Below are 71,662 nucleotides of genomic sequence, written 5' to 3'. Positions count from 1 at the left end.
TTGGGCCCGGAGTTGGTGAGGGAAATGACGGAGAAAGTTGAGCTTATCCGTAGGAGGCTTGTTACAGCCCAGAGTCGCAAAAAGAGTTATGCTGACCGTAGGAGGAGGCCTTTAGCTTTTGAGGCGGGTGATCATGTCTTTTTGAAAATATCACCTAGGCGAGGTTTGATGAGGTTTGGGAAAAGTGGAAAGTTATCCCCTTGGTTTATCGGTCCCTTTGAGATCCTTGAGAGGATTGACGAGGTTGCTTACCGTTTGACTTTGCCACCGCAGTTGTCCGAGGTACATGACGACGTATTTCATGTTAGTATGCTTCGAAAGTACGAGCCAGATCCATCGCACGTGTTGGATTGGACCAACTTAGAGGTAGATGAGGATGCCTCGTATGAGAAGAGACCTGTGACATCCCTGTTCTGTATCATGCTAATTGGTCCTTAAGTTGCTTATGGTTATGTGTTTAGCATGGTTTTGTATGCCATTATGTGAAAATATGTGGTTTTGAATTTCTATCTGTTCACCGTAGGAATATCTGTTTGATTTTACCGCTTCGGAAATTAAATTGAAGGCCTTATCGGTCACAGAACTCGAAATTGATTACGCCGTTGTGATTGGCATAATTTTTAGAGCCTACGGTGAAATTTAATTGAAAATTGATTCGGGTTAGATTAAACCGATTAAATTGATGAATTAGAGCCCAACTACTTTATTATTATAATCTTGGCTTTAGTGGATTTTGTTGTCAAGCTTTAAACACTCAATCTCTCCCTCCCTAGCCTCATTTTGACTGATATTAAACTCAAAGAAGAGAAGAGAGGGCCGGTTGTAGAGAGAGAAAGGGAGAGACTTGTGTAATTTGGGCTCAAGACTTGGGAATTTGAAGATCTAGCTCAAGATTTGGCTAGAGCTTGAGGGTTGAAGCTCTTAAGTAAGTGAATTCATGGACTCTTGTTTGTAATTTGTAAGTTCAAAGTTGATGGAATGTTAAAGAGCATGTAATAAGTTGATTTTTGTTGAGTTTGAAGTCTTGGAACTCATGCATGTAAGAAATTACTTTGAATCTGCATGTTTGAGCTTGAAACACATGATTCATGTAGAGTTTTGGTTGAAACTCATGTTGTAATCGCCATTTGTACCATCTAAGTTGAGAATGATGAGCATCTCCCACATGCATGTACAAATCATGGGAGTATAAGTCTTGAATGTTTGAATTTGAGCATGTTGTTGATGGGTTTGAGATATTTTGGGACATGCATGTAGATAAATCATGAAATTGAGCTTCTTGGTGTTGTAATCTTGTATTAGTAGCATGTTAGCATGTGTAAATGTGTAATTTGAGCCATTGCATGCAAGTATTGTAGCTGGAAAACCGATTTGGAGCTCAAGAACACAATCTGGGAAACCCAGAATTTTGATGTCCGCTCGAGCGGGGTAATGGCCGCTCGAGCGGGAAAATCGTGCTCCCAGCACTTTTGCAGAGTTGGATGTCCGCTCGAGCGGGATACCTCACGCTCGAGCGTGGAGTTTTGTAGACGGGCCTTCAGCTCGAGCGCTCTATTCCACGCTCGAGCGCATTTTTCATGCAACCAGTACTTTTGCAGGCCTTAAGGGTCCGCTCGAGCGGCTAAGTTGACGCTCGAGCGAGGACCCTGTTTTCTGGAATTTTGTCCATGCGTTCTGTGTTTCGTTTTCCGTTCTCTTTCACTTGTAAGCACTCTTAGGCGTATGTTAAGCATTGCAAATGAGTTAATGAGATAGGAATAAGGCCTAAAGAGGAATATGTGAATTAAAGAACGGATTGAATTATTAATGACCCTTTTGTGTTCATGAAATGTGTAGGGTCAAGCTCCAGGGCAAATCCACAAGCCGATCACTGTGAGTAATATCAATATTCGAAAGCTTGTCAATGTCCAATTGTTTATTCCCATAAACTTTATGAGTTGTTAATTGGGATTGTGGACAAAAGTCTGACAGGAATGAATGGATGGACCAAAGGTCGCTTTGATATAAATGAATGGACCGAAGGTCGTTTTGATGTGAATGAATGGACTGAAGGTCGTTTTGATATAAATGAATGGACCAGAGGTCGTCCTGATGTGAATGAATGGACCGAAGGTCGTTTTGATATAAATGAACGGACCAAAGGTCGTCCTGATGTAAATGAGTGGGCCGAAGGCCGTTTTGACATGAATGAGTAGGCCAAAGGCCGGTTTGACATGAATGAGTAGGCCGAAGGTCGTTTTGACATGAACGAGTAGGCCAAAGGCCGTTTTGACATGAATGAGTAGGCCGAAGGTCGTTTTGACATGAACGAGTAGGCCAAAGGCCGTTTTGACATAGATGAATGGGCCGAAGGCCATTTTGACATAAATGAATGGGCCAAAGGCCGTTTTGACATAAGTGAATGGGCCGAAGGCCGTTTTGCCATGAATAGGAGTATGAATTGGGCCCAAGGCCGTTTGGAACATGTTGTTTTACATTGTTATGTAATTTCTGCATTTGATATTATTCACTGGGCTATCGCTCACGCTCATTCATGTGTTTGTAGGTGAGCCAAAGGAAGTCCAAACCCAGCCCCAGTGAAGTCCGCTAGGAAAAATCCGAGTTTTGAGAAAGTCAGCCTTGCGTCTCACTCTTGAGACCTACCCTTGCCTTTTTGCTATGTAATTATGTTTTGTCTTGCCGGCAAGGACTTTATGTATATTTGTAAATAGTCTGTCATAGGTTGACTCATTTTGGTTGATCCTGTCTGTAATGAATTTTGTGAAACTGTACTTTTGATGTGGGTTATTAACGTAACTGAATATGGTCGGTTGATGTGCATGTAAGCACGGCTCTATGGACAAAGTTTTTAATTATTGCTTCCGTTTGGCCCCTTTACTCTGACAAGTCTTCTTCTTGTTTTGGTCTGAGGCCGTAGGTAATCTCAAGATTGCTGGCCGGTTATGTCCTTAACCCATAGGGGCGGGTTCGGGTCATGACAGAGTGGTATCAGAGCACAAGTTAATAACTCACACACTTGTCCAAAAGAGCAATAAGCGTCTAGATGAGATCCAGGATGCATTCAGGTGATAAATACGAGTTTGGAAGCATTGATTATATGCTTAAATGTTTTGTTATGAATAATTATATGTGTAAGTTGTGAACTACTGGCATTGAAAATTATCTTGAAATATGTGCTCCTTAGTGTATGCGTACTTGTGTACCTTTTGTATGAAATATAATGCAAGTTTAATCAGATGGTGAGAACCAGAGGTGATGAGTTAGAGGAATCCTCTACTGCCAGACTGGACAGAATGGAAAGACTGATCCAAGAAATGGCAGAAGCTTTGAGACAGCAACAAGAGTGGCAACAACAGTGGCAGCAACCACACCCGCCACCTCCACCTCCGGCACCACCTGTGCCAGATAATCAAAATGATGATCGGATAATCACCCTCACCAAGGAGTTTAAGAAGATGAAACCACCACAGTTCCATGGCGGACTAGACCCTCTAAAAGCCGAAGCTTGGGTGCTTGGGATCGAAAAACTGTTTGAAGTATTTCCGTGCTCGGATACACAGAAAGTGCTTCTAGCCTCCTTTATGCTAGAAGACGAAGCGAGAAGATGGTGGATGTTGATGAGGGAAAACCACAGGGATGTTGATTGGGCGAAATTTTTAGAGATATTCTATGACAAGTATTTTCCGCAGTGTGTCCGGGACAGGAAAGTGGCAGAGTTCATGGAACTCAAGCAAGATAGCATGACTGTAGCTGAGTATGAGGCCAAATTTACTGAGTTGGCCAGGTTCGCACCACACGTAATTGACACTGATTATAAGAAGGCAAGGCATTTTGAAGGTGGGCTCCGAAGTGACATCCTAGAGAGAGTGAATGTCCTGAAGTTGGAGACCTACATCGGGGTGCTTGATCGGGCCATCATATCAGAGGCTAACATAGCTAGACAAGCTAAGCCAACAACCGAATGGAAAGGTAACAAAAGACAAGGCTTCTTTTCGAAGAAGAAATTTTTGAAAAAGCAAAACACGGGCTCCTCGACTACTTCAAGTTCTTCCCGAGACACAGCTCCCATGTGCAACATTTGTAGCAAAAGGCACCGTGGAGTCTGTTACCGTGCATCGGGAGCCTGTTTTAAGTGTGGAAAACAAGGGCATATAGCCCGAGATTGTAATCAGAATAGTGGGAAGATAGCTGCTAGCTCCACTGCATCGATCCCAAAGCCGGGAAACACTTTGAGATCTGCTACTACTGGGGATACAGTGAGACAGGGGAGAGTTTTTGCACTCGTTCCGGGCGATACAAGGAACGCCAATGCCGTTGTCTCAGGTACTATTTCAATATGTAATCAGGATGCCTTTGTATTAATTGATTCTGGATCGACGCACTCGTTTGTGACATATGCATTTGCATCTAGACTGAAAAGACCCCTAGAATTGTTGCCATATTTGTTATGTGTGTCTGTTCCATCGGGGGAATCTGTGTTATGTGACTATATATATCGGTTGTGTGACGTGCATATTGAGGATGCTACCCTATATGTAGATTTGTTGCCCTTAAACTTTAGACACTTCGATGTAATTTTGGGCATGGATTGGTTGATCAAATATTGTGCCACTATAGATTGTGTGACAAAGAGGGTTGTGTTTAAAACACCAGAACAGAAAGAGATTGTGTTTGTGGGAAATGGGGTAGTGCCTCCACCATACTTGATATCTGCAATGAAAGCATGTAAATTGATCAGGAAGGGGTGCCAGGGTTATTTGTGTTATGTATTGACTGAACAATCCATGAATGCTGAATTGAGTAGTATTCCTGTTGTTAGAGAATTTCCGGATGTGTTTCCGAATGAATTACCAGGGGAATTGGTAGACAGGGAGATAGAGTTTACTATTGAGACTGTGCCAGGCACCCAGCCTATTTCTAAAACTCCCTACAGAATGGTTACTGCCGAAATGAAAGAATTAAAGGAACAGTTGCAAGACCTTCTTGATAAAGGGTTTATCCGGCCTAGTACTTCGCCTTGGGGTGCACCAGTGTTGTTTGTAAAGAAGAAAGATGGTACTCTGCGCTTGTGCATCGATTACCGGGAATTAAACAAGGTAACGATAAAGAACAAATATCCCTTACCCCGTATTGATGACTTATTTGATCAGTTGCAGGGATCACAGGTGTTTTCTAAAATTGATTTGAGATCTGGGTATCATCAGCTGAAGGTTAAAGCAGAGGATGTTGAGAAAATCGCATTCAGAACAAGATATGGTCATTTTGAATTTCTTGTTATGCCATTTGGAGTGACTAATGCTCCGGCAGCATTTATGGACCTAATGAATAGAATTTTTAAAACCTACCTTGATGAGTTTGTTGTAGTCTTCATCGATGATATTTTGATTTACTCTAAAGATAGACTTGAACATGAACATCATTTGAGGACTGTTTTACAAATACTTCGGGAAAGAAAACTATTTGCTAAGTTAAAGAAATGTGAGTTTTGGTTGGATGAGGCTATTTTCTTAGGGCACGTGATCAACAAGGAAGGAATTTCAGTGGACCCGCAGAAAATAGAAGCAATTGTGAATTGGCCTACACCAACTAATGTGACAGAAGTTCGCAGTTTCATGGGCTTAGCTGGGTACTACAGAAGGTTTGTAAAAGACTTTTCGAAATTAGCTGTGCCCCTTACCCAATTGACACGTAAAGGACAACCATTTGAGTGGAATGGTGAAAGAGAATCAGCCTTTCATGAATTGAAGACGAGACTGACTACTGCGCCGATTTTGACACTACCTTCAGGTACGAAAAATTTTGTGATTTTCAGTGATGCATCTTATAAAGGTTTGGATTGTGTGTTAATGCAGAACGGAAAGGTTATTGCCTACGCCTCCCGGCAATTGAGGCCGCACGAGAAGAATTATCCAACACATGACCTAGAACTGGCCGCAGTTGTTTTTGCTTTGAAAATCTGGCGGCATTATTTGTATGGGGCAAAGTGTGAAGTCTACACAGATCATAAGAGCCTAAAATACTTCTTCACGCAAAAAGAGTTGAATATGCGTCAGAGAAGATGGCTAGAACTGATAAAAGATTACGACCTAGAGATTCAGTATCATCCCGGGAAAGCTAATACAGTGGCGGATGCCTTGAGCAGAAAATCAACAGAGAGTATAGCTTGTTTGCTTACTGAACAAAGGGAGATTTTGCAAGACTTTGAAAAGTCTGAAATTGAAGTGGTGGTATGTGAACAGGGCGGATTGATAGCCGCTATTACAGCCGAACCGGCAATTGTTGATGAAATCAAGCAGAAACAGAAAGAAGATAAGTTCCTCAGAAAGGTAATTGATGAATTTGAAGTAAGCCCAAAAGCGGAGTTCGATGTCGAGAATGGAATGTTGAAATTTCGAAACCGAATATGTGTCCCAGATATCACGGAACTAAAGAAGAGGGTCTTAGATGAAGCCCACAGATCCGTATTTGCTATGCATCCGGGTAACAATAAAATGTATCGGGATTTGAAACAAACCTATTGGTGGCCTAAAATGAAGAAAGAGATTGCAGAATATGTGTCCAAGTGCCTTCAGTGTCAGCAAGTTAAGGCTGAACATCAGAAACCAGGCGGTCTACTTCAACCTTTCCCTATTCCTGAGTGGAAGTGGGAACATGTGACTATGGATTTTGTTGTTGGCCTACCTCGGACTTCTCGAGGCATGGATTCTGTTTGGGTTATAGTTGATAGACTGACTAAATCTGCACATTTTCTGCCTGTCAAAACTACATTTACTGCTTATAGATTGGCTACTATTTATGTTAATGAAATTGTCCGTTTACACGGGGTTCCGGTGTCCATTGTGTTAGATAGGGATCCAAAATTTGTATCTAGATTGTGGAAAAGTTTGCAGGAAGCTATGGGAACAGAACTAAGGTTCAGTACTGCATTCCACCCACAGACAGATGGCCAGTCAGAACGAACGATACAAACTTTGGAAGATATGCTTCGCATGTGTGCTTTGGATTTCCAAGGGAGTTGGGAAGATTACTTGCCACTTGCAGAATTTGCTTATAATAATAGCTTCCACTCCAGCATTGGTATGGCACCATACGAGGCTTTGTATGGTAGGAGGTGTAGATCACCTATTTGTTGGACAGAGGTCGGAGACAGAGCTTTGCTTGGGCCTGAAATCGTACAAGACACCTCTGAAAAGATCAAAACTATTCGGCAAAGGCTCAAAACAGCTCAAGACCGACAGAAGAATTATGCAGACGTTCGGAGAAGACCTCTTGAATATGAGGTCAGCGACCATGTGTTCATCCGTGTTTCTCCGATGAAAGGCCAAGTCAGGTTTGGGAAAAAGGGCAAGTTGTCGCCTCGTTACATTGGGCCGTTTCAAATTTTGGAGAAACTTGGTCCAGTTGCTTATAGAGTTGCTTTGCCACTGGGATTCGAGCAAATCCATAACGTGTTTCATGTGTCGATGTTGAGGGGTTACCTCCGAGACCCGTTACATGTGATTGATTATCATCGGGTAGCTATTGATGAGAACATGGAATACGCTGAATGGCCAGAAAGAATCGTTGACCGACAAGTGAAAGAATTGAGAAACAAGTCCATCCCAATGGTGAAAGTAGAATGGAAGGAACACTATGGGACGGATGCTACATGGAAAAAAGAGGAGGAAATGCGACTACGCTATCCACATTTGTTTCCCGACGAAGGTAAATTAAGTTTGGAGGACCAAACTTCCTAAAGGGGGGAAGACTGTGACATCCCTGTTCTGTATCATGCTAATTGGTCCTTAAGTTGCTTATGGTTATGTGTTTAGCATGGTTTTGTATGCCATTATGTGAAAATATGTGGTTTTGAATTTCTATCTGTTCACCGTAGGAATATCTGTTTGATTTTACCGCTTCGGAAATTAAATTGAAGGCCTTATCGGCCACAGAACTCGAAATTGATTACGCCGTTGTGATTGGCATAATTTTTAGAGCCTACGGTGAAATTTAATTGAAAATTGATTCGGGTTAGATTAAACCGATTAAATTGATGAATTAGAGCCCAACTACTTTATTATTATAATCTTGGCTTTAGTGGATTTTGTTGTCAAGCTTTAAACACTCAATCTCTCCCTCCCTAGCCTCATTTTGACTGATATTAAACTCAAAGAAGAGAAGAGAGGGCCGGTTGTAGAGAGAGAAAGGGAGAGACTTGTGTAATTTGGGCTCAAGACTTGGGAATTTGAAGATCTAGCTCAAGATTTGGCTAGAGCTTGAGGGTTGAAGCTCTTAAGTAAGTGAATTCATGGACTATTGTTTGTAATTTGTAAGTTCAAAGTTGATGGAATGTTAAAGAGCATGTAATAAGTTGATTTTTGTTGAGTTTGAAGTCTTGGAACTCATGCATGTAAGAAATTACTTTGAATCTGCATGTTTGAGCTTGAAACACATGATTCATGTAGAGTTTTGGTTGAAACTCATGTTGTAATCGCCATTTGTACCATCTAAGTTGAGAATGATGAGCATCTCCCACATGCATGTACAAATCATGGGAGTATAAGTCATGAATGTTTGAATTTGAGCATGTTGTTGATGGGTTTGAGATATTTTGGGACATGCATGTAGATAAATCATGAAATTGAGCTTCCTGGTGTTGTAATCTTGTATTAGTAGCATGTTAGCATGTGTAAATGTGTAATTTGAGCCATTGCATGCAAGTATTGTAGCTGGAAAACCGATTTGGAGCTCAAGAACACAATCTGGGAAACCCAGAATTTTGATGTCCGCTCGAGCGGGGTAATGGCCGCTCGAGCGGGAAAATCGTGCTCCCAGCACTTTTGCAGAGTTGGATGTCCGCTCAAGCGGGATACCTCACGCTCGAGCGTGGAGTTTTGTAGACAGGCCTTCAGCTCGAGCGCTCTATTCCACGCTCGAGCGCATTTTTCATGCAACCAGTACTTTTGCAGGCCTTAAGGGTCCGCTCGAGCGGCTAAGTTGACGCTCGAGCGGGGACCCTGTTTTCTGAAATTTTGTCCATGCGTTCTGTGTTTCGTTTTCCGTTCTCTTTCACTTGTAAGCACTCTTAGGCGTATGTTAAGCATTGTAAATGAGTTAATGAGATAGGAATAAGGCCTAAAGAGGAATATGTGAATTAAAGAACGGATTGAATTATTAATGACCCTTTTGTGTTCATGAAATGTGTAGGGTCAAGCTCCAGGGCAAATCCACAAGCCGATCACTGTGAGTAATATCAATATTCGAAAGCTTGTCAATGTCCAATTGTTTATTCCCATAAACTTTATGAGTTGTTAATTGGGATTGTGGACAAAAGTCTGACAGGAATGAATGGATGGACCAAAGGTCGCTTTGATATAAATGAATGGACCGAAGGTCGTTTTGATGTGAATGAATGGACTGAAGGTCGTTTTGATATAAATGAATGGACCAGAGGTCGTCCTGATGTGAATGAATGGACCGAAGGTCGTTTTGATATAAATGAACGGACCAAAGGTCGTCCTGATGTAAATGAGTGGGCCGAAGGCCGTTTTGACATGAATGAGTAGGCCAAAGGCCGGTTTGACATGAATGAGTAGGCCGAAGGTCGTTTTGACATGAACGAGTAGGCCAAAGGCCGTTTTGACATGAATGAGTAGGCTGAAGGTCGTTTTGACATGAACGAGTAGGCCAAAGGCCGTTTTGACATAGATGAATGGGCTGAAGGCCATTTTGACATAAATGAATGGGCCAAAGGCCATTTTGACATAAGTGAATGGGCCGAAGGCCGTTTTGCCATGAATAGGAGTATGAATTGAGCCCAAGGCCGTTTGGAACATGTTGTTTTACATTGTTATGTAATTTCTGCATTTGATATTATTCACTGGGCTATCGCTCACGCTCATTCATGTGTTTGTAGGTGAGCCAAGGAAAGTCCAAACCCAGCCCCAGTGAAGTCCACTAGGAAAAATCCGAGTTTTGAGGAAGTCAGCCTTGCGTCTCACTCTTGAGACCTACCCTTGCCTTTTTGCTATGTAATTATGTTTTGTCTTGCCGGCAAGGACTTTATGTATATCTGTAAATAGTCTGTCATAGGTTGACTCGTTTTGGTTGATCCTGTCTGTAATGAATTTTGTGAAACTGTACTTTTGATGTGGGTTATTAACGTAACTGAATATGGTCGGTTGATGTGCATGTAAGCACGGCTCTATGGACAAAGTTTTTAATTATTGCTTCCGTTTGGCCCCTTTACTCTGACAAGTCTTCTTCTTGTTTTGGTCTGAGGCCGTAGGTAATCTCAAGATTGCTGGCCGGTTATGTCCTTAACCCATAGGGGCGGGTTCGGGTCATGACAAGACCGGTTCGGGTCTTGGATAGGCGAGATCAAGTCTTGCGAGGCAAGACCATTCCCTTGGTAAAGGTTTTATGGAAGCATCACGGAGTAGAGGAAGCCACTTGGGAACGTGAGGCGGATGTTTGTGAGAACTATCCGGACTTGTTTGTTGATGTATAATCATGTATTGAGATTTTGTAATACTGTTGAACTTTAAGAGCATTATATATGTCTTAAGTTGTAAAACATGGTATATGTTTTGGTTTATGGAATTATGTTTTGGAACTTGCCTTAAAATGGAAGTTTAATGTAACATTGTATATGTTGAATGTGTGGTAGAAATGGAAATATATCATGAATATTGAATATGATATAGAATTGTGGAATGTGGTATTGAAATTTGTGAAATTTCAAAGAATGCATAACTATAATGCATGTTGTGGAAAATGTTGTAAATTGCCTCTTGAAAAGAGATGAGATGATCGATAATGGGTCGAGTTGTTAAAATTCGCATTGTAATAATGTAGGGAATTGAGAAAATCTTGTTTTTGAAAAACTTGTATTTAATTTCAAGGACGAAATTCTTTAAGGGGGGAAGGTTATAGCGATTCCGGTTTTCCCTTTCTGTATCTGTTGAATTTCGGACTTGGGTTCCGTGGAGTTGGTGGTTGTATACCTTGTTGTCATCCTTTAATTTCGTATGTTTGAGTTTTGGGATGTGTTGGGCGTGTTTCGAACAGGTACGTTGAGTTTTGGTCTCAAGTGTAGTTGCCCAGGTTTTTGGTGTTACGCTCGAGCGGGTCATTATGCGCTCGAGTGGGCCTTCTTGAGCTCAAGCAGAGATTTCATACTTCCAGTATTTCGTGCCCCTGCAAAAACTTCTGCAGGTGTGTTTTTCACGCTCGAGCGGGTTTCCTACGCTCGAGCTGGTCGCGCTCGAGCAGGTATGTTGGCGCTCGAGCGGGTAGCGCTTTGTCTGTGAAAGTTTTGGGAGGGGGAAATCTACGCTCGAACGGACTGGTTTTCGCGCTCGAGCGGACCTTTTTGAGCTCGAGCGTGTCTAGATTTTTGTGCTTGACGCTCGAGCGTTCTATTATCCGCTCGAGCGGGTCATACGTATATCAGTTGGCAGCTGGGCATTTTTGAATCACTTTTTACATTTCCTCTCTCTCTCTTACTTTCCCAAAATCGATTTTGAGAGCTCCTCTCTCTAGAATCTCCCTTCTCTCTAAGGTTTGATCTAGCTAGAGTGTCCCACTACCTTGTTGTCTTTGCAAAAGGTGTGTTGATCGTCGAGGGCTACATTTTGATCCGAAAAGTTTGGATTTTGGAGCACTTTGAATTTCTTCTTCTTCTCCGTTTGAGCTCTAACTTCGAGGTAGGGATATCCTACTCCTTCTTATGAGCTTTGTCTTTAAATTTTAGCATTTTGATATGTTGGGGATTGTTGGGTAATTTTGAGAAAGTTTGGGTCTTTGTGTAATTTTACAAAAGATGGAATTTTATTTATATAAGCATGTATGCATGTTTAGCATGGAGAAGTGAGATAAATGTTGGGTTATTGATAGAAATGGAACCTTAGGGTTGTTTTGTTAATTATGGGAAATGCCCTAATTACATTGATGAATTAATTTGTGAAATTAATTTTGAGAAATGAGAAGTTGAATTGAGAACGTTGAAATTGGAAACGTATGGGATTAAAGGGTGTAGTTAGATCATTTATCACTCACCTAGTTGAAATGTTGATATTTTATCCATTTGGTGCATTTATTTTCTGTTTAGAAATAACTCCTTTGGGCTATCGGTGGAGGATAGTCTTGATTGTTGTAGACAATGCATGATGATTAGGCAAACTAAAACTAATTGATTGAGTATATTATCAAGTATAGCGGTTGGAATAATACATTAACTTTATGTATTGATTAATTATGTATATGGTCTATGTTTATATACATTGTGTGTGTGAGGAGATAGGGGATGTACTCCACGGTTTAAGGAAAGGTAGGGGATGGACCTCTAAACCGGATTTTGTGTGACATTGATACAGCACTACAATGTGTATCAAGTGTGGATTATGGAAGAGTTTGAATTGATTTGATATAACACTAAAATGTATATCGTTATCAATTGTGAAGTATAAAAGTGTTTCTATGTGTTATTGATACAGCATCGAAATGTGTATCCATCATAAATTTTGAAAGTGTTTTAAAGATGAGTCTTAATCTCATTAAGTTATTTGGCTAGGTTCTAAGCCTTGTTTTCAAACTCAAAGTTGAACAAGAAATGGAAATTGAAGTGTGCCATGGGTATGATTGTCGTGAAACTGTAATACGAGATACGTTGGAATACAAGTGTGGACCATCTATTGAATGCTATTATTTTAGTCATTGTTTATAGTTGGTTTAGTATATTTCTACTGGGCTGTGGCTCACCCTTTATGGGACATCATTTTCAGGTACAGGTAGCATGCCACCTCCAAGGACATAGCTTGGGAGGCTTGAGACTGTTGGGCTGTTTTGTGTTTTTGATTGTATTACATGTATATCAAGCCAAGGGCTTTCTGTGTATAGAGTTAATACTCTTTTTATGGTAACCAAGTGTTGACTTGGAAAGTTGTAAGCCCATTGGGCATTTAATTTTGATGTCAACATCTTGTAAAGACTACTCTGATGAAATATATTTATGCTTTATTCACTTATGTTTAAGCATGCTATTGTTGGATGGTTTATGAGTTTTTTTTAGGGCGTTACAAAAATAATTTAACAATTCCTCACTATTAATCCCATCACTATCAATCCCCTCACTAACAATCCCCTCACTATTAATCCCCTCACTATCAATCCCCTCCATTCTATCTCCCAAAACAAATGGGGCCCTAATGTCTTATTGAATTTGGCAATTACCTTTTTTGATTCTTTCTTCTTCTTTTTACCAAGACAAAACTCCTCTGATGGGTTTTTAACTAGCTCCTTATTATTTATCCGTAACAGGAGGCTCTTTTATTAGAGAAATGTGACAAAATTCACTGAGAGAAAAAATTCAAATAAGGCAGATAAAATTCATCTAAATGATACTAGTGGGAAACAAACTTCAGAGAAAATTGTATGGGCCAGAGAAAATTACAAACATGAGATAATTTTATGAGGCAGAGAAAATTATGAAACAAGCAACATAATTTAGATATCATAGAAAATCAATCAAGGCATATAAGTTAATGTTACTATAATTGTGTCAGAGAAATTTGGATTCTAGAGAAAATTCATTACAAAAGCAGAAATAAATAGTGTTGATCAAAGAAGCAAGGCACATAAGTTATGGGCCAGAGAAAATTACACACAAGGAGAAACAATTTTATGAGCCAAAGAAAATTATGAAACAACCAACATAATTCAAATATTAGAGAAAATCAATCAGGGCATATAAGTTAATATGTTACAATTGTGGTCAGAGAAATTTGGATTGCAGAGAAAATTGATTACAATGGCAGAAATAAACCAGTGGTAATCAAAGAAGAAACATAAATTGATAATTCAGAGAAAATTGATTGTTCAGAGAAAATTGATCTCAATCAATCAAGGCACAAGGAGGGAAGCAAACTAGTGGTCAGAAAAATTTTAGAATTTTACAGAGATTTCAGTGGCGATAGAAATCTAACATGTCAAGGTGCAAGAGAATGGATTGGTGTCTTCTGCAGCTGTTTGATCAAGCTTTGTAGGTTCCACTTGGCACATCTTGGGAAGTCAGTTGTATTACTGTCTTCCGAGTCAATGATATTTGCAAGTTCACATAGCCAATACTGTGATGGAAATTAAAGTAATTAAATTTTGCTAAACACACAAATTTGTAAATATGATAACTGCAAATTTGAATGAAAATTATACTTACCAGCAATGCAATGACACACCCTGTAACTTGTTCTAGAGTTTTGTGCAATGCTATGATAGAATCAATCAATGTTGATGTGATTGCTTCTGGCCAATCATACTGTTTCATTGATTCAAGAGGTTCCATATACTTTATAAAAACTCACCCTATTGAATTCCCACTTGTTGCAAAAAATAGGGTGAGACACAAGTACAATGTAACAATGATTGCTACATCTTTGAAGTCAGTTGGTTGCTTGCTTTTCATTGCTTTGACCAAGGCATTTTTAAGAATAGGACCAGTGAGTCTTGTGTCCTTTGGGAATCTTCTCCTTAGGAATGCAGATTTTGGCTTTTTAAAGTATCTTAATGACATGGCTCCTTTACCTCCTTACAAATAAAAAATCAAGGTCACGTCATTGGTTGTAAAGCTCAAGTTCTTTTTACCAACTGTGAATGCTTTTGTTTTTTCATGGTAATATTGGATTATTGCAACTACATCATCATCAAATTTCCTAAATTTCCATGGGTCCATCCTTTCAGTGGTTAGAGCTTGGATCAAATACCAGAATGAGGTCTTTTGAAGCTCTACAAGTTGGTTTGAATTGAATTTAAGTGTTTGAAAAAAGGAGACAACAGATGAGAGGTTGGATCGGTATTGAATGCTGTAATGAGCTCTCTTTCTTTGGAGTTTAACATGTTTTTTTCCCCCTTGAGCTTGAGTCTTTTGAAGTTGGGGTATTCATCTTGATGCTAGTTGCTTCATCACCTTGGACTTGTGTGTTTTGGCAAGGAGTTTGTAGCGTTTTGCTGCTTTTTGATCTTAGATCATAAAAAGACTAAGAGAGTTTCTGTTTCTTACTCGGTGTTTCCGATGTTCTGTTACTTTTACGTTTTGCCATTTCTAGACAATGATGAAAACATAAAGATGTCAACATTAAATCCCAAAGAAAATTGAACATGTAAGAGAAAATTATACATAAGGGAGAAAACTAAGGTGGCCAGGGAAAATTATAAATGTCAGAGAAAATTAGACACTAAAAATTAAATGTCAGAGTACTAATTGTTTTCTTGTGGAATACATCTAGCCACAGAAAATTTCTATTCCCAGAAAATCAACAAAGTAATATAAACATGGCAGAGAAATTTTCAATAATTGTTAAAATTACATATAGAAGTAAAATATAGCCAGAGAAAATTTAAAAAAGAAACATATATCTAGCAAGCACAGAAAATGAATGATAGAGATAAGTAAACATGACAAGCCAAAGAAAATTTCCATTCCACAATTAGCAAGATAAAATAAACAAAGTAACGTAAACATGCCACTGAAAATTACACAACATTGAAATCAAGAATTGAACAAAATAATACCAGAGTAAATTACACATTCCAGAGAAAATTACACATTCCTGAAAAAATTTCATTTCCAGAGAAAATTTCAAGTCCATAATATTAAAATGCTAGAGAAATTTACATACACAACCAGAGAAAATTTAACATGATAGAGACACACAAGAGAGAAAAGTGATGTGGCCAGAAAATTATAAATGCCAGAGAAACTTAGACACAGACAAGAAAGTAATAGACATTCTAGAGAAAAATACATATTTTAGAGAAATTTACAAAACAGAGAAATTTATAGACAAAATTACAAAAACATGTTCAAGAATAAGATCAAAATACAGAGAAATAACTTTTTTCAAAATAAACATGTCAGAGAAAATTCAAAGAAGAAACATACATTCCAGTCCATAATATTAAAATGTCAGAGAAATTTATATGCACAACCAGAGAAAAATTAACATGATAGAGACACACAAAGGAGAAAAGTGATGTGGCCAGAGAAAATTATAAATGCCAAAGAAACATAGACACAGACAAGAGAGTAATAGACATTCTAGAGAAAGATAGACATTCCAAAAAAAAATACATATTCCAGAGAAATTTACAGAGCAGAGAAATTTATAGACAAAATCACAGAAACATGTTCAAGAATAAGATCAAAACGCAGATAAATAACTTTTTTCAAAATAAACATGCCAGAGAAAATTTAAAGAAGAAACATACATTCCAGTTCATAATATTAAAATGCCAGAGAAATTTACATTCACAACCAGAGAAAATTAAACATGATAGAGACACACACAATGGAGAAGTGATATAGCCAAAGAAAATTATAAATGCCAAAGAAAATTATAAATGCCAGAGAAACTTAGACACAGATAAGAGAGTAATAGACATTCCAGAGAAAAATACATATTCCAAAGAAATTTACAGAACAAAGAAATTTATAGACAAAATCACAGAAATATGTTCAAGAATAAGATCAAAACACAGAGAAATAACTTTTTTCAATATAAACATGTCAGAGAAAATTCAAAGAAGAAACATACATCAAGCAAAAACCAGAAAAATTTAAATGCCAAAGAAATTTACAGATAAAATCACGCAAACATATTCAAGAATAAGTTCAAAACACAAAGAAATAACTTTTTTCAAATTCATGTATTTTTTATTACAAAATTGAAACCCCAATTAATGAAAGGTTAATATAAAATGCAATTAACTGTGTTTCCAGAGAAAATCTAGTTGGATTGTAGAAAAACTTACCGAGTTAGGATGAAACTTTAATTACGAACTGATATGCCCTGAGATAAAGATGCGATGTGGCGAATATGAACTCAGATAACGATGAACAGTGAAAACGGGGTCAGAGAAATTTGTGAGGAATAAATGGGAACAATTTTTGCAGAAGATAATAAAACTCTAATGTCGATGGTGAAAATGATATTCAAACCCTAATTCTGTTGTTCTCTTACTCGTAAAGATGGTTGGATGCTTGGAATGGAACTCAATCATCTGAATCCAGTTTCGTTTCTTTGTTGATTTGTGAAGGGTATTTTGATCCACAAAATAATTAAAAATGCGCACCATATAATTCAGGGACATGATGCGTCACTTTTTTTTTTTTTTTGTATCTTTTATCCTCTAAATTACTATTATTAGGAATCTTAAAAAAAAATTTCCAAAAATTTATAATTGTATTTTGTGTGTGTGGGGGGGGGGGGGGGGGGGGGGGGGGGGGGTTTATGTGCACACTCATGCTTATTGAGCTAGAGGAATTATTAAACATGCCAAAAAATGATTAAACATTAAGGGAACAAATCTATAGAAACAATCTAAAAATACAATCAAATTCAATTGAAAATAAAGTGACAGAGGAAGATTCCATTAAAGCCATTGTAAAAGTCAAGCTTTTTAAGGAAGGAACGTTATGATTAGGGGTATAAGCAGCATCGGTGGATAGTTTAAGAATAAAATTATAAAATTAATAGATTGGTAGATTGGTAAATTACGATTTAAAGGATTTTTGATGGATTGATAGGTTGAATAATATTTTAATTAATTGTCAAGTATTTATATAATATATAACAATAATTGACATGATATTTTTTATGTATATGACACAATTTAATTTTACATAATATTTTTCATATATATAATTACTAATTTGTAATAAATTTCACATTTTAAGGTCTCGTTTGAAAATATATTATTTTAATAATTTTTTAGCTTTTTACGAAAAGATGTGTAGAAAAATAAAGAAAGTGATGTGATAATTTATAGTAACCTTTTTAACTAAAATGTATAGTTGACAAACGAGGTCTTAAATCATTTTCACACTTATTTTAACTTTAATATTTTATTATAGGTTAAAAAATATATATGTATTAACTATAATGGAGCAGAGCGATTTCGAAAACGGATTATAAATTTTAAAATTTAAATCGCGATAAGCAAATAAAACGATACAAATTGATATAATTTTAACAGATTAACCAATATAACCTAGTTATGATCAAATACAAGATCAACTTACAAGTTTATTCCACTATGATGATTATTTTTTTCATTTTTTTTCTATTTTTTATTTTTTAAATCTAATTGCTTTTACTTTTGTAAAGGTGTGCATATTTTAGCTTGTACCTGAATTAAAACGTTTAGCTTGTACCTGGATATTTTACTTTTTAAGACTTTGTTTGATATATATCTTTACTTTCATTTTTTGTGTTTTCAAAACAACAATAAGAACGACAACAATAATAAAAATAATAATAATAATAATATGCTCAAAACATCCGTCATTTTTACTTTTGTCCAAAAAAAAATTTTAAATTCAGAAAAAGATTATAAAAATGGTTCCTCAATATGAATAAAAAATATTTTGCCAAATAAATGAAAATGAAGACACACCGTAAAAGTTCTTCTGAATGAAAAATATATCCCTTTTCTTGGCTGCATGTTTTCTATGATCACCAAACAAGGAAAAGTGAATTAAATGTCCTCTTCTTTCTTACACAAAAATCAACCAAAAAAAAAAAAAAAAAGTCTATAAAAATAGTCAATACATTAATTTTTAAAAAATCAAAACACGACGCATGATAAACACATATAAAACATATAATTTTAAATATTTATATATAAATATTTCATTCAATGATAAGATAAAATATACCAACACCAATTCCTAAATTGTGTCTTTTTCTTTTTGAGGAATGTCAGTCAGACTTGAAACCTAGTCCTTATGGAAGGAGAAAAACATTAGAAATTGAAGTAATTTTATTATTATTTTTTGGATTGTAGTGAAATTACGCCCCCCCCCCCCCCCCCAAAAAAAGTTTAAATCATAATTCAATGGAAATATCTTAATTGAATTTCAGGAGACAACACAATCTCACAGAAGACAATAATACCCGCCCCGGAATCACTTGGTAGGTATTACAACAAACTAATCTATTCCAGACTCAGTTTCAGAAGTTCAATCCCTAAATTTTACAGCTATACATAAGAGGCAAGGAAAGGAGACTCAGAACAAGAGAAGGCACAAAATAAAGCAACAGAAAAGAAAGATCGACATTCGGTTAAGCGACTTGTCAAACTGCATCTCCTGCCTCCTCATCCGCGGGCTTCCATTCCCCATCAGAGGATAAGAAAACAAACTTTCCGAGCTGCCAAACATCCTTGCAAATACCATCTCTCCAAACATCCCAACCGTTGGACTGAAAAAGCTCGTCATTGAGGAATAATTGCCATGTGGGTGGTGATGGAAGTATTGTTGGGGATGAGAAGGCTGAGGCTCTGGCTGGAAAGGATAAGCATGAATCTGCTGATTTGGATTTGTGGTGTGGACCCCATGAGCAGATGGTCTGCGAGGTATGACAAGATCAAGTTGGGGCCTCTTGGCATCAGATTCTGATGAAGATGCTCCTCGCCCATATAATGGAACCAACGATGACTGGGTAATGTTAGCCTTGCAAACGGGGCACTTGGTTTCCTCGTCTGATTCAGAGGAGGAGGAGGAGGAGGTTTGGACATGAAGCCACTTGTAAATGCAAGGCCAGCAATATAGGTGACCGCAGAGGGTGACCACAGGTTCATGTGCCGAGTCTAGGCAAATATTGCAATCAAAACAGCCATTCACATTTTCTGAAGCTGTTGTTGGAGCTGAAATTGAACTCAACTTTTGCATCAGTGAAACATCTCTGTCTGACTCAAACTGGGCTGTATGTTCTTGGATGTTTTGTTCATAGGCCATCAGATCTGTTTCAAAAATGAGGGTTCTTAGAACAAACGATTAAATTAAAATAATGATGGTCAATGTCCAAAACACATTTACATTTACCATCAAACAAGAGCTCGATTACAAGAGATCGAAGTCCAATTGAAACCAAGCAACCTCGTAGGGTTATTAAAAAAGAATTAGATGGGCACGTCTATAATCACAAAGAGAAGTAACAGATATTACTTTTGAAGCAAATTAAATTAATGGAAGGGATCAATAAGACAAAAGCATCAAAAATGGACAGACTGGCCAAATATTTGAAAGATGAGCAAATGTTCCTCCATCCCCCTAAGTTGGGCCCTACCACTCTTCACTCAAAACAAATAGAAAATGTAAAGGATAAGTGGATGACCAATGGAGCGCTAGCACAATAAATATGTTGGGTGGCTGAATTAAACATCAAAATTTTGATTTATTCAAAACAATTGTACGTCAAAGGATAAGAAATATCTAAGGATTCGAAATATTGCTTTGACATTCTGGAATGGAGGACACTCCAGTCTGCAGTAATATTGAGTTTCCACGCCATTAATTAAACATCAAAATTTTGAATAATATAAAAAAATAGAGACATGCAATGAACTCAGCTATTTTCTGTTACATGGTCAAATTCCATGAAGAAAAATGATTAAAAAAATAAAAAAATTGAAAATTAGGAGCCAATGAATTTTCCTTTGTGACCCATAATTGATAAAAACTTGTTTTACACTCCAAATAATAAAATTCAAACTTGTTTTACACTCCAAATGGTGCCAACAGCAACCCACTCTTAATGATAATAATTAGAATGAGTGGACTTGAAATGAAGAGATTCAAGATTAAATTTTATAAAATTGGAAGAAGGTTGGTTAACCAATGGAAATAAATTGATAATTTTAAAGTGAAAGATTTAATTCGAGATTGAGGAGATATATTTTGCTACGAGATATAGCTTTGCTATGAGTCTTGTACAAGTAAAAGTAAACAAAAAAATTTCAAATCAACAGTAGCTCCCAAACCTATTCTTGAAATATAGACAAAAATATTATACTGAATTAAAATCTATACTCCTTGAATAAGTAATGCCAAATCCATTCGTTTAAAATCCATAAATGCAAATGCAATCTTAAATACTAGTTCAAATCCGTAAAAAACAAACAACTGACTTAAGATCTAAAACTATATCCATCAGGCCCCTCAATATTATCACAAAGAAAGATGAAGACAATTACATAATGAACAAAATTCAGGTATTGCATATGATGAAATAGATAAAGCAGATGTGTATAAAGGTAAAATTTGATAACTTTGAAAGATATAGGACCTAGAGTGTGGCTAGAACCTTTGTACCTCACTAAGAGGGAATTTACTTTGTGTAAAAAATAAAAAGAAAATAAGTAGCAAATAATTTATATTTCCAACTCCGAGAAAATCTCAGGACCTATACAAAATGCACAATTAACAAACTTTGATTTGTGATCATTGTAGTTCCCTAGAATAAGCCAAAACTATTCCAAACCAAGCCAAATTTGGAAGAAGAAATCAAGGTTGGATTTCAATTTTATAATTAGTAGCTTTGTTGGCAATTTTCTCCAAATAACGTAGAAAGCCACAGAAATTAAGGTTTCAGAATCAACAAGAAATCTAAGGGAAAAGACAAATTTGGGTTGTTCACAAAGTATAAGAACTTCATTAGTTTATACAATACTAGAAATCAAAACCATTATATATAGCATTTAAAAACAATAGTAGGAGATTAAGACCGTCTAATATAATGAAACAGATCCACATAAGCATGTCTAAATACAATTTTATTCGGAAGTGAATATTGTAACCTTAGGTCCATTGATAGACACAAAACACAACATAATAAAGATATAACCAACAACAGGCAAGAAAATAGTCAATTGATTTCTGAAACTTGGAATTTGCTTCAAAAACCTAGATAATTTATAATCAGCTCTACAAAATCTCACAGAATAACTTGCTGATTCATGAATGGCTCTCTCAATTTTGATAGAAACCAAACAGAACATCAACCAACAGAAAGGTGGAAATTTTTTTTCCAAGAAATCAAATCAAACTCGCAATACAAATTTCTCAATGAAGACCAACTACCCAAATTAGAGTTAGACATCACAACTGTTGCCCACATTTGTGTCCCGACCCAATTTACCTCTCAGAACAACCGAGAAAACCCAACAAATTGTTCCACCAAAGAAGCCATTTTTCCCCCTTTCCTCAATGCTTTTTCAAAGCAACCAAACAGGGCAAGAAAATTTCAATGGCATATGTCAAATTTAGACAACAAATTTTCCCTAACTACGATCACCGACCTAAGAAACACCACGTAGAAACAGATCAATTTCTTACAAATAGACTATGAGAAGGAAAAAAAATTACATATACGTCAACAATGAAAAGAAATCATCAATTTTTCATATGCAGAGAGAGAGAGAGAGAGATTATCAACATACCGATGCAGAGAGAAGCAGAGAGAGAATGGGGTAGGCGATTTTCTTCAAACTTCAATGGCAGAAGAGAGTTGGATCGAGGCCTTTGCGAAGGAGAGCAAGATATATAATAGAGACTACTATTAAACGAAGAAAGTTTAAAAAATGTTGAATTGAAAATGAAGGAACTTCTAGATTAGAGCTTTAATGGCGAATCGGATCGCAAAGACTCGAGAGAGAGAGAGAGAGAGAGAGAGAGGGGTACGTTAGGTTAGAGTGTACCATATAAGCCCCTATTTAAATTAATTTTTTAACTATTTTAATTTAGTTAAAAAATTGGGTAAATTACAAACAGTCCTCGAAATTTGATAAAAATATAGATTTTTTCTTGAAATTTGAGAAATTATAAATTAACTTTTAAGGATCAAATTTTCATAACAAATTAGGAAAAATTAAAGGGAAATCTGTATGAAAATAAAAATTTCAAGGGACAATTTGTTATGAAAATATAAACTTCAAAGGGCGGAATGTAATTTCTCAAACCTCAGAATAAAATCTGTATTTTCACCAAACCTCTGGGAGTGTTTGTAATTTGCCCTAAAAAAGTATACACTGATTTTGTCTTTTATAATTAATTTGATAATTATAAAAAAGAATTATATTTTACTTATAATATTTTCTTTATTAATTATTTTAATAAAAAAAAATCACTAAATCCAACATTTCAGGGCCATAGACATAGTACAGCGTACAGTAACTATTTATGGTGTGGGACTCGTTGATCGTAAATAATTACATCTTTTTATATTTTTTAATTATTCAATATAAATCGTGAGAACAGCTGGTGACGTTGCCCGTTGATCGTGGCCGGTGATCGAGTTTCAGGTGACAGCTGGGCCCTTCCTAACACGAGCTCTCGGAGATGTTCATCATTTTAATCAGCTTCCGCAAATCTCTCCATGCCGTCCGATCATCCCCATTATTTGAAATAGGATAAATTACGAACACACCACCTGTGAGGTAAACAGTTAAAAAATTTTACCTTTTCAATTAATTCTATTAAATAAAAAATTCTAATAGGGAGGTATTTATAATTTTTCAAACCACAAGAACAATTCATATTTTAAAAAAAACTCAAAGGGTGTATTTATAATTTGCCCTTTGAAATATTCGCACCACTTTAATCTACAATTTGAAAACTTAGTAAAAAATTAATTTTTTGACTTTTTAACTTCTTTACAAAAAAAAAAAAAAAAAAAAAATCACAAGAAGCCAGCTTTTTCACACACAAAAGTCACCAAAAAAATCAAAAAAAAAAAAACTAAAAAGTCAATTTTTTACCAACTTTTCAAAACTTCACTCATTGTCCTTTTATTTTGGTCATTTTTTTTATTTTAACTCTTTAAGTTTATTATTTTTTTCATTTTAATCTTTTATATATCAAATTTTTCTTCATTTATTCTAAAAATTAACTTATGTCTAACATTAAGGGCAAGTTTGGCATGTGGCCAAAAAGTCAAAAAGCTAAAAAGTTACTCAAAAAGTTAAAAAGTTATCACTATTCACTAAAAGTCAAAAATTACGGCTGGACAACTCTCAATCCTAATTTTCCCTACACACTAATTTATACAATTTTTTAATACATATTTTTTCATAAAAAGTCAAAAAGTTAACTCAAGCAACTATATTTTTTTCCTCAACTTTTTAGTTCAAAAAGTCAAAAAGTGCACTTATTTAGGGCATCCCAAACAAACCCTTAAATAATGATGCATTAACAGACATGTGGTATAAATATATTTTATTATGTATAATTTACACATCCTATGCAAATTCAAATTTCAATAAAATATTAGTCTGTGTTTGGTACAGCGCTCTAATTATAATTTCACCATTTTACGTGAAGCCTCTGTTTGGATAGCATGTTCAAAATTGATTCCACCACATATTTCAAAACACACTTCTCTTTCACATTTGGCAGAACTCCTTCCATGCCAAAGCTCTCACATTTTTGTATATACCCTCTTTTTGGTACATGTTTGATAAAGTAGACAATTTTTGAATTTTTAGTCTACCTAGTCGTCTGTCCAGACGTCCTCTCGGATGTCTGGTCGATTGATCAGAACAATAACTTTTTTCTTTTCTTTTTTTTTTTTACAATTGTCAATCGCCACCTGTTATTTGGAAAAAAAAAATTATATTTGTTTTTAATATTTTTTAAATAGAGAAATTATTTTTTTACACCAAAATGACAAATTATTTTTTTGAATTAAATTTTAAAAAGAGTTTGATTATAAGTTTTGAGTTGTGTGTTTAGTTATGAATTATAAGTTTTTTAATTAAGTTTTGAAAACTCTTTTCAAAACTCATAACCAAACAATTTTTCTCATTTCATATGTCACATAAAAAATTCAAAACTTTTTTCAAAACTCATAACCAAACAAATTTTCTCTTTTCGAATCATAATACCAAAACACATAAACTCAAAATATAACTCTATTCTCAAATAATAATTCTAAAACTCTACCAAACACTACCTTATATTTTTTATGCTATGTGAAAATTACTTGGACATTTTCTTAAATAAAAATTAATTTTATAAATAAATTATAAAGAAAAACTTGAAATATGAAAAGTTAAAGTGGCAAAAAAATAAACTTAAAAGGTCAAAATAAGAAAATGGCCAAACATAAAAAAGATAAAATGTAATTTATCCTTTTTTATCAGTAATTCTTTTAGTTGTATAAATAAATAAAAAATATTATTATATTTTTTACAATAAAATATGTATTTTACATTTTTTATCATGTGTGTATACATCATCTACCTTTGTTCTAATTGCTTTAATAAAAAAAGAAAAAGGAAAAAGAGAGCTAGTATAATCATGTAAAAAATAAAAAATTATTAGTCATTATTATTATTTTTCTAAATTTCAATACCTTCTTTCTTTTTTGGGAGTTTAAAATTTTAAAAACCTCAAAAAAGTAATTTGAAATATTATTAGTAAATAAAATATTTGGTGTTTATTCAAAATTAGTGTGAATTAGGTTAGATTTAAAATGAATTTAGTCCACATAGGTTATTGTTTGACAAATCTTAATTAATTTTTTTAATAATTATATATATTTTTAATTAAAAAAGTGCTATACAAAAACATATATAAAGTTATATTAAAAAAAATTACCCATGGATGCATAATATAATAATGAAAATTTGAAATTTGAAATAGGTCCTAGTAAAATATGATTGAGACAATTCATGTGAATTAAAAAAATTATATACTCCAGTATTATTTTTTTAATTAAGAGCATATTTGTCACGATCCAAACCCGCCCCTAAAAGTTTGGCATCGTAACCGGTCAGTAATCCAAAATTACCACAGGCCTTCCTGTACAAAACGTAAATAATCGGGGCTAGTGGAAGCAAAGACAAAATACCAAGAGTCCAAAGAGCTGTGCATCTATATGAACAAATGTTTACATGCCAAAAATGTTAATTTACCCACTTACATTACATAACATATAATAAAACATCATATACAAAACATAGGCACGTGCCACGAGTGTACAACAAAAACAAGGCTTGCTAACGGCCTTTCAGGCCTAGCCCCAGCTCGGAGACACCCAAAACACCTGGTAAGCTTCAAAACGGCGGCTCGGTTCAAGACTCCGCCTAGGCTTGACTCCCAGAACGCTCACCTATAAATACATATATAAAAACAGTGAGCTAAAACCCAGTGAATAACATTAAAGTAAAGGGGTAGCGAACGAATTCCACATATAACGTATTCGAAAAACAAATCATTCATAATCATTCATATCAGAATATAACATAATGGTACATCTCACAGGATATAACACATATCGTCTTCCGACTAGAGAATCGATTCCGGATACCGATTGACACATATCACCACAATGAAGTGGCTAACGAGATCTTGTATTGTAAGGCCCCGATGTCCTATATCGGGAATGGAGGGGGAGTTCCTGGGCTATAAAAGTAAAAACCTGGACCCTTATATAGCATCGAGGCCTTTCCCCAAGTGGTGAGATCCTTATTAGAACTCTCCAGTTAAGCGTGCTTAGGCTGGAGTAGTTCTGGGATGGGTGACCCACTGGGAAGAACAAATCCGTGCGGGCGTGGCCCAAAGTGGACAATATCGATGACGCGTAAAGGGTCGGGGCGTTACAAATGGTATCAGAGCCGACTCTCCAGAGTACCGAGTGTGGGCCCCTGGCGTCTCTCGGTGTATGTAAGCGGGCTTACAAGCTAGCAGGCTACTGCACGGGGACGTGCAGTCTTATGGGGGGTGAATTGTAAGGCCCCGATGTCCCATATCGGGAATGGAGGGGGAATTCCTGGGCTATAAAAGTAAAAACCTGGACCCTTATATAGCATCGAGGCCTTTCCCCAAGTGGTGAGATCCTTATTAGAACTCTCCAGTTAAGCGTGCTTAGGCTGGAGTAGTTCTGGGATGGGTGACCCACTGGGAAGAACAAATCCGTGCGGGCGTGGCCCAAAGCGGACAATATCGATGATATGTGAAGGGTTTAGGCGTTACAAATATCACATATATGTCATGGACCCGCACAAATGTGCCGTCCCCCATGACTTGGGACTATCCGTGGATGCTATACTAGTTTTGCAAATAGAATATTCGTTCACAGAATCAAAATAGCACTTTGAGAAAACATAGCGTATCAATAACAGTTAAAACATAATTTTTATCAACATAACTTTACAGAAATGTTACTCACAGTGGGTTTTCTAAATCGGTTGCACGGTCTTCGAGGTTTGACCTACAAATACAAACATTCATAGCACAATTTCTTAACACACATAAACATCAAGTCACCGAATCAATTAGTGGATTCTATTCTTTTCTTACTTTGTTTCATGTTTATGAAATGCTAATGGATGCATATAGCATGTGAAAATCAAGTAAATGAAGGCCCGGAAGTCAGAAAACAATAAAAAAACAAAATTGGAAAATGTGCACTGTTTGGCCGCACGTGCGGTGGCCCAAGCCGCACGTGGGGTGGCTTGGCCGCTCGTGCGGTGGCCTAGGCCGCATGAGCGGTGGAACTGCAGTAGCCAAAACACTGTTTGGCCGCTCGAGCGGTGGCCCAGGCCGCTCGAGCGGTCTAGGTGAAAAACCTATCCAAATTTCTGATAAACCGTGGGTCTTTCTTTTTGCCAAATCAACCTCAAAATCATAAAACTCAAGGCCCAAACACCTGAAAACAACTTAAATTAAACATCATAACTTCCAAATAAAATCCAAATGCATTACATAAAGGATCAAACCTTGACTTGAGATGGAATTTCATAAAACATGCTCATAAACTCAAAATTCATGGAGGTTGCTCACAATTAAAGAAATAAGTGCAAAGTAAATACATATGCACAAGAATTTCATGCACTCATGCTAAGATCTTGAGTTAACTTGCTAGATGTCAAGGATCAAACAACCTAATTTCATAACAAATCTTACCTTAGATGGTTAATTGGAGAAGGTTTAGCTTGGTTTCCCCTTTCTATCTTCTTCTTCTCCTTGGTTCCCTTTCTTTCGAACTCTCTCTCCCTTTCTCAGATATTTTCTTCTTTTGTTTTGAGTCAAACAAGGGTCCTCAGCCTTATCTTTAGTCATATATATATTTGTGCCAAAAGGTTGAGCCAAACATGGCTTAGCGAATCAGACGAAAATCAGTTCTCAATTAAATTTCCCAAATAGCTCTAAAAATTCTCAGTAACACATAGGTGTGTTCAATTTCGTTTTCCGAACCCATTACGGTCATCAATTTCAGTCCCGAAGTTGTAGTCCCGACAGATATTTTTTCAATTCAAATAGATATTCCCCAATTAATTCATATCATCGCATAATTAATTAAGGATAATTGTGACATGCGTTTTGGGCCGTTACAATATTGGAGCTCCTAAAAATTCTCATTTGATTTCTTCAACAACTACTATCTAAGTGCATAACCAATCTTTAATTTTTTTTTCACTAATTTGAATAAAAATTTGATTAAAAATTTGATCTGATATGTAACATTTACATCCTACTCTCTCTATTTTTTTATGAAATCTTTTTAAAAAAATCCAAACCTATTCTAAGAACATATTTTTAACAATTTTATATGAAAGAAAATCATGTTTAATCTTTATTCTTTTTAAAATTTTATCAAATTTGAGTAAAAATATTGATTGCTGGGAATATAGTTAAGTATTCGGTTTATTCTTGATTTGATGAAAAATTGCCTCCTTCTTAATTTGATACATATTTGATGACATTTTGAAACACATTTAAACTAATTTTCCATCAAACTTTAATTTGATAACAAAAATTGAATAAAGATAAGAGATGCCCATTAGATTATTAATACCTCACTAGTCTTGTAGATTCAAAAATGGTCTTAAGATACAATCATACAACTACTCATGCATGGATGTGACAAATGTAAAAGAATAATAAGAATCAACGTGTGTGAATCTTGTTAAAGTAAAAAAGCATCTCAAGAAGTCAAATAATTTGCCAACAACAACATCATTTTTCTAATGGTCATAATGAGTCTAACAGTTAACAATTTAAATTTAATTTAAAATTTTAAAAATTTATTTAAATTTTGATTTATTAAACTTTTGAACTGATTTTAAGTAAGTTTTTGTTAAGCTATACTTAAGTAATTTGATTTTTTTTTAATATATATAATTTTAAACTTATCAAATTACGTCAAAATAGCAAGTGACTATGTAAATTTAAAAATAGAAGTGCCAAACTCTTCTGTTTCGTTTATCACCGGTAATCATAACATGTTAGTGCCCACCGAAGGAGCTTTTATTACGAAACAAATATATTAGTTGTTGTGAATTTAATTAATTAATTGTAAAGATCTCATTGCCATTCAAGTTAAAATAGTAAGTGAGATAGACTAAAGTCTTAGATTTCAATTTCCAAAAAGAAAATTAACAAAAAAAAATTATCACAATTTTTTTATGTTTTACTTTTGATATACGTTGTTTAATTCTGAAATTATCATTCATAAATGCTATCAGTTCTACTCATATGTTGATTACTTAAAATATAACTGGTAAGCTAGTCTGTTCAATTGTATGTTCATTATCAATTTCCAACATTTTTTTTTTCCATTTTGTACCAAAAATAGTTTTTGAAAAATAACTATTTTCGTATTTTAAAAAGTGCTTGTTTTAAAAAATAACATTTTGTATTCTAAAATAGTCGATAAATCAATTTTTCTCATTTTTTGAGAAATAAAAACAAAAGCACGACTAAACATTTTCCAACTTCAATAAAGTCAATTAATATGTTGAACATAACCATGACAAGTTTTTGTTTGTAATTAAATAGTCAAGCCTTATCAGATGACTTGTGTTTGCATTAAACATTGACTAAGGCCTCGTTTTAAAACATGTTATTTTAGTAATTTTTTATCTAAAATATGAGATAAAAAAATTAATATATTTAGAACAGCTTTTTAATTTTTTATAAAAAGATATGCAAAAAGTAAAGACGAAAAAGAATTTTTGACTTTTTTTGTATAAGTTATAGACTTTTTGATTTTTTTAGTAACTTTTTAACTTTCAACCTAAAAGTGTTACATGTCAAACGAGACCTAAGTAATGAAGGGTACTTGAGAATGAATATATGTTATAAAAAAAAAAATATATGTTAGAAAAACAACAGAAATTCAATGAAAATTCCATCTATTGGGAAAATGGTGTGAAAAACTAGCTCTAATTAGGGGTTTGCAAAAAAATTGCCAACATGTCAATCCATACTGGTCAAATTATCTTGTGTGATGAGTTGGACAGATAAGATGATAAAAATTAACGGACCAGTTGGCCTATCAATCTGCTTATAAACTGACCAAACATTCTTATGTGTATACACAAAATTACATAGCACTTGCTCACGTTTTTTTTTTTTTTCTTCTAATTTGATTGTTTTGTATATTGATTTGTTAAATTTAATTTTAAATTATATCATATATTCAATTAATTTTTTGAATTTTGTATTGGAATTTGAAACAAATAGTTAAATTTTTGAGTTTTTTTTAGATTGAATTTTTTGGTTGATTATAAAAAAATATATACTATATTAAATTTTTTTCTCATTTTATATTTCTAACCCCTCTAACTCGGAAAATTATATCGTGCTTCAAGGGCACCACGTAGTTTTACCCTTGACCACATACTTATATTTTTCAATCACCTAATATAAAATTACGAATCTTACTCTCTCCACCGATCAAAACTCACCTGAGACTCCACCTGCCCGGATCAGCAAGTAACTAAAATGGTAAGTCTGACATAGACAATAAAAAATCAAAGCAAGCCAATATGGGAACATGAAAAGGTGAGCAAAAAAAAATAATAATTTACTAATTGACCGTCCAGAAGACTGTGACTGCTTGACCAATAGGTGGATAATCCATTCTAAGAATCCATAGTAATTAATCACATATATATACATCTCTAGATGTGTTCACACACAAACATACACATTTTTTTTTAATCGATGTATATATAAATGCTATTCATGATAAATAAATAAATGACATTCACACAAAAAATATTACAAGATATAAAATTTATACAAAAAATACTACAAGATTGACATGATAATGCTACATTGATAAATAAATATCATCTTTATATAAATCGTTTGTATATCATTGTTTTTAGGCCATATTTGATTAGCAAGAATAGTGAGCAGATTAACAATTCGTAAAATTAGTGTAAGATTGGTTATTAGCTGAATTAGTGAGATACATAATCCTCTCTTGTCCATGTTTGTTTTACAATAGATACAAAAATACATAATCTCAATTATATGTATATTCTACATTATTAGTAATAAGATTAAAAAAAATATAATCTCAATTATATGTCAATTAAAATATAATCCGAATAATTAAAGTTGCAATCAACCACTAAAATGTATTCACAAATTAACATCTACCAAAAATGATAGTGATTGGCAATAAGATATAATATATCCATATATAATATATCTATATCCATATATAATATTTCGGTATGAGTAGGATTTAGGAGAGGAAAGTGGTAAGATTCAACTTACAATTGAGTAATGACATACACAATTCTTGTACATAATTCAATGATATGGCTCAATACAGTCATATCAGATTAGATTTTTCTAAGAAAATTTGTAGTATTTGTGTAGTATTTTTTATTTTTGTTTGCAATTCAAAATCATTTATATGAGTTACTTGTTTTGGAATACTAGGTTTAAGTTCACTCAAACCGTTTCGATTTCATTTATACTTTTCTTTGTAGAAGACTTGTTTTTTTTGGTAGTGCAAACCTTCTCACAACAGCTTTCTTTCTCCCCAGCAAGACTGAGAATTGAAATTCCTTTCCTTGTAACGCAATAGTTTGCAATTTCGTCTTTGGTTTTCTCTAAGAAACGGCCTTGTCTTGTTTGGTTTGTATTTGAGAAACATATTTTGAGATAAAAAGTACGAAAATTTATTTAGTTTGGTTTTTTTTCAAAAGATATTTTTTAAAATTATTTTGAGAGAGAGTTTTGAAAAAATTGATTGATTTAATGTGTATGAGAGAGAGATTTGTTTGGAAAATTTGTAAACCAAACAAGTTTTGGAAAAAAAAATTTGAAAAAATTTGTTTAGTTTGACTACTTTTGAAAACTTATTTGTAGAGAATTTTTCTCAAATTTTTTTGATAAACACAAACCAAACAAGGCGTATTTTCTTCCTCTTTTAACTTTATTTTATCTTTGTAACAAACATTTGTAACTATTCAGTAATTCCAAAAAATATATATATAAATGATTTCCAAACTTCACAACATTAGGTAGGTAGTTCCTAGAAAGTTGTTTGCACCTCTTCATCCAAGTAATTATTCAATAGTCTCAAAACATCACGTGATATCGTTTACGTGATGTTCGTTTACGTGATGTTTCAAACCAATCGTGTAACATAAAATTTTACAAGTGAGAAACAGCATCTCTAACCCATCCTCCATTTCTTCAAAAATGAAGGATTTCCACCTTCCACCCATCCTCTAAATCCATCTCCATTTGGGAGAAAGATGATGGGTTGATCCTCCATATTTAGAGAACGAATGAAAAATTAGAGGATCACTCTAAAACACTATCCATTACCGCAAATAAAGAGGTAGAAGGACAACTAGTTAGACATCTAGGTGGTTGACCAGTTATTTAGTTTCGTTTTTGTGCACAAAATAGAAATTTGTAATTAAAGTTTGAATGAATATTAATATAATCTAAATCCACTTTTTGAATTAAAAAAATTTTATTTTGATCCTCTAATTGAGAGGATTGGATTGGAGATGCTCTAACTCACTTGCCGAGAATACCATGTAGACAACTTGGTTGTGTCTAGAAATGACCAAGCCGACCTAATCAGTCCAGTTCTTGGATTAGCCTTAGGCATGCTAACTCAAACCAACACGAGAACCAACCATAAACACGTTTTCATATAATTGATTGTAAACATTTTTACGGTGAACTTTGCTACACCAATTCATGTGAAGTAAATTTTTTTCTAGAAACTATTTTCTCTAGAAATTTGGGTCTGAAAATTTGGAACCTACCAAGGGCATTTCGGTTTTGGGTTCAGATTTAACCCAAACCAACCCAACAGGTGTCCAGCGATTCTTCTGATGGCAACATACTTTAATTCAAATAAACAATCATATTTTTTTCTTGTTGAACCTTGATTATATCCCCAAAGAAAAGTAGATTGATAATGAAGACTGCAACTTTTTTGGAAAATCAGGTCCGACATGTAATCCAGCCTAACAAGGACGTATCATATTTTATTGTAAAAATTGGGACATTGATAACGAAGACAGTCGGACAATGATATATATAAGAGAGAATTCAAATCCGTTGACACAAGAATAGATAACTAACATTATCTTAAAGAAAACAGGTGTGCAGTAGCATCCAGTAAAACTATACAGGAGCATACTAAGGAGTTTTATTGAGGCAACATGTCTGAATTTGTAGCATCATTACCTGAATAAGAAGAAACAAGTACAAGAGATGATACCTCTACAAGAATTTTTCTATGCTGGTGGTCAGTGTTGATTTAGGAACAGCACCGATAACTGCATCTTTCTTCTCTCCGTTCTTGAAGATTATGACAGTCGGAATGCTACGGATCCCATATCGGGTCGCAATCGAAGGACTCTCGTCAGTGTTCACCTTGTAGCATTTGAGTTTTCCGCTGTATTCCTTTGCCAATTGATCTATGACAGGGTGGATCATCCGGCATGGTCCGCACCAAGGAGCCCAGAATTCGACTAGAACAGCAGAATCACACTCAAGGACAAGTGTCTGCCAAGTTGCGTCAGTGACAGGAGATACTGCAGTTGTTAAAGAAACAAATGTGATGTTTCGCTTTCACACCAAACAATTGGTTTGAAAATAAGAGACGTAACAAGTCCAGTCCTGAATACAATGAACAATGTTTGCTAAAAATATTTAATAATGAAAATATTTACAAAATGGAGACCAAATGTCCATATTTTAGCAGTTTGGTAGCTGAAAATCAAAATACCGATTTGAAACACAAACGAGCAACATACACCTATCAGGACTTGCACATGGACTGCTACTATGTAATTAATGGGTTAAGGATGGAGAGTATACGTCCCTAAAACAATGAGAAGCGACCAACCTTTCAGATTGCAAACAAAACAGCATGAGATGGAATAGATTACTTCATCCCTTTTCCCATCTTACGTTAGCAAAACACAAACAAAACCTCACAATTGTAAAATGACCTTAATTTACAAAGATGGGTTTCAGGCAAACATGAAAGTTTAAATTAATGTGAGCAGACCTAACCTAACTCAATTTACGTGTGGCAGTTGATGCATGACAACTCACAAAAAGATGAATTGTCATTTGATATACATATCTTAATTACTATCCAGCAAATTTTTTTCCCATGAAAAATATTGTCGCATTGTCATATTTGCAACTTTCTAGAAGGTTGAGCGGTTTACCAATAAAATTTACACTTTATTTACTGACATAGAGGACGGATATTTCTGGGTATTTTTAGAGTTCCTTTACCTATCTCTCTTCTTTGTTATTTCTTGCTCTATCATCTTCTGATCACTTTTTTTCTCATCTCTAATCAGTTATCCCTTCTCCATCTTTGCTTCAACAAAATTCTCCTCCTCCCACATCCCCTGCCTCCCCGTCCTCTCTAATCTCCCAGTGCTTTTCCCCTCATCCATTTTTCTTTTTCTTTTTCTTTTTTATTAGAGATGATGCAATGCAGGTAGAAGTTACATCAACTTGACATTAAAGCATGTTAGAGCTTCATGGATAACTCGAACATGGTTTCACATATTTTTTCTTGACAAATAAAATTTATACAAAGAAACCTAGGGGACACAAGCATGGTTTTACACATCATTTGTTAAGTCGCCACTAGGATCGTGGATCTATGTTGAGAGTGCTACTTTGTGAGATTATCAAAAGATAACTGATAGATGGTTCTACTTCCAAGATCAAAGATTCTTGTTTATTGTTTTTTCATGTTTACAGGAGATGGACCTTATCTGACACCATCTATTGTAGGATATACAATAGCTAATTTGTGCAAAGGCATGAAAAATACTGCAGTTTGCGACTCTAAGATTGAGAAAGAATCCACAAATTTAAGGCACTTTGACCATGCCAAATTGCATATTTGACCAATCCATGTCTACAACCCATGGTTCTAGTGGAGAAAAACCAAGAAACATTTTTGGTGAAATGAAATCGTGGTCCTCCAGGTCAACATTCTATGACCATCAGACCAGACAACTCACTCAATGTATTGGATTTAATAGCCATAAATATGCATACTATTTGTATGGCATGTCATCTCCCTCCAAGCATTTCGTTCAGGGAAGACTAAGCATATTTAACATCTACAACCAGGTGTTATTAGTTACGTTTCTGCAGACACAAATTGCAATACACACATAAGTTTGACTAAAAATAAAAATATTATACACAAAAACACACTTTAGAGTCTTAAACAGATAAACAAGGGAGAAGTCCTCTAGACTATCCAAAGTTTTAAAAGCTACAGCTCTAGCATTCTTGGTCTGCTCTCGCTCATGCTCTAGCTACAGATATATCTGTTGCAATGTTTCTGAATATTTTTCTGGTTCTCTAGAGCAGACAAATAAGACTACATTCTTGTAAAGTGAGGCTGCCTCACAGATGAATAGAACTGCAAGTAAATTGCAATAGCTTTGGTATCTCTCTCTCTCTCTCTCTGTGGGAACTCTTCTCCGCATCCTTCCCCTGTTCTATTTTCTCTAGGATCTTTGTAGGTGCCTCTTTCCCTAGTTCTGTTCCTGTTCTTTGTATTTTCTCTCTCAATGTTTTAAAAGGCTCAAGGCGCACCGAGGCGATAAAGTCTCCTATAGCCTAAGTGCAAGGCGCGAGTAGTAGAAGAAAAGCAAAATTATAAAATAGGCAAACTTTTTAACATAACAAATATATGTAGTATATTAAAATATAATATCCAACAAAAAGTATAAAGTATCACATTCACATCCAAAACCTTATGTACTAAGATCATCCACATAAACTTCAAAACAACTAAGGCGGAGGAAAAAACAGATAGATAACAGAGGAGGAAAAAAACAGAGTAGAACAAAGGAGGGGAAAAAACAGAGGAGAAACAAAGGGAACAGAGGAGGAAAAAAAAAACCAGAGAGCAAGAGAAGACAACCAGAGAATAAGAGGAGAAGACAAGCAGAACAAAGGATAAAAAAATAGAGGTAGAGAAGAGGAGAAGAAGACCAGAGAAGAGAGAGAAGCTATGAAGCATGGATACTCCAAAAATAGTGCCGTACACGAACCGGGTACTTACTGGGTGCGGGTACGCGTACCGGTACGGCTGCACGCATACCGGATACGGCAAAAAGTAGTCGGGTACGTCGGGGGCATAAATCAAATTTTCTGGAGAATTGAGGGGTACCGGAACAATATTAAGAAAAATTTTAAAAAAGAAAAAAGAAAAAATGATATATACAAATGAAGTTTGTTTTGCCTTAATCTCATCACTTTTGCCCTAATCTCATCAATTGAGCAACACAGCACCAAGAGGCGACATAGAAACAAAGAGGTGACGGCGACGGCGACCCAGCCATTCCCTTCCGGCGACGGCGACGCAAGGAGTTCCGGTGAGTCTTCTTCCTCTTCTTCGTCTTCTTCTTCTTCTTCGCCTTCTTCTTCTTTGTTTCATCTTCCACCCTCGGCTTCTCTCATCTTCTTCGTTTCTTCTTCTTCTTCTCTTTTTTTTTTTTTTTTGCAGAGATCAGCCAGCATCTATCAGCAAGCATCTATTTTCGTCCCCTGCATATTAGCCATACCTAGCAACCAAGCAACTAGTATGATTTTTTTTTTTGTTTTTTTTGTCCCTTGTGGCATAACTTGTTTTTGTAACTGGTCAGAATTTGTTGCATAAATGGTCATAATTTTTTTTCCCTGAATAACTTGTTTTTGTCCCTTCATTTTTTTCCCCTGGTCAGAATCTCTTCATCTTTATTTTTTTTGTTTTTTTTCTTGTTTCTTCTTTTCTTCTTCAGAGAGGTATAATCTGATGTAGAACCAAAAAAAAAATTAGAGAGGTATAGAAACCAAGTTATTCAATCATATTTAGAACAAAAAAAAAAAATTAGATCAAAAAAATTAATAAATTAGAACACAAATTAATAATCAATCATACTTACATAATGTTAATAATCAAAAAAATTAATTATAAAAAATAAAAAAATATCGGCGTACAACAGCCGTACCCGTATCCTACTTTTTTAGAATTTTTCCGTATCGACGTACCCGCACTCGTACTCGTACCTGCACCCGTGCTTCTTAGGAGAGAAGAGAAGAAGGCCAGAAAAATAAAGCAAAAAAAAACAGAGGCAAAAAAAAACAGACAGAAAAAAACCAGAAAAGAGAGAAGAGAAGCAGAACAGAAAAGAGAGAAGAAAAGAAGACCAGAAAAATAAAGCAAAAAAAAAAACATAGGCAGAGAAGAAAACCAGAGAAAAGAGAGAAGAGAAGAGGAGAAGAGAGAAGGAGAAAACAGAGAAGAAAAGCAGACAAGAAGAGAAGAACCTGCGTGGCCTGTGTTGAAATGCAAAGAACTGTTTCGTCTTCTCCTATCGTGTAATCTTCTTCTTCTCCACCCACTAGGGTTTTTTTAATCTTTTTACTCTTTTAGACCACGTTTTGGTCATTTCATAATGTAAGGGAGATTTTATTCCATGTGGGTATCCACACAGAAAGCCAGATGAGCTGTTGGACGGGAAGACACGCCCTTGCGCCTCAAAATAAAGCGCTCGCCTCAGCGCCTCGACTGCGCCTCACCTCGCGCTTAGGCACGATTTTCAAAACACTCCCCATCACTTCATCTTTGTATACTTATTCTTGTCCACTTACCCCTCTGCTTTATCTTTTCTTATCGAAGAGAACCTCAGTAAAAGTCGCAGCAACAAGCCTAAGGAACTGCAGAGTATTGGGTATGTCACTTTCCATCACAAAATGAATGGACAGTTGCCAAAATGGCACATGGAAAGATGACTTCGTGATTTTTACGAATTTAAATGTAACTTTAGCACTGTGTTAAGTAATAACGGATCTACCATGTCATAGGAATGAAAAATTATTCCATGCCACATGTGGAATATGAAAGTTTTGCCAAATGATACAGAAAGTCCCTGGTAGGAACAATTTGAAAGCATCATAGTCCAATAACCTGAACTCTGTTTTATTTTTTCTCAACTTCTCATGTATGCAGTAAGGCCCTTGACTTTCTCTGGCTTTTCATGTATGTAACTATCAGTTAATTGGTTATGGGATTGGTCACAGCTTCATCCTGCAGTCCTCACGAATTTGTTGTTTCCCTGGTCATAATTTGTTTTGGTGTCTTCTCTATCTCAATCCTACTTAGTACTAAAAGGTGCACAATCCCATACACAAAGTACAAAAAAAAAAAAAAAGTGACAAATTACACCAATGGTCCCTATAAGGGAAGTGATTGAGACCCCCTCCAATCACCAACCCCACCACCCCCACACACACGTGAGGGCTGGTGATTGGAGGAGAAGGAAAAAAAAAAAAAAAAACTGGCCAATCAGAGAAAGAGAGGGGGTCGTGGGGATGCCCCCTTGTGGGGGTCCAAGTCATTTTCCGTCCCTATAATTTGCCCCTAGTGTCAATTAGTACATGTAGTTCAAATTGTGATACGTTTGACCTTTAAATCTTCATTTATGTGTCAAATAGGAAAAAAGTTCAATACATCAGTGATACCACGTCATCAGTATCACCATCCAATAAACTCTTGGTTCATTGGAATGAAATGAAAGGATCATTCTATCAACATATCTATTCTTATGTTTGGTTGACTAAAAAAATAATAAAAAAATGTATTGCAAATGAAATTATCAAATGATCATTCCATAGCTGAGCTTAAGGAAACATCATTTCATTCCATCTCATTTCTATGAACCAAATGGAGTATAATATCTGAAAAGTGGGGTTCACCCTCGACCTGTGAGTTTATTATTGATTGGTGATACGACATCACCAGTATCACTGTTACACTGAATTTTTACTCATCAAATGGGTCCAACGGCTAACAGTTAAATGTCTCAAAAATACAGACTAAATGTTAACTGTTCTAGTTTGAGCATTAGTTAAATGTCTCAAATACTTCAATAAGTTCACTCACTATCCACTTCATAAGTTCTCAGCCCTTAAAATTATAACCACGATATTTTTCATAACATCAACAAAAATACAAAACAAAACAAGACAAAACAAGAAAGTATAACGTCAAAGTTCATTAGCATCTTGCTTCCTGACCTTTTCCCTAACAATGTCAAGCCCTAACGGTGATTAATTATACGTAATGAACAACCAAAACCAAAAATCATCCAATAAACTCTCACTTACTCAGATAATTTCTCTTCTCAGTCGAATACGAGTCCAATTACTGTCACTAAAACATATATTCACGTAAATGAAGATAGAATAAAGTAACGAAAGTTTGATTCTAACCTTGAACAGCAGTCTCCTGAGCCTCGCAAACGATTCGTCCACCACGGCCGCCGAGTCTCAAATTCACCGATCCCCGAGAGACAGTCGTAGACGTAGATTGAATCTTCAGACCTCTAAACTCCGGCAATACAGATTTCCGGCCGCCGGAGAGTGAACAAACTGATGAGCTCCCGATCGGAGACAACTTGGCCGATGTAAAGCCCGAGGCCCGAGGGACAGTTAGGGTTTCGAGTACACCAGCCATCGAACTAGACAATCGAAGCGAGAGAGAGAGAGAGAGAGAGAGAAGTGTGGAGAGTAGATAGTTGGAGATCTGAGAGTTCAGATTTTTTACGGAAATGGAGAGAGAGAGAGAGACAGTGAAAGAGAGAAAGAGAGAGAGAGAGAGAGAGAGAGGATGTTGTGGTTGGCTGGAGTTTGTTTGGTTATATCATATGTGAGGAGGAGGAGTGGATGACGATTGAAGAGTGATTGGTTTGTGAGTTGTTGATATCAAAGCCAAGCCCACCTCTGCCTCGGACTTGCCACTTGGACGTGTTTTGGGCTTTGGATAGGTTCCTGCTGTATTGGGCTCTTGACACAAGTGCTAACCCTTCTCTTTTCTTTTTTTTTAAATTTTTATCACTATCTAAAATTATCATAAAGTATATCAATTTTAAAAAAAAAATGCTTCATCCTATTAATTCAATATCACTAATACACCATTATGATATGGCATCATGTGGACTTCACTATTGATGTGATAATTTGACCCTTTTTTTTTTTTCCTCACACTTACCAACTCATTAGTGGTATTTTAAAACTGCTGATTTAGTACTCTAAATCAGAACTGCTTTAAAAAATTAAAAATTCTAATTTTTCATTGCACTCATCTATTCCCTCTCTCCATCGCCACCCCACCACTCTCTCCCAAAATCTTCTTCTTTTTATTCTCCTTTCTTGATTCTAATAATAACTTGGAGGTTATTTTGAAATATGTGATTTTAGTAATTTTTTATTAAAAGATGTGTAAAAAAAATTAGAAAAATAATGTAACTTACAGATAAAAACACTAGTATGTTATTTTAGGGTATTTCCAAACAATCTCTCAATCTATTTTTCTCTCTATGTGACACATACAATCCATAGGGAATTAAGAAAGAGGATCTTAGGGGATGTTTGGAACTAAATTAGTCAATAAAGACAAAACAAATCATTTTAGTTAATAAGACAAAATATCATATCCAAACTATAATTTTTTTTATTTTTTCCCTCGTAATCATCAAATCAACTACAAAAAAAAATCTCATCATCATCCTAAACACAATTTTTTTAATCAAGTTAAAAAAGCTCATCCCAAATGAAGGCTTAGAGGGTGTTTGGAATGATTTAAATAAACATACTTTTTGATTTTTTATAAAAAAAAAGATTCGCAACAAAATATATAAATAATATGATCCAAAAAAGATTAAAAAAAAATTACTTTTTTATAAGGGATGCCAAATAGTGCTTTAGTTGTGGGGGGCTGCAAGAGGTGTTGCAAGGGTTGAAGGTGATGATCATGGGAGTTGAAGGCTAAAATAGAAGAAACTGTAACGGTGATTGCAGGATTGGAGATGGCTATTAGGTAATACTCACATGGTAAAAATATTGTTATGGGGTGGTCATGGAGTGGAAAAGTACTACTGGGCGTTGGTCACAATGTAAAAGAGGGTTGTAATTAAGGTGTGATCGTGGTAGTCGAGAGATTTGAGATTGGTGGTTTGAGTAGTCGAAGAAGTGGTGGCTATGGAGTTAGGGTTGAGAGGTTAAAAGGTAAAGGGATAGAATAAAAAAGTTAGGAATAAGATATTTTAGAATTATAGAGGGTGTAATAAGAAAAAATTAAAAATTTTGGAATTTGTAAGTGTAGATAAAAATGGGTGGAAGGAATTTCTGAGTGGTGTCAATAAAAGCTCCCAATTTTTAAACACTGTATTTTTTTATTTTATTTTTTTTTGTAAATACCATTAGGATACATTACCAAAAATAAATAAAACTTAAAACTCTACACCCATTTAGTTTTATTTTTATTTCCAGAGTTCTCTAAATATATATATATACATACATAATAACAATTGTTTTTGTAAAAAAAACAATCAAAACAAAAAAACCAATAAAAAATGCTAAAATAAACTTGTGCGTTGCTCAAATCTACTTCTCCAAGCCTCTTGGTGTAATTTATATCAAAGGGTGTGTTTGATTGGACGAACTGAATAAGGAGGATTAGAATCCATTGGATTTGAGTCCTGGGACTGTGAATCCCCCGGACTATTTTGTTTGATTGGATATGTATTCTGTGTTTGTTTTTTCATGAAATTAGATGTCTGGAAATGACTATTTTTAGTGAATCCAACGTTTGGTTAGACGGACTGGATCGGATAAATGAGCAAAAGACTATTTTACCATTTTTCAATTGTTTACTAAGTAATAGCAATATTAAACACATCTTTAATATTCTAATTATTTTTAGCTAGATTAAGCCTCCGTTTGGGAAGTGGGTTGGCTTTTTGACTTTTTGGCTATTTTAGCCTGGGCTAAAAAGTTTGGTTTGGGAAGAGCTTTTTGGCTTTTTGGCTTTTTTGACTTTTTTTGTGAGAGAAGAATGTAATGATTATGAGTTGGATGTGATATTTTGTTTTTTGTGGCTAAAATAGCCTATTTTGTCTTTTGTGGCTAAAATAGCCAAAAAAGCCCCGTTTAGCTCTTGCCAAACGGTGCCTAAATAAAAAATTATTTTATTTTATTTTTTACACAATCAAATAAATTTATTTTTTTAAAATTAAATAAATAAAATATCAATAAAAATATATGTTATTTTTTTAATTAAAATTTTAAATAAATTTGTATTTAAAAATAATAATAATTACACAATGAAATTAAATAAAACATCTATTAAATTTAAATAATGAAATTAAATAAAATATAAACAAAATTTTAAAATAAAACATCAATAAAATATCCATAAAAAATTATTTTAAAAAAATTAAATAAATAAAACATCAATAAAAAGTTAAATAAAATTATTTTATTTTTAAATTGAGACATTTAAATTTTATTGAATTTTATTAAATATAATACACAATTAAATAGTAGATGGTCAAAATGGTCATTTTACCACCTAATCCCAACAGTGAATAGTCCCCCAAAAATTGTTCCATACCCCCCAGGATACAATAGTCCCTCATATGGGGGATAAGGAGTCCGGCCGGACTCCATGTCCGGCGGACTAAAAAAAAAAACAAACGACGGATTGGATGCTTCTCCTGGATTACAATCCGCACAGTAAATAGTCCCCCCTCTTATCCCCCAATCAAACACAGCCAAAAGGCCATATCAACCAAATTGCAGATGTTGATGGGAGAGAAGGCTTTGCTAAATATAATAGGGTAATGCGCAAGGTCGGTCCTGAGAATTAGGGGGTTTAAGGTGAATTTTGAAAATGAGAGTTCCTCTTACATTGAAAAAAAAAAGTTCATGATAAAATGATAAGTTATAACTTTTTTATTTATTTGTAGCCATAAAAAAATTTACTTGCATATATAATCATTAAAGTTATAAACAAAACAATTTAATGAAACAAAATCAAGGCAAAAAAAATTAGAAAAGAATTATTCAATTAAAATTAATAAAGACCTAGGTAAAAAAATTAGGGCAAAATTATTTATTCCACTAAAATCTAATAGATGAAGAAGGTTATAAAAAAAAAATTAGGACCCATATATTGTATGTATTGTTCTTCTTGAGCCCAAACACTTTCTTCTTTTTTTTTTTAATATATATTTTCATTTTAATAAATATGGGCCAAACTGCACTTATAAATAAATATGGGATAAACCATACATGGACCCAATAAAATATTTTAGGGCCTTTAAATTGATCCTAATTTTTTTTTTTTTTTTAAAAAGAAAAAAAACATTGGGCCTAGAAGATTTTACTAAATTTGAAGATCCTAAAATTTTAGAGCCTATGGCACAAGCTAGGGCCGGCCCTAGTAATACAAGGAATACATAGCGTGTGTTCGGGAAGGCCTCTTCAGGCTATATGAGCCACATGCGACAAAAGAGCCTCATTTAGCCACATGACGCCAAAAATGCTTGCTAGGGTTTGAAAGGAACCCTTCTACGGGTAAATTGACCAAATTACCCTTACATCTCCTTCTGATTCATTTCGAAAAAACGCTTCACCACACACACACACAACAGAACCGTCCTAGGGCACGGAAGAAGCGAACGAGGTGATCTCTCCCAACCAGCGGCGACGACATCAAAATACGGCATCGCAGAGGCGATCGGCACCGGAGTACGCATCTGGCGGCAGAGAACAAGAACGAACCCTTTGTGATACACCACCGATTAACTGGTAACTCTTCCAAACCCTTCTGATTTCGTAGATCTGTGTGAGTATGTGTTGCCTCTGCTTAGGGTTCATGTCTACAATCCCTTTCTCTGCATACAAGGTTACGATTTGAAAAAATTTGTATGGATATTTGGGGACTCTCTATTTTAAAAAATTTCCAAATTTTTTGAGTTCAGGCTGGGTTCATTACAATTTCGGTTCATTATCGACTTGTTGAAGTGCATTTTGTTTTGCTTGGGTTCACACATTTTGGGCACATATATATATATATATATATATACATATCTGTTCTTATATATAAATTTATATTTCTGTGAGTAATGAGGGCCGGTATACGTTCATAGGTGGTTGAGATCCGTTAAACATGAAAGTTCTTCCTCTCTGATTTTTGGTTTTGCAATGATCATTAAATGTATGGAAAATTTCAGCTAAAAATTCAGAATGTTAGGAATTCATTAGGTGAATGAAATATTTACACATTGCTCCACTGCTAACTCCTAACCCATTTTCCAAATCAATCCTCAACATAACTCTGTGAAGAAGGCCGTGTTATGGTTAATGCATATCTGATTCTGCTAAAACACTTTGATGAAACACTCTGATTATTGTCAATGCATTTCGAATGTTACGAATTCAGTACCTAAATGAATTCTTATTTATCAAATTCATGTATACATAAATTCCACAGCTAGTCTCTACCCAGTTGATGTTCATATTGTGAATGACCACTGCGAATGCATGTCTGATTCTGTGAAATACCTATTGACTTGTCATGAAATCACGAGTTTATGTTACGGAATTTTATTACCAAACAAGTATGTCCATTTTTCATGTGCATGTCAATTCTGTTATACTTTCATCTCCAATGTGTTTAAAATTAAGTTCAATCTTGCATGTTATATATATTTTTTCAGTATTGTCAAACACTTGAGTCAAACAACTGACAATAATAAAGCATATTTTACTAGTATAGTAATAATAATGTGCATAATTATAATAAAATGCCATGGTTACAACATAACTCTATGCAAGTGCATATGGGTCGGTAACTACTCCTACCAATATACTACTGATTGAAGATGCACAATACCCTTATCATAATTCAATGTCCATGATCGGAATCAAAAATTAAATACCGTTTCTCTTTGTACGTTTTGTTGTTGATTCATGTAAATTAATAAAAAAATGCCGATTGTTGTCATGGCGTAGCATGGCTTCGTTTACCTCTACTGCAACTTCCAGTACATGGCCACGAATGTGTGCCTGTGGACATGGCCCCTGTGTTGTTAAGATTTCCAGGTCCACCAAAAATCCAGGGCGTGCCTACTTTGCATGTCCCCGTCCTTTGGTGAGTGACCCATTCTTTTAGGTCATAACTATCCTTCTTTAACAACCCATGAAACTAATAATTCCATAATTTGCACTCATCAGCCCTGTGTCAGTTGGATTGGTTGGTACGATGAACCCAGGCGACATAACCAAGACTATGCGTCACCCAGGGATGAATTTGTCATGCAATTGCGGGCTGATGTCATAGACATTCACCAATCCTTGCGTGTCCTTAAGACCATCGTGTATGTGCTATGCATTGTCGTTGTCGTTTTGTTATTCCGTATGTAAGCAACGTTACGATGTTTCAGTATGTACAAACACGTTACTATGTTGGTTGTTTATTGGTAGTATGTACAATAGTATGACTTTAAACTGCCACAGGCTTCCTCCACTTCGAAACGATAGACGTATTAATGACTATCATAACTATGTGCACTACTAACTTCCATGGAACCTGTGGTAGTATAAAATTAATGTGCAATGGTTATATGCTGGGTAATTTAGCATCCTATCTCTCTGTTTCTTTGTTATTAATGTGTAATGGCTTACGTCTTTGTATATAACAACCGTATGTGTGATGGTAATCTTTTGTAACCGTACATTAGTAATGGCTTTCATACGTACTTCTTCGCATACCCAACCCAAAAGCAAAGGCATTGTCACTGACAAGTCAAGCAGCCTTGAAGATACACATAATCATTTAAGCCACAAGGCCACATGGGACAGTGCCTCAATCCGAGTTTTCCTGCAGTTAATTGCAAATGAGATAATTAAAGGCAATCGCCCATTCCTAGTCCTCAACCAAGCAGGGTACAAGTCCTTGGCACAAAAATTTGAGAGAAAAACAGGAAGAAAACATGGACTCAAACAGTTGAAGAATAAGTACATGCGTTTGAAAAAAGACTGGCAAGCGTGGACAAAGTTGATGGATTCAAGCAAAGGAGTGTCAGGGATAGGGTTTGACTGTGACACCGGTATGTTTCAGGCACCTGAGGAGTGGTGGGACAAGATGGAATCAGTAAGTACATGTACTCTTATGTTTCAAATGTGTCATTTACCAGTACATTTTTTGCTTTTGTAGTTAAATTTTAATTAATTATATGAAATGTAACGTCATTCTCTTTCATATATCTCTATTTCAACAGATAAACAAGGAGTGTGCCAAGTTTAGGAAAAAAAACCTTGGAACATCGTGAGTTGATGGAGACCGTCTTCATGGGGGCATCAGCTACTGGTAAGCACCATTGGACCCCGGCGCGAGAAACTTCATGAAGCTGCGGATGACTCATCTAATTCAGTGCACAGTTTGGGAGCCCAGCCATTTGCTGTTCCGATACCCGCAGGAGTGCAGGACGTGGATTCAGATTCTTCACTAGAGCATGTTCCGATTGAAAAGGGGAAAAAGAGAAAGACGCCATCAAGCAGTGTTTCAAAGTCCAAGAAGGCAACAAGTGGAGCGTCAGTTATTGCGGAAAGCATGAACACTCTGACAGATGTGGTGCGAACGAAGAATCAGCAGGTTACGGTGAGGCATCTCACAGGCAACGAATCGATGTTTACTATTTCGGATTGCATGAATCGCCTGATAGGTATTACATCACTGGTTGGTACGCCGTTATTCCACTTCGCCTCGACACTTATGGATAACGCCGATTTGCGGGAGGTGATGATGTGCCAGCCTGATGACGACTCTATCATAGGGTGGCTTACCCAGAAGCAGCTCCAGTGTACTGCGTCGGCGCCTTTTGCAAATCTGGTCGGGGCTCGCCGGATGTGATGTATCGATGTTACGAGTGTTGAAGATGCCTTTCCTTCTCTTGCATTCTAAAAACTTTTACTTATTAATTTGTTGGCACTGTATTAAAACAGGATGGTTGTGTGTGCATGTTTTTTTTTCCTTCGTTTTTGTTTTTTCTTGCTACCTGAGAGGGTGATTTATACTCCGGCGTTGGGCCGAGGTATAAACCGAACAGGTTGGGGGCCCAGCAGAGCAGTGGGCCGAGATGATCGACTGTTCACCCGGAGATGGGCTACCAGAACTTGGGCCGGGCAGAGTTTGGACTATGTGCTACCCCGAACCGTGCAGAAGGTGCTCGGCCAGGAAGTGACCGGTCAGACCAGGATGCTCGGTCTGAGGATTGTCGAGATCAGACAGACCGAGAGGCCGGCGCTCGGAAAGGCGCGGTCAGCCGAGGTAGTTGACTGACCGGCGAGAAGACCGACCAAAGGAGGATCCCGGGCTAAGCTTTGCCGAGATGCCGCCTAGCCCGGTCCTTCATTCGGTTATCCGGTCGGGCGCTTAAGGTATGAAGCATGGTATGACCGAGGTAGGGCAGCTCGGCTGCCGAGCTCCAGCTATGCTGGCAGGCAGTTGAGAGCAGGTGATGAACGGCATGGTTTAAGCTGACAGATGGGATAGCAGAGCCACGTGTCAGGAGATGACAGAGAGTGGATATGGGGCACAGAAGGTATATAAGCCTGTCTGCGCCCCCCATGCGGGATACACGAACACTCTGTAAGGAATTTCTTATACTCAAACACTCTCTCCCTTCTCTCTATTCCCTCTAAGGTGTGTGCTAACTTGACCGTCGGAGGGTTTTTCCGGCCACACACCGCCGGGTAGCTCACCGTTATTTGCTCGCAGGTGATCGGATATCGACGGAGCACGGAAGAAAGGAATACGGGCACGCCGGAATATTTGCTCCCCGTACAATTGGCGCCGTCTGTGGGAAACTTGACAGACAAAACCTTGTCTTCCAGGTTCATCTGATCGCCGTCCATGGCGAACAACGACGAGTTCCCATTGTCCGCCATCGATGGAGCCACCCCGGAGTATACCCGAAGGAGAGAGGGACCACCTGTCGTCCATCCAATGGCTGAGTTGGGGACGCCCACTGGAGGACAGTCAGGAGACGCGCGGGATAAGCGCGGAAGGAGTCATGGGCATTCACGGAGTCCAGACGGTCACCGGCGGAGAGACTCACACGCCAGGCGACTGGAAAGCAAGTTACGGGACCAAGACGCTGTCATCAGGCGGATGGCGGCGGAGATGGAGGACCTTAAACGGCATGTCAAAGGGAAAGGTGTAGCTGGAGTGGGGGACCACAGTGAGCGCACCCTACCCCGCCGTTCAGGCGGGCAGAGCCAACGACATACTCAGTCCATATCTATCACCAGAAGTTACCAGGTTGGTGATTCAGATGTGCGTGCAGAAAAGTCCAGCGCGCAAGACAGCACCTACAAACCCTCACGTCCGGCGACGACGTCGAGGTATTCTTATTCAGCTCAGTCAGAGGACTTACGGGCAGTATTAAGGGAGCGGGCTCGCCGGCGCGAAGCTCAGAGAATACCTGCTTTCCAGCGGCTCTCCTACGGGGTTCATGCCAGCGAGGAGGTCGGAATGCCTCCACCCCGCCAGGCGGTGCCGATATTCGAAGATACAGACTTGGCAAGGTTGAATGCCACTCCTTTCTCCCTGGAAATAGAAACAACGCCACTTCCAGCGGGCTTCCATCAGCCTAAGTTCACACTTTACGACGGGAAGACCGATCCGTACATGCATGTGAGCCACTTCCGACAGGTTATGGCCGGACATCGGCGGAATGACGGACTTATGTGCCTAATCTTCCCGTCAAGTTTAGGCGAGCTGGGCTTAAAGTGGTTCGAGAGGTTGCCGGAAGGGAGTATACAAAGGTGGCATCAGTTGGCCGAGGCGTTTGTTACGCGCTTCAAAACCAACACAAAAACACCAAAGGAAGTTGATCACTTGCTGAGTGTCAAGATGGAACCGTGCGACACACTGAAGGCGTACAATTCAAGGTATTGGGAAACCTTCAACGAGATCTTAGACTGCCCGGTCAACCTTGCTATCACGCAGTACAAGCGCGGTCTCCCGGTCGGACATAGACTGCGGGACTCGCTTACCATGCACCAACCGACTTCCATGGGCCAGCTCATGCAGCGCATCAACGAGCACATCCGAGTAGAGGATGATGCGTCGGCTTCCACCGTGAAGGCCACTCCGGTCGGAACAGAGAAGAAGACAGCAGGCAAGGTGCACGCAGTTGGGCAAGAGTCCAGCCGCTCAAATGACCGGGCAGAGGAATCAGACCGAGGTTCAAATCGAAAAAACCGGGGTAGAGGACGTCGGAATGACCGGGATGACTACCCCCGTGATGACGTTGAGGACGCAAACAGGAGAATGAAGGCAAGGACTGGCATAACCACGGTCTTTAAGATTCCAATCTATCGCATACTTAGCGAAATCCGAGACGAGGAGTATGTCCGGTTTCCTGCTAAGTTGGGCGATGGACAAAAGGGGTACAACCCGCGGTATCGTTGTACGTTTCACCGGGAGAGGGGCCACCGGACTGAGGATTGTTTGCCTTTGCGACAACATTTGGAAGAATTGGTTGCGGCCGGGCATCTGGACCTTTACATTGATGGCGGAGTGAAACCAAATCAGGCTCCGGTTGATCCCAGGGGACAGGACGACCGAGATGCACCACCACAAGGAGTCATTAATGTCATCCACGGCATCGTGGAACCGGAGCGTGTCTGCGAACTCCGGGGCATGATCAAGAAGGCAGAGCACATGAGGGAAGTTTTGTCAGTACAGCCTGCCATCAAAAGGGGGAAGACAGAGGAGAAAGACGTGATCAGTTTCACCTCAAGGGATTTAGAGCGTATCCAGACGCCGCACAACGATGCTCTTGTCGTAACACTACGCGTCAAAGAATTTGATGTTAGACGGATCTTGATCGATCAAGGAAGCTCGGTCGAGATCATGTATTATGATGCGTTCAAACAGCTCAAACTTCGTGAGACAGACTTGGCACCGGCCACTTCGTCACTAGTTGGATTTAACTCGCAGCCGGAGTGGCCATTGGGAAAGATTATCCTGCCGGTCAAAGCGGGATCCGTGGTCCAGCAAGTGGAGTTTTGGGTGCTACAAGTGCCTTCAACATACAATCTTATCCTTGGAAGAGGATGGCTTCACGCCATGCAAGCCGTAGCATCGACCTACCACCAGGTGATGAGATTCCCCTCGGCTATGGGGGCAATCGAGGAGATTTGGGGTGATCAGGTCATGTCCAAGCAGTGCTTCGTGGCGGTCAACGGGAGCCGGGCTGCCAAAGGATTCGTTCAAATGATCGAGGGACCGGAGGACCAGAGTGTCTTGGATGACGTTGGCACCAAAGTAGAAGACAAGGCAGTTGAAGAATTAGTTGAGGTGCGGATTGATGCCGAGCAGTCGGACAGGTTCTTCTTGCTCGGTTCAAGTCTCTCGGCCATGGAGAGAACCGAGATGATCGAGTTTTTAATGGCGAACATCGAAGTCTTTGCATGGTCGCCCTATGACATGCCTGGTCTTGACCCAAGCTTTATCTGCCATCACCTCAATGTCTTCCCTGGAGCAAAGCCAGTCATCCAGCGAACAAGGCGATCGGCGCTGCATCACGCCGAGGTAGTAGCAGAGGAGGTAAAGAACTTGCTTGAGGCACGAGCAATACAGGAAGTGCACTACCCTCGGTGGATTTCCAACACGGTAGTGGTGCCCAAGAAAAATGGGAAGTGGCGAGTTTGTGTCGACTATAAGACAGTCAACCGAGCTTGTCCAAAAGACAGCTTCCCTTTGCCGCGCATTGACCAGCTAGTGGATTTGACGGCTGGACACAGTCGGCTCAGTTTCTTGGATGCATACCGCGGCTATCACCAGATTGCCATGCATGGGCCTGACCAAGAGATCACCTCTTTTACGACTCCAAGGGGACTCTTCTGCTATCGAGTTATGCCCTTTGGTTTGAAAAACGCCGGGGCAACCTTTCAGAGGATGGTGACCAAAATGTTCGCTCCTTTGCTCGGCCGGACAATGGAGGCTTACATCGATGATATGGTGGTAAAGAGCCGACATGAGGCACACCATCTGTCCGACTTAGCCGAGATGTTCGCCATTCTTAAGAAGCACAAGCTGCGCTTGAACGCCTCGAAGTGTACCTTTGGCGTGGGATCCGGGAAATTTTTGGGATTCTTAGTCACGAACCGAGGCATCGAAGCAGACCCTACTCAGATCAAAGCCGTGCAAGAATTGAAACAACCTAGCTCGGCTAAGGACGTACAGCATCTGGCCGGTATGGCCGCCGCGCTTAATCGATTTATAAGCCGGTCATCAGATCGCTGCCGCCCTTTCTTTCAAGCATTGAAGTCAAAATTCTCATGGGATGACGAGTGTGACCGAGCTTTGGCTGAGCTCAAGGATTATTTGTCTTCCCCGCCGCTGTTGGTTACACCAGAGCCCGGTGAGGAACTCTACCTTTACCTTGCCGTCTCCCAGCACGCAGTAAGTGCGGTGTTAGTCCGGGCTGAAGGAATTAAACACCTCCCAATTTTTTACGTAAGTAAGACCCTTCTGCCGGCTGAGACGCGGTACTTGCCGCTGGAAAAACTAGCGTTGGCACTGATGATGGCTTCGAGGAAATTGGCACATTATTTTCACGCCCATACCATCGTCGTACTGACCGAGTTCCCTCTCAAGGCCTTGTTTGAGCGCGCAGACTTTTCCAGCCGAATATTAAAATGGGCGGTCGAGTTGGGACAGTTTGATGTGAAGTTCCAGCCGCGCACCGCAATCAAAGCCCAAACCTTGGCCGATTTTGTTGCCGAGTTCTCACCTGGCACTCATCCGGTATGCCCGGTCGTCATTGCCGGGGCAGATGATGAGACGCCCACAATGCCAACCGAGGAACTACTATCTGCAGAAGGTCGCGCCGCGGTGTTAGCGCGCACCATCGAAATTCCCTTAGTTTGCACGGTAATACCTCCCGGTGTTGCGATGACGGAGTTGTGTATCACCAACCCATCCACTCTGTCCGGTACCGCATCACCAAGGGGGGAAGGAATGGTTCCACACAGCTCAGAACTTGATGATTCGCCTACGGACTTGGGCATTCGGAACCAACTTGCTGAGTCCGGTGCCGAATCCTCAAGGGGGGAAGGAATGGTTCCAGGCAGCTCAGAACCTGCGGCCGGCTTCACACCGCAACCTGGTGTTTCGCCTACGGACTTGGGCATTACGGACCAACTTGCTGAGTCCGGTGTCGAATCACCAAGGGGCACTGACTTTGAACCGGTCAACACCAAACTTGACACCGCACAGCCGAGCAGTTGTGATCCCATTGCCCTTCGCAACTCTCAGGACCCATCTGACTGCTGGAAGCTTTTCGTGGGGGACATGTGGAAGCTTTTTGTTGACGGAGCGTCCAACCGCCATGGTGCCGGCCTAGGTATTGTTCTTATATCCCCGGACGGCCTAACCATAGAGCATTCTATCACACTCGGCTTCCCGGCATCTAACAACGAGGCTGAGTACGAGGCGCTTCTTGCTGGGCTTAAGAGCGCAATCCAAATGAAGGCTGCCGAGCTTCTGGTATATAGTGATTCCCAGCTTGTGGTTAATCAAGTTTCCGGGATTTATGAAGCGAAGGACGACAGGATGGCGAAGTACCAAGCTCTGGTCAGGGACCATATCAAGCAGTTTGAGGCAATCAGAGTCCAGCAAATTGGCCGAGAAGAAAACAGCCGGGCTGATGAACTCGCCGGCCTCGCTTCCATGGTAGATAGCACATCTCCAAACCCCCTGCTGATTGACTTTCTTCCGCGGCCAAGCATTGAAAACGCCGGGCAGACGGATGTACTCTGCGCCGAGCTAGGTCCTTCATGGATGGACCCATTGATCTCGTTCCTCAGAGACCGGACTCTTCCAGCGGACAAGAAAGAAGCACACAAAATCCGGGTGAAGTCCGAGCGGTTTTGGCTCTCTCCATCAGGCGCGTTGTATAAGAAGTCCTTCACCGGTCCTTATCTCAAGTGCGTGCACCCGAACAGTGTGGAGGCCTTCTTGTTTGAAATTCATGAAGGCAGTTGTGGCAGCCACGTCGGGGGACGGTCCTTGGCTTACCGAGCTATTTCGCAGGGATACTGGTGGCCGTGCATGCAGGCCGACGCCCAAAAATATGTCCGCAAGTGCGAGAAATGCCAAAAATTCACTCATCAGATCCACCAGCCTGCCAGGGAACTTCTTCCCCTCACCAGTCCTTGGCCTTTCGCCATGTGGGGGCTAGATATAGTGGGACCGTTGCCAACAGCACCGGGCAACCGGAAATTCTTCATCGCGGCCACAGATTACTTCACAAAGTGGGTTGAAGCTGAGCCCTTGGCAACCATCAAAGAAAAAGACGTGAAGCGATTTGTCTGGCAGAACATTGTCACGCGGTTTGGCGTCCCGAAGATTTTGATCTCTGACAACGGTACCCAGTTTGACGGTCGCCTATTCAGAGGATTCTGTGAAGATCTAAAGATAGAATTCTACAACTCCACCCCGGCCTACCCGCAGTCCAATGGTCAAGCCGAAGCATCAAACAAGACTATACTGGATGGGTTGAAGAAACGGTTGGAAAAGGCTAAGGGCAAGTGGGCTGAAGAATTACCGAGCGTCCTTTGGGCATATCGAACAACCCCGCGACGTTCGACCGGGGAAACTCCGTTTGCTTTGGCTTATGGCATGGAGGCGGTCATACCCTTGGAAGTTGAAATGCCCACCCTCAGAACTGAGAGTTTTGAGCCCGAGCTAAATGCCGAGGCTATTGCCTTGGAGTTGGACTTAGCGGAAGAGCGCCGGGAGAAAGCCCTCATCCATGTTGCCGCTTACCAACAAGAGCTCTCCAAGAAGTATAACAAGACAGTGCACCCCAGACCGTTCAAAGTTGGGGATTGGGTTTTGAGGAAAATTATGGGCAACACCCTGGTGCCAGGAGAAGGCAAACTAGGGGCAAATTGGGAAGGACCTTACAAGATCACTGGTCTGGCGGGCAAAGGGGCTTACCACTTGGAGGATCTAGAGGGAAGAGCCATACCCCGGCCATGGAATGCGGCCAACTTGAAATTGTATTATTTTTAAGCTTTTTACTTTCCTCTTTTTTGTAAAGCAATTTTTTGGCTTGCAAAGCAGAATGTAATTCTTTTTGTCAAACTATAGAAGTCATTTTGCATTAGCACTCGGATTGTTCTTTTAATGTTTAAAACCGAGATGATTTGCTCCGGTTGGAAGAGTTGGTGTTTTATCCAACTTAGGATCCCCAACCGAGGTAATTTGCCCTGGTTGGAAGAGTTGGTGTTTTGTCCAACTTAGGATCCCCAACCGAGATGATTTGCTCCGGTTGGAAGAGTTGGTGTTTTGTCCAACTTAGGATCCCCAACCGAGATGATTTGCTCCGGTTGGAAGAGTTGGTGTTTTGTCCAACTTAGGATCCCCAACCGAGATGATTTGCTCCGGATGGAAGAGTTGGTGTTTTGTCCAACTTAGGATCCCCAACCGAGATGATTTGCTCCGGTTGGAAGAGTTGGTGTTTTATCCAACTTAGGATCCCCAACCGAGGTAATTTGCCCTGGTTGGAAGAGTTGGTGTTTTGTCCAACTTAGGATCCCCAACCGAGATGATTTGCTCCGGTTGGAAGAGTTGGTGTTTTGTCCAACTTAGAATCCCAACCGAGATGATGTATTCCGGTTGGAAGATTTAGTGTTTTATCCAACTTTGGATTCCCAACCGAGATGAAGTACTCCGGTTGGAAGAGTTGGTGTTCTGTCCAACTTGGGATTCCCAACCGTGATGAAGTACTCCGGTTGGAAGAGTTGGCGTCTTGTCCAACATGGTATCTTGTCCAAACTTAGCAACAACCGAGATGGATATTTCGGTGCGTGAATTTGTTTTGTTATGGACTCCGGTCGACCAAGTGTTCAAATGATAAGTCGTACCGAGATAGTTTGCTGAAGACGGAATTAATTACTACCGGGCAAACACTTGGCGAAAATTCAAAATTTTTCATTGATAAAGAAATTCATTACAAAAGGTGGGGACAAAGCCCGGTTACATCAAGTGTATTGAAAGCAAAAATACAAAGAAAAGAAACCTAAACTAAGGGGGAAAGATTGGCGAACTCATCCTCGGCAGCATCAGCATCAAGGTCAACAGCTTGGCTTGCTTCTTGAGCGCCGGGCTCATCGTTGCCGGGCTGTTCAGGCACCTCGGCCTCTTCTTCCTCAGAATCTGTGTCATCCTCTCCATCTTCAAGTCCTTCCTCGGCCTCCGCTTGAAGCGCAGTAAATACATCATTTGCATATGGCACGAGGTAGACCGGTAGTGAAGCTTTGGGAGGATTGGCAAAAACGTCGGTGTCAGAGCCCTGGCCGAGGTGTTCACAAGCAGACTTCCAACCGGCCTTGAAGTAGATGTCTTGTGTTGCAAACACCTGCTTCTTATAGCTCTCCTCGGCCTCGTTGAACCCGGCCTTGTTGGCAGCCCGACAAGCCTTTTTCTTCGCCTTCTTCAAAGCGTCAACCTCGGCCTGAAGCTCACTTTGTTTTTTCTCGGCTGCGCCCAGCTGACCGAGCAGTCTATTATTGTCATGGTTGGCCATTTCGAGAGAAGCTTTAGCCCGGCCGAGCTCGGCTTGGAGGCTTTCAACATGGCTCGCAGTGTCGTTGGCTTTCTGCCTAAGCCGGTGGATGCGCTCTAGGACCAAATGTTGTTTTTGAATGGCCTGCAAAAAGAAGCAAAGTACATCAGAAAGGGGACCGAGCAAGAAGGACCGAGCAAACACCTGTGAAATGTTAAAAAGAACGCCGACTTACCCTGGCCATCGACTTCACAGAAGATTTTACCAGCCGGGTGTCAGGGACGTGCTCACTGCCTACCACGTCGCCCGGTAGGAGAAATGCTTTGGAGAGATCGAAGGCAAGCAAATGTTCTTTGTCTGCCTTGATCGATGCAGTCGCCGGGATGTCCTGTCCCCGGTGCTTCAGCTGAGGACGCCAAGCGGGCACGGGAGCAGGAGTTTCAGCAGGATGCTCGGTTGTCAGCTCGGTGACGAGCTCGGCGGAGGGATCTGCCCTTGGCCTTTTTCCAGCCCGGCGCGCTTCTCTGGCGGATTGCACGGCAGCTGGAGTCGGAGAAGCAAGGGCTACGACGGCTGCACTCGATTGACCGGCAGCCGGGGAACGGGTGGTGACGCTCGGTATCTCGGCTGAGGTCGCGGTTAGAAGGTTTTTGATCCGAGATCTTTTGGCCATTTCTTGCTCGTCAGTTAACCGGATTAATGGGACGTCTGGTAGTGTTGGATCGGGAGGTGGCGAAGGAGCTCTGAGGAAGTCAGTTACTCTACTCCGGCGCGGAGCAGAATATCTGTAAGTCGGTGTGTAGCCGAGCAATTCGTTGCAGTCTCGGTGACGGTACCTAAGCACGGCCCGAATTGCCTCGACGTTGGGGAATTGGTAGTTGGCTTGCAAGGCCTGGATAGCTGTAAAAGAAACAAGGAAACCGGTTAGTAGAACTAAAGAATAAAGTTAACCGAGCAAGTTTGAGTGGCTTACATGAAGAACCGAAGTCCTTGCTTATGAACCAGCCCGGCACCTCGGCTGTTTCGTAGTTGCCGGACACCCAGAAGAAATCATCATCGTGCATATCTTTGTCCGGGGTGCCGGTTACGATTTTTTCCTTGCCCGGTCTTATTTTCAAGTAGTAAGCCAGGCCGTCACCGGTGTGGCCCATAGTGTATTGCCTTAATATCTCGGCTAGGCCTAAGTTGGCGCCCAGCCGTTGGTTCAATTCGTGTACGCCGTTGATTATTCTGTATGTGTTGGTGGACACCTGTGTGGGTGCCAGCCCGGTTCGGCGGAGGAACTCGGTTATGAGAGGGTTGAGCGGGAAACGAAGACCCCCTTCAACGATGGATAGCACGGTGAAGGGGCATTCCTCCCTACCCCAAGGCGTGGTCTCTTCTTCGGCCAGCTCGAGATGGACGTCGGCCGGGACGCCGTAGTCCTCTCTGAAAGCGGCTAGCGCGGCCGGAGTATCCACAAGGAAGCGGAACTTCCCCATTTGTGGCCGACTTACTATAGCCCGGTTGATGGGTTGGGCACGGTGATAAATTGCTGCAGCTCGGTCCTGAGAGGTTCAGGAATGACAGGGGTCCCCTTGGACTCTGCAGGAAAAGGATGGTAAGTGTAAGTGTGTGGTTTCACTAAGAGAGCTAGACTGCTCGGTCGGTAAGGGGGCCAAACTACCTCGGTTGTCTGATTAAGGAGCTCGGTCGCCCAAGCAGACCTGATGTTAGCCCGGTTAAGCGACCAAGCCCTTTGGTTATCTCGGTTTTTGCCATGATTGGAACAAACACGTTGTTTGCCCGGTTTGGCTAACTTTTCGGATCAAAAGAAGGCCCAGAGCCCGGTTCACCCCAGTTCTTCGATGTTCTTCAGGAAGACGAAGAACACCAAGAACAGTGGGAGGTTTAGGACGTTTTCTATGGTCTAAGCCCTAAAAGCTATGTTTTCGGGTCCTAATGTGTGCAAAATAAGAGTAAATAGCAACATAAGAGAGATTGGACATCTTACCTGTGAAGGGCCGAAGGTGTTCTTCCCAAACACGAAGAATGGCAGGATGGCAGTCGAGTTTGGGTCTGAGAATCGACAGAGGTGGATGCAGCAGTAGAGGAAAAATGGAACTGGGGGGGCAAGTTTGTATAGGCGTTAGAGACCGCCCAAATTCAAATTCTGGCAAAAACGGCGGGTTGGCTGCCCGATGACCAATGGCAGACCGCCACGTGTCACCATTTATGGCTTTGGCAGGACTGAAGCGACGGGTTGAAAAGACGAAGAGCCAACCGAGCTACTTTCAACGAGAAAAGGTCAGCCGAGGAATATAACCGGTCAAATCTGCGGACAATTGCGTCAACTAGCTCGGTCGAAGCTTGGCATCTTGACGACCGGATAAACGTTGTCTCGGACGAGGTGAATAATCCCAGTCACGCTTCCGCGGACGGAATTAAGGGGCAATTGAGAGGGTGATTTATACTCCGGCGTTGGGCCGAGGTATAAACCGAACAGGTTGGGGGCCCAGCAGAGCAGTGGGCCGAGATGATCGACTGTTCACCCGGAGATGGGCTACCAGAACTTGGGCCGGGCAGAGTTTGGACTATGTGCTACCCCGAACCGTGCAGAAGGTGCTCGGCCAGGAAGTGACCGGTCAGACCAGGATGCTCGGTCTGAGGATTGTCGAGATCAGACAGACCGAGAGGCCGGCGCTCGGAAAGGCGCGGTCAGCCGAGGTAGTTGACTGACCGGCGAGAAGACCGACCAAAGGAGGATCCCGGGCTAAGCTTTGCCGAGATGCCGCCTAGCCCGGTCCTTCATTCGGTTATCCGGTCGGGCGCTTAAGGTATGAAGCATGGTATGACCGAGGTAGGGCAGCTCGGCTGCCGAGCTCCAGCTATGCTGGCAGGCAGTTGAGAGCAGGTGATGAACGGCATGGTTTAAGCTGACAGATGGGATAGCAGAGCCACGTGTCAGGAGATGACAGAGAGTGGATATGGGGCACAGAAGGTATATAAGCCTGTCTGCGCCCCCCATGCGGGATACACGAACACTCTGTAAGGAATTTCTTATACTCAAACACTCTCTCCCTTCTCTCTATTCCCTCTAAGGTGTGTGCTAACTTGACCGTCGGAGGGTTTTTCCGGCCACACACCGCCGGGTAGCTCACCGTTATTTGCTCGCAGGTGATCGGATATCGACGGAGCACGGAAGAAAGGAATACGGGCACGCCGGAATATTTGCTCCCCGTACAATATTTGCTCCCCGTACACTACCTATGGTTTCCAAAACTTGTAGTTCAGTGCATAGGTTGACACAATGGAAGCATGGTTGTGCACGCTTCCTAAGAAATGAATGGGATGCTTCTGTTCAAATTAAGTGTATGGATATTTTTTAGAAAGGCAACAACGAATTTGCTTGCTAGCTTTGTGTATGTTTATATTTTGCAAAGTTCGCTGTTAGTTTCATATTTGACATCAACTTTTGTGGTTGTCACTAGGGGTGTTCGCAGATCGGTTTTGTGCGGTTTGCGGTTCGGTTTTGACCCGCCCGCATCTATGCGGTTTGGGAAAAAGTCAACCCGCAACCGCCCGCAGTGCGGTTTGCGGTTTGTGCGGATAGGGTTTGCAAATGTGTGGGCGGTTGCGGGCGGTTTGCGGTTTACACTTTTTTCTTTAAAAATTAATTTTCGAGTTTTTTTTTCCCAGCGAATTTAAACATCAGATTCATGTATGTATTTGTGATAACAATTTTTTGATGAGTTTACAAATAAAAATTGAATATCAATGCATTAAATGAAAGTATCCAAAACAAAGAGACCCTACACTAACATTTTTGCCATGAAAAAAATGTATATCAATGCATTAAAGGTTGTACTCAATTAGAATTGCCAGTTCAGTAATCGATAATCAAACTATAAGTTCTATCAACCATTAGAAGGAAAATTTTATTAGGAAAAAGTGGATGAATCACCAATGAAAATCATATAAAAAACCAAGTTTAGGACTTGATAATGCTACAGCATTAAGAAAGTTGAAAAATACTTAAAAATAAGGATCCTAGTGTCATAGAGAATATAATAGTGCTCTTGTAAAAGTTACAAAGTCGGTATATAAAAAAAAATAATAATAATAATTAAAGTGCGGGCGGTTTTTGTGGGTTGCGGGTTTAAACCGCGACCCGCCCGCAACCCGCAAATTTGTCATATTTCAAACCTCATTCGCCCGCATTATGTTTGCGAAACCGCCCATTTATATGCGGGTTGGGCGGATTGGGCGGTTTGAACGGTTCGGATAAACCGTTACCCACCCCTAGTTATCACCACCATGGTCCCCCTGTAAATTCAAGTTTAGCAGGTTTACAATTTTTTCATTTTTCATATCATTATGTGTGAAAAATCTACAAGTTTAGCAGTCCTTAAATTATTATCAACATTTTGAATTTTGTAATTGCACATTTTCAAATTTATTGACTCGATGAAGGGGAAGCAAACTGATTGAAACAGTGTGACTCTTGTAGGTTTCGCCCCAACGAAGACGTAATGAATCCCTGGGATGGAAGCAACAATGATGGAATAACGGAAATTCTTAATCAAATGGCGGTCCAGGCGCAACAAGAACACAACTGTACATTTCTACAAGCATGCCAGTATGCGACAGAGTGGTACCAAAAACACATGGCTAAAATGCCATGTCGCACTTCTATACTGACCGGGAATGCATGGATATCCGAACTATATGCGGGCCATATGGGCCAATTTGAGGAAAACGTGTCTATGCCGAAGGAAGTTTTTGTCGCCCTGTGTCAAACATTAGTAAATGATTTTGGGTTACAAGTCCTGCAACGTCCATATTGTTTAGCTGTTGAAGAAAGCGTTGCAATGTTTATCCATGTGTTGAAAGGGAAGCAAAATCGGAAAATCCAAGAACGGTTCCAACATTCAGGGGAGACTGTGTCTCGACACGTGCATAACGTATTAACTTCCATGAAGGAGTTCACTGTTGTTTATTGCCGGCCCACATACAATCAACATCGTATACATCCATACGTGCGGTCTAGACGGAAATACCTATCGTTCAAGGTATTACCGAAATACATTATTCACATATACATAAAGAGTGTCAGTTATTTTGTTTTTATTATTAACTGGACGTGACGTATGGAAAAAACAAAACATCGTATACCCTAATAAGCAACAAAATAATTGAGTTGTTTGCAGGACTGCATTGGCGCAATAGACGGAACACATGTAAGTACATGGGTTACCGGGCCACATGCAGCAACATATTTCGGTAGGAAATACTGTCACACGCAAAATATCATGGCCGCAGTCGATTTCGACATGTGTTTCATATTCATTTCGTGCGGATAGGAAGGAAGTATGCATGATAGTCGCATATACAACGAGATACTAACAAATGACAATGTCCCATTCCCACATCCTGACGAAGGTAACACATGCCGATGGTTGCGGATTTAGTGGGCACAAATATAAATTTTTGGTGTCATACATTGTTGTCATGTCTGCAGGGAAATATTATCTTGTCGATTCTGGTTATCCAAACCAGACAGGTTACTTAGCACCATTCAAAGGGCACCGTTACCACCAACAAGAATTTCAACGTATTGCACGGAACAGGACGGCAAACACGCCAAGGGAATTATTTAACAAAGTGCACTCGTCCTTACGTAGTGTGGTGGAACGCACTTTCGGTGCCTAGAAAAATCGATGGGGGTTTATTCGAGACATGCCTCGGTATGACTTTGCAAATGTGCAAGTTCAGTTAGTAGGTGCGTCAATGGCATTACATAATTATATACGGCGCAACACAGGTAACCCAACAACTGTTCACCCAATCTGTGACGAGGAAGAAGCTATGACAATAGTAAATGCCATACCAGAAGTTGAACATGACGAGAATGGTTTAATGGTTGGGGATGAGGACCCATATATGGCATTGGTGCGCCTTCACATACGTGACAAATTATGTTACATGCGTAATAACGGAGTGTTAGGAAATATATAATAGTGGACCTAATTTCCGTAGGGTTGTAACATTACTAATGACACACGTGGAACAGACTGTATTGAAATATATTATCATGTACAATATGTATGTGTTTACACGGGGATATACCCCCTTCCACTTGGTGACGTGCCTAACTTTGAAAAATCAAAATTCACAAGATCGTAAAAGAAAATCCATTTTTTAAAAATTAAAAAAAAAAAAGTTAATGTGAGTGAATAAGAAAATGACAAAATCGTAAATTAAAAAAAAATAAAAAAAATACGCCTCATTCAAAAACATTTAAAAAAAACATGAAAACATAAATCACCATTTGGCACGTAATTTACAAATAAATGAAACACATAAATAACAACAAAAGTTCTTCTATACCAATAAAAATAAAGAACAAGAACTAATTCATGTGAAAAAAAAAAAAAGACAATAACATAAATTTAAAATGCTAAAATTTTTTTTTAGCAAAATACGCCAATTCCAAACCCGAAATAAAAAAAAAATTATAACTTAAAATAATGAAAGAAAAAAAGGCCAAATCCACTTCCAAAATAAATTAAAAAAAAAAATTTACGAAAACTATGCCAAATCCAAACCCAACAAAAAAAAAATTAAAAAAGCAAAATACGCCAAACCGAAACCCAAAATAAAAAAAAAAATTAAAAAAATTAAGCAAAAAATGCCACATCCAAACCCAAAATTAAAATAAAGAAATAAATAAATAAATTAAGCAAAATATGGGAAATCCAAACCCAAAATAATAAAAAAAACATAAGCCAAAAATGGCAGTTTGGTAATTTAACAGGATGACACCTCACCAAAAAGTCAAAAAATTCAAAAAGCCCTTCCCAAACCAGGCTTTTGAGCCGCAGACTCAAATAGCCAAAAAGGTCAAAAAGCCAAAAAGTCAATCCACTTCCCAAACAGAATAATAGAATATTGATGTTTTATGTGTGAGTAAAATATTTGTGTTTCATTTTGTATTTAGTATATGTGAACATAAATTTATTGAATACAATAACATTCATTGGAGATATAGTAATATCATAAACTCATGCTATATTTGAATCATGGATTTTTGTAAAAATTTAACAAGGGAAAGAAAAAATGTAAATAAAATATTGTTACTTTTTACTTACATTTCACCCATATTTTTCATTTTTCTTTTTTAATTTCTACTCAAATTCATAATCGTAATACAACATCGAAAATTTTATTCAAGAAAAAAAAAAATCTTTATTTTATGATATGACTTATATTTCACTAATTTTAAATTTATATCACATATTTACTTTTCAGGTAAAATTCAAAATATATTTTCATAATGCATGACATTTTTGTTAGGGAAAATGTTCTAGTGTGCAATACATACTATATGTAATTTTATCATAAAATTATATAAGTTTTCACAAATTTACACAAGTGATCTCATAGTACAAATTCACATAAGTTCGTGAGATCACTTATGCAAATTTGTGTTTAATTACTCATTTTTATTAAAATGCTTGTATAAATTTTAAAAAATTATATAATTTTGTGATATACTTACATATGGTATGCATTATACTGGGAAAATTTCCTTTTGATAGAGATATGAAACAAGCAAATTGTATAGACTGTTAGGGAATTAGGGAGTTCACAAGCTCACAATAATATTGGCCCAATTTATTAGGAAAAAACTCTAAACTCCGCAAATATCACAACAATGCCCAACATATTATTATTTGAAACTCATACTCACTTAAAAACGTAAACCTATAAGTGGAGAGCCTATATAATAGTTATTAAAACTCATCTCTTTTTACACTTTATTCAACGTGGGACTCTACCTTCACACATGTTCCAACAATCTTCCTCTCATGTGTGAACCAAACATTGGGCCTCTCCATACTTCCCATCAAGTCTTGATCTATCATCAATAAATTCATTGTAGATCATTAAACTCCCCCTTAATCTTGATCTATAACTCTCCAACATCGAGTCTAGTTTAGGCCACCTGCATACACTATACCATGAATCTCCATACTCCATTGAAAGCCACCTTATCACTGTCCAATCTTACCACGTGCACTGGGAATTTTCTTTACTCCATCAAGAGTTTTTGTGCAAGACCAAGCCCGCTAACATTAATGCTTCAGAAGAGTCTGCCCATTGATCGTTGGCATCGACTCTAATACCATTCGTTAGAGAATTAAAGAGCTTATTAAAGAGCTCACAAGTGCACAGTAATACAAGCTCAATCCATTAGGGAGAAACTCTATAGCCCACAAATACCACATTAAGGCCCAACATATTATTATTCGGAACTCATACCCACTTAAAAACTTAAACCTATAAGTGGAGAGCTGTATATTAAGACAGGTTTAATTTGTCTCCAATTGGAGATCAAGACAGACCCGTCCAGTCCTATCCGTGGGCCTACTTTTGGGCCTCTCTTCGATGATCCAAACCGTTCGCATTTTAAGATTCATTAAGTACATTATCCCTGTACAAAATTAAGTCAATCGGATAACGGCAATTACGTGTTCAAATCAATTTTATATAAAAAAATAGATGGTGAAAAAATAAATAGTTCATAAAAAACTAATTCGAACACGTAGTTGTTGTTATCTGATCAATTTGATTTTTTACAAATATAATTTATTCGACAAATCCTAAAATGTAAATGGTTCGAATTATCGAAGTGGGATCAAAAAGTGGACCGATGGACCGGACTGAGCGATTTTGTCTTGATCTCCAACTAGAGACAACCTAGACCTTATTAAGACTCATCTATTTTCATTCTTTATTTGACATGCGACTCTACTTTCACACGTGTTTTGACATGGACAAAAATATGTGACCTGTCACACACATTTATCATGCTATTCAACAATACTACAGACTTTCAAAAAAACACAATTCTCACTCATATGTGATTGATCCAAGAAAAAAACAAAAAAACAAAAATACATATTAATTCACATCATTTTAAAAGTCATGAAAGTCCCAAACTTTAGAGTCCCAACCATTTTTGTCATGCTATTATCCCATGGTTTTCTCGTGTCAGCCATTCACGCCCTAAAAAAAATTAAATTAAAAATCAGTCATACAAGCACGGACCTGCCAGGTCATGTTTGAATGGCATATCAGCAAATGCCCAGAGTATGCTATCTCAGGTGTAATATCTTATGCAAAAAAAAAAAAAAAGTGTCTAATATCTTATCAATATATATATATATATATATTATAACAAATAAATTTGAGAAATTTTTACTCTCAATGCAACTTTTTCAAAATGCATTTTATTTATTTACTTATTTATTGTTTAAAATTATTCAATTTTTAAAATGATAGGAAAATATGTAAAGACTTCTACTCAAAAAGCAAGACAGATAAAAAGAAGTGTTAGAGATAATACATTTCATTCGAATTCCATTTACTAAAAAAGAAGGCTCTCTTGATCACCTGAAGAGATTTCTATAATTATTTGGGATAATTACTAGCTTGTCTTACCAATCTAGTAACTTATTTACTCATAAGTATTGAGTGAAAAATTCATTGACGTTTCAGTCCTGTGAATGAGAAATTTATCAGTGTAATGTTTTCTTTTTTCTTTTTTTTTTTTGGTATTAAAAAGTTTAGATGAGGGGAGACTACCCCAATCTAGGGTCAGGCCAAGCCGCAAGGATTTACATTGGATTTATTGATTTCCCACCAAGAAAGACTATTGGCAGTAGGAATCGAACCTGAGTTGTGAAGGTGAAAAATCTAAACTACCCCAGTCCAGGGTCAGGCCAAGCTGTAAGTTTCAACTTTAGGGAGGACTTACATTGGATTTATTGATTGTCCACCAAGAAAGACTGTTGGCAGTAAGAATCAAACCTAAGACGTAAAGGTGAAAAATCTGATCGTTACTCAACCAACCTTTGTTGGCAGTAATGTATTCACTTATATATGTAGTTGTGAGCTTTATTTGTTAGATTAATAAACTTATCAATGTAGATAAGAAATTTATTATCCAGATGGTTGTTTATGTATTGACAGGATTTATTAGTAAATAAGTCCAATCTATAGAATTGAGTTAGCAAAAGAGATTAACCTTTATTTTTTGAGCTAGAAAATAAGATTTATACAGTTTATAGAAGAAGAAGAAGCAGAAAAAGCTCCAACAAAATATAAGCAAGACGATAGGCATTTTACCTCATTCTCTTTTGTTTAATTACTTTTAAAGAGTTTTGAAAACTAGACAAATCAATTTCACGAATAGATAGTAATGTTAGAATACATACTACAAACTTATTAAGCAAAATACATTACGTATTTTTTATGCATTTTTATTAAGCAAAATGACTATTAATGTCGAAATTAATCTAACTAATAAAAAAAAAATCAATCTTTTGTTTGGGATGATCTAAATAAGTATACTTTTTGACTTTTTATGAAATATAGGTTGAATTGGGATTGGGTTTGAAGTGATGTGTAAGAGAGGTGATGTGACTTAAATAAGATGATGTGACTTAAATAGGATAGTGACTTTTTGACTTTTTCAAGACATACCAAACTTGGCCTAATAAAAATTGACACTCTGATCTCTTAATTAAAAATGTAAAAGAATAATTAATTGAACTAGATCAATGAATTTATCAACTTAAATAATGTCATGTTTGATTTCAAAAAATTGAGTTCACTTTTCAGAAAATAGCTTTTTGTTTTTTATTTTTAGTAATTTTTTAAAATATTTTACATTTTTTTTGTAGATATACTTAATCTAAATTCCTTTAAAAATTATAATATTTATGGGAAAAAAAAACTTTAAAAATTCAACAAATACAAAAAATATATGTATATTTTCATATTTTGTTGTATTCAATAAAATTTTTAAACATTTTTGTACAATTTTTTTTTTACTTTTTAAGTATATTAAAATTAAATAGATCTAAAAATTTTAAAAAAACATTAATTAAAATATCTAAAATACAAATTAAAAATTTTAAAAATTATTTTTAAAAACTCAAAAACAATTTTTTTCTCAATAAGTCGGTCAAATTTCAAACATTCCCTTCCCTCCTCCCCCAACTACTCTCTCTCTCTCTCTCTCTCTCCCTCTATTACTATGCATTTTTTTCCATTCCCCTGCTCTATTATTCTAAACCGAGTCAAAATATTCAACCCAAGTCTGCGCCAACTCCACCATCTCTCTCTCTCTCTCTCTCGCCGCTTTTGCACTCAACAAAACTCTCTCGCTCTCTCCCTCTCTGTGTGTTGACTATGGAGATACAAGAGGTGCAATCGTCGTCCTCCTCCTCCTCATCATCAAGAGAAGAAGAAGTGAAGCTAGCTGCGATTGCAATCAGCCTCAACATACGGTTGAGATCAGCCGACATGCCTCCCACTATGCAAGAGCGTGCTCTGCGTTACACCAGATCACTCCTCGATTCATCCTCCTCCTCCTCCTCCTCCTCCAATCGCCGCCCTAATCCCACCCTCCTTGCTCGCTCCCTCAAAAAGGTCCCTCCCCTCCATCCCATTTCACTTATACATACACACATGCATATTACACACACACACACACTATCTCTCTCTCTACATATATATATATATATATATAGCAATGCTATTCACACATAAAAAAAATATAAATATATTTTTTTTATATTTGATTTATTTATCACATTAATACTCAGGAGATTTAGAGAGATATTTAGAATGAAAAGGTAAAAAATATATAAAATATAAATAAAATATATTTATATTTTATCTAATTTTACATATATATATATATATATATTTTCAAATCCCTCCAAACTTTTTTCAGTCAAACCTATCGAGTATTGTTTGACACACATGCATAAAAATAAAAAATAAAAAGTAAAGTCGAACTCGCTTTATTGTGATTTCTTGTGACTTTAGATTTTTTTTTTTTTTTAATTTTCTGCCTGTTATTTTGATTTTGGGATTGATAATTTTTTTTAAGTAAATTATATTAACCTCTTTTGAGATTTAAAAAAAATATAATAAGTTTCATCATTTTAACATAATTATACTGATTTTATTTTTAATACTAAAATTAAATCCATTAAAACTAATTCAGATGGTACAAAATATAATAAAAAATAATAATAATAACGTAAATTATATATTTTGTGTAAAAGAGATAATAATATCATTTTTTTTATCTATATAATTAACAAATTAGTTATAAAAATGAGACTACGAGCTTATTTGAAAATTAATTATTTTAGTTAATTTTTATTTATTTTTTATATAAAAAGATGCATAAAAAATAGAGAGTGGGTCCAGCATAAGATGAATTAAAAAAGCGACTAAAACAAAAAACAAAATACTCAGTTACATCACATTCTTTATTTTTTATTTGTTTTGGTAAAAAAATTAAAATAGTCAATTCTCAAATAAAATATTTTGACTTTTTTTAACTATTTCAATTAAAAATTCACCACCCCAAACAGGACTTAAATATTATATGAATTAAAATTTTAATTTTTTTTTAATATAAGTATGTTAAAATTAAAAGAAATACTAGGCTCTGTTTGGTAAAGTTTTTGAAATTTAATTCTATCTCTTAATTTAAGTGTGCTGTCTGGTTACAATTTTAGAAAATTAATTCCACTCACTTTTTAAAATACTTACTTTTCAATATTATATGTCACATTACTCAATTCAAATTCTTTTTAAAACTCATAACCAAATAAAATTTCTACACTCAAATCATAATTTCAAAACTTACAAACTCAAAATATAACTCTATTCTCAAATCACAATTCTAAAATTCTACCAAACCCAATATAATTTTCTCTAAATCCTAAAAAGATCTTTAATGTAGGAGTATTTATATTTATTTATTTGGGGTCGGTGCAGGAATTTGACATGAGGTATGGGCCGGCGTGGCACTGTGTGGTGGGGAAGAGTTTCGGATCGTTTGTGACTCACTCACCAGGTGGGTTTGTCTACTTCTCTCTGGACTCACTCTGTTTCCTTCTCTTCAAAACAGAGGTCCATTTGGTCACCGACCCACCCACCAAACCAGAGTAGCAAAAAACAGAGACCCTTTTAGGGAATACAAAATTGCATTTTAATAGAGATAATTTTATGGAACTCCATAAAAATACAATTAATTTGAATTATTACCAACTGAAATGCAATTTCTCTGTACAATTATGTAAAACAGAGTAGCTTTTCAGGGAATACATTTATGGAAACAAAAACAGAGTGCGTGTACAAGAAGACTGGATTGTAATCATTTGATATTTGAAATGGAAACCCATTATTGTTACCTTATCATTATGTGTTTTCATCCATGAATGCACACATACACGAAAACTCATAACATAAAAAAACACACAGAGATCATCATTGACTGGGTTGTTTGGTAGGGCATTTTAGCCATAAAGGATTGTCATTGTGTCCTGTGTCTGTAAATTTACAATTCCCCAAAACTGAGAATTTCTATGTTTTGGTACGTAGGGGGTTTGGTTTGGTGGTGGTCCTTATCAATCTCCTGGCCTCTATTCTTTTGGGGAAATATCCTATCAGAAGCAAAATGACACATAAATTTACAAATTGGTGAAAATCTTTGCCTCCCTTTGGTTTACTTTTTGAAAAAAAAAAAAATTGAATTGTATTTTGAAAGTTATGTTATTGAAAAGAATTTTGAAAATTGAAAATTTATTTGGTTATGAATTTTGAAAATAATTTTAGGATGATTTGTAATTTTTTATTTTATTTTTTTGTAATTGAATAGACGGGTATGAGAGAAAATATGATTAATTGATGTGTATAATGTGAGAGTACGAGAGAGGAGATAGAAAAAAATGATTGATTGATTTATTAATAATAATAAAAAAAGACGAGAGAGAAAAATAATTTTAAAAACGGATAAATTACAAACACACCTCCTGAAATTTATTTAAATTACAAATTATCCTATGTGGTTTTAGAAATTACATTATGTCTCCTAAGGTTTCTAATTTTATAACAAATAGGTCATTTTATTAATAAATCATCAAGTTAATTAACAATTTTTAATAATGTTAAAATTTTATTTTTTAGATAAATATGGTAAAACGATAATTTAGATAATGGTAATAATTTAGATAATAAATATGTCATCCAGTTATTTCAATTAATAATTTAGATAATGGTAAAACAATATTAGGTCATCCAGTTATTTAGGTCATCCAGTTTTAATAATTTAGGTCATCCAGTTATTTCAATTAATAATTTAGATAATTTTAACATATTATCGTTTTTAGATAATAAATATATTTTTTAGATAATAAATATGTTCTTTGTGATTAATAATTTAGATAATTTAGATAATTTTTAATAGGTCACTTTTGTGTCATTTTATTTTTTCATTTTTTCAATTAATTCTGTTAAATTAAAAATTCTAACAGGGAGATATTAGTAATTTTTCAAAACACAAGGCGCAATTTATATTTTAAGTAAATCTTGGATGGTGTATTTATAATTTACCCTTTAAAAAATGATAAATCAAATATGTTTCTTGATTTTTTTGATCCAAATGTTAATTTAAAAACTAAACCAAATTTAGGTACAAATCTTGATTGTGTTGGGTGCAAAACAAAATACATTTAAGAAAAACGAAAAGTAAATTATAAATATATTTTTTAAGATTTGTATAAAATATGAATTACATTCTAAAAATCACATTCGTTGAAGGTTTTAATTTAATGACAAATGACAAATGACAAATAATCTCTTTTATTAATAAATTATTAAACTAATTAATAGTTTTTTTAATGTCAGAATTTTATTTCAATTAATAATTTATGTAATTTTGTCACGGGCAAATTATGCCGATAGTCCCTTAATTTTGATCATTGTGACATTTGGTTCTTGTAATTTTAATTGGCTTAATTTTGATCATGAATTTATAATTTTATCTCAATTTAGTCAAATTGATTACGATTGTTAGCATTTTTTAATAAAAAATAAACACGCAAGTGGCATATATCATGCTTTTAGGGGTAAAATTATAAACTACTCAATTTAGGCTCCATTTGGCAAGAGCTAAACGGGGCTTTTTTGGCTATTTTAGTCACAAAAGACAAAATAGGCTATTTTAGCCACAAAAAATAAAATATCACGTCCAACCTATAATCATTACATTCTTCTCTCACAAAAAAAGTCAAAAAAGCCAAAAAGTCAAAAAGTCCTTCCCAAACCAAACTTTTTAGCCCAGGCTAAAATAGCCAAAAAAAGCCAAAAAGTAAAAAAGCCAACCCACTTCCCAAACGGAGGCTTAGTGAGTTAATATCAACTAATTTAGTGATAATTTTTTGTCAAAAATACTAACGATATTATCAATTAGACTAGGGATCTTCTGGGAACAATGGTAAAAAGCCAGTTTTTTGACTTTTTAATTTTTTTGGCCAAAAAAAGTCGGCCTTTTTTATCTAAAACAATCCAGTTTTTTGCCAAAAAAGTCAAAAAGTTAAAAAGTCAGTTTTTTACCAACTTTTCAAAACATCACTAAATTGACACAAAATATATAATTAAGGGTCAAACTCGAAACATTCGAAAGTGTGAGGATTAAAATGACACGTTAGACAAAATATAGAGACTATCATTGTAATTTGTCCTTCTATTATTGTATAGAATAATAGTTATAAATTTTATTTTTTCAATTAATTTCGTTAAATAAAAAATTACGACAAAAGAATATTTATAAATTTTTAAATCACAAAGAACAATTTGTATTTTAAACAAATTTTAAAATATGTATTTGTAATTTATTCAAAAATAAAATGTATTTAACGAGTAGTTAAAAGGGGTAATCTCTGGCAAGAGGAGTAGGTGTAATAGAGAAGAGGAGATGAAAATTTATTTTTGAAAATAAGGTTCTATTTTGAAAACAAGTAGAAACTAACCGAATAGACCCTCTACTTATAATTTTCTAGCTTCGAATGTCATGTTGATTGAGAATTTAAGAAAGAGATTGGATCAGTAATCCACAACCCCACTGAAAAAAATAATTGTTTGTGAAAAAATCGTATGGAACTATCCATCTCCACAATGGTACAATAGTGTGATTAGCATTACCCACTTATAAAATATTACTTTGTATATGATAAAGATTTTTACCTAATTTTATAATTTTCATCATAATTTACTAATATCACATATTGGTACACAAACAAATATATTTTATCTT

General features: G+C 37.3%; 6 protein-coding genes and 1 long non-coding RNA gene across 8 annotated transcripts; 3 read left to right on the top strand and 4 right to left on the bottom strand.

The window, feature by feature from the left end:
* Nucleotides 1–18,854: 18,854 nt before the first annotated feature.
* LOC114260105 (E3 ubiquitin-protein ligase RMA3) lies at nt 18,855–22,501 on the bottom strand. 2 transcript variants are annotated; one of them, XM_028200165.2, is made up of 3 exons: nt 22,255–22,501; nt 19,859–19,912; nt 18,855–19,776 (listed from the first exon to the last, which is right to left on the bottom strand). In XM_028200165.2, exon 3 carries the CDS (start codon nt 19,769–19,771, stop codon nt 19,043–19,045), a length of 729 nt encoding a protein of 242 aa, XP_028055966.1. In that variant the 5' UTR covers nt 19,772–19,776; nt 19,859–19,912; nt 22,255–22,501; the 3' UTR covers nt 18,855–19,042. The 2 variants fall into 2 exon arrangements, with proteins under 2 accessions (XP_028055966.1, XP_028055965.1); XM_028200164.2 differs by lacking the exon at nt 19,859–19,912 and having other exon boundaries at nt 22,255–22,500.
* A 3,160-nt stretch (nt 22,502–25,661) lies between these two features.
* LOC145795467 (uncharacterized) lies at nt 25,662–27,043 on the bottom strand. Its single transcript, XR_014336458.1, has 2 exons — nt 26,985–27,043; nt 25,662–25,925 (listed from the first exon to the last, which is right to left on the bottom strand). It is a non-coding gene; the product is annotated as an uncharacterized LOC145795467 (long non-coding RNA).
* Nucleotides 27,044–33,092: 6,049 nt separating this feature from the next.
* LOC114260106 (uncharacterized) lies at nt 33,093–39,807 on the bottom strand. Its single transcript, XM_028200166.2, has 2 exons — nt 39,335–39,807; nt 33,093–33,624 (listed from the first exon to the last, which is right to left on the bottom strand). The coding sequence occupies exons 1-2, from the start codon at nt 39,576–39,578 to the stop codon at nt 33,311–33,313; spliced, it is 558 nt and encodes a 185-aa protein (XP_028055967.2). The 5' UTR covers nt 39,579–39,807; the 3' UTR covers nt 33,093–33,310.
* A 5,843-nt stretch (nt 39,808–45,650) lies between these two features.
* Nucleotides 45,651–46,820, top strand: LOC114269969 (uncharacterized). Its single transcript, XM_082881389.1, has 2 exons — nt 45,651–46,061; nt 46,272–46,820. Exons 1-2 carry the CDS (start codon nt 45,651–45,653, stop codon nt 46,818–46,820), a joined length of 960 nt encoding a protein of 319 aa, XP_082737515.1.
* Nucleotides 46,821–54,899: 8,079 nt separating this feature from the next.
* Nucleotides 54,900–58,716, bottom strand: LOC145795466 (uncharacterized). The gene is made up of 2 exons (XM_082879927.1): nt 55,730–58,716; nt 54,900–55,638 (listed from the first exon to the last, which is right to left on the bottom strand). The coding sequence occupies exons 1-2, from the start codon at nt 56,165–56,167 to the stop codon at nt 55,009–55,011; spliced, it is 1,068 nt and encodes a 355-aa protein (XP_082736053.1). The 5' UTR covers nt 56,168–58,716; the 3' UTR covers nt 54,900–55,008.
* A 1,289-nt stretch (nt 58,717–60,005) lies between these two features.
* LOC145796303 (uncharacterized) lies at nt 60,006–61,185 on the top strand. Its single transcript, XM_082881388.1, has 3 exons — nt 60,006–60,545; nt 60,837–60,915; nt 60,995–61,185. The coding sequence occupies exons 1-3, from the start codon at nt 60,006–60,008 to the stop codon at nt 61,183–61,185; spliced, it is 810 nt and encodes a 269-aa protein (XP_082737514.1).
* A 5,395-nt stretch (nt 61,186–66,580) lies between these two features.
* LOC114260122 (uncharacterized) lies at nt 66,581–68,763 on the top strand. The gene is made up of 2 exons (XM_082877200.1): nt 66,581–66,975; nt 68,344–68,763. Exons 1-2 carry the CDS (start codon nt 66,736–66,738, stop codon nt 68,515–68,517), a joined length of 414 nt encoding a protein of 137 aa, XP_082733326.1. The 5' UTR covers nt 66,581–66,735; the 3' UTR covers nt 68,518–68,763.
* Nucleotides 68,764–71,662: the final 2,899 nt, after the last annotated feature.

This window comes from Camellia sinensis, chromosome 7 (genome assembly GCF_055761805.1).
Source record: "Camellia sinensis isolate YWXY chromosome 7, ASM5576180v1, whole genome shotgun sequence".
NCBI lineage: Eukaryota > Viridiplantae > Streptophyta > Magnoliopsida > Ericales > Theaceae > Camellia > Camellia sinensis.
This window is presented reverse-complemented; position numbering and strand designations above follow the sequence as displayed.

Excerpts from the sequence above, each read along its gene's own strand:
- LOC145795466 (XM_082879927.1), bottom strand. The coding sequence starts at position 56,167 with ATGGCCAAAAGATCTCGGATCAAAAACCTTCTAACCGCGACCTCAGCC. Across the intron at positions 55,639-55,729 it reads CTGTGAAGTCGATGGCCAGG|GCCATTCAAAAACAACATTT; the intron begins GTAAGTCGGCGT and ends TTCTTTTTGCAG.
- LOC114260122 (XM_082877200.1), top strand. The coding sequence starts at position 66,736 with ATGGAGATACAAGAGGTGCAATCGTCGTCCTCCTCCTCCTCATCATCA. Across the intron at positions 66,976-68,343 it reads TTGCTCGCTCCCTCAAAAAG|GAATTTGACATGAGGTATGG; the intron begins GTCCCTCCCCTC and ends GGGTCGGTGCAG.
- LOC114260106 (XM_028200166.2), bottom strand. The coding sequence starts at position 39,578 with ATGGCTGGTGTACTCGAAACCCTAACTGTCCCTCGGGCCTCGGGCTTT. Across the intron at positions 33,625-39,334 it reads TCAGGAGACTGCTGTTCAAG|TATCTCCTGTCACTGACGCA; the intron begins GTTAGAATCAAA and ends TAACAACTGCAG.
- LOC114269969 (XM_082881389.1), top strand. The coding sequence starts at position 45,651 with ATGGCTTTCATACGTACTTCTTCGCATACCCAACCCAAAAGCAAAGGC. Across the intron at positions 46,062-46,271 it reads GGTGGGACAAGATGGAATCA|CTACTGGTAAGCACCATTGG; the intron begins GTAAGTACATGT and ends TGGGGGCATCAG.
- LOC145796303 (XM_082881388.1), top strand. The coding sequence starts at position 60,006 with ATGAATCCCTGGGATGGAAGCAACAATGATGGAATAACGGAAATTCTT. Across the intron at positions 60,546-60,836 it reads GGAAATACCTATCGTTCAAG|GAAGGAAGTATGCATGATAG; the intron begins GTATTACCGAAA and ends TCGTGCGGATAG. Across the intron at positions 60,916-60,994 it reads ATTCCCACATCCTGACGAAG|GGAAATATTATCTTGTCGAT; the intron begins GTAACACATGCC and ends TCATGTCTGCAG.
- LOC114260105 (XM_028200165.2), bottom strand. The coding sequence starts at position 19,771 with ATGGCCTATGAACAAAACATCCAAGAACATACAGCCCAGTTTGAGTCA.